Source organism: Lacerta agilis, chromosome 17 (assembly GCF_009819535.1).
Source record: "Lacerta agilis isolate rLacAgi1 chromosome 17, rLacAgi1.pri, whole genome shotgun sequence".
NCBI lineage: Eukaryota > Metazoa > Chordata > Lepidosauria > Squamata > Lacertidae > Lacerta > Lacerta agilis.
Genome location: NC_046328.1, coordinates 37,653,900 through 37,724,773, shown reverse-complemented (window position 1 = coordinate 37,724,773; position 70,874 = coordinate 37,653,900). Strand labels below are relative to the sequence as shown.

The 70,874-nt window shown below is 48.6% G+C and overlaps 1 protein-coding gene across 2 annotated transcripts; it reads left to right on the top strand.

Annotated features, from left to right (window-relative positions):
* The first annotated feature begins 22,477 nt into the window (after window positions 1-22,477).
* RORC (RAR related orphan receptor C) lies at window positions 22,478-68,565 on the top strand. Of its 2 annotated transcripts, none has more exons than XM_033136019.1 (10): window positions 22,478-22,507; window positions 54,495-54,580; window positions 55,962-56,103; window positions 56,730-57,245; window positions 60,321-60,442; window positions 63,970-64,102; window positions 65,812-65,919; window positions 66,584-66,694; window positions 67,448-67,557; window positions 67,844-68,565. In XM_033136019.1, exons 1-10 carry the CDS (start codon window positions 22,489-22,491, stop codon window positions 68,006-68,008), a joined length of 1,512 nt encoding a protein of 503 aa, XP_032991910.1. In that variant the 5' UTR covers window positions 22,478-22,488; the 3' UTR covers window positions 68,009-68,565. The 2 variants fall into 2 exon arrangements, with proteins under 2 accessions (XP_032991910.1, XP_032991912.1); XM_033136021.1 differs by lacking the exon at window positions 22,478-22,507 and adding an exon at window positions 26,440-26,461.
* Window positions 68,566-70,874: the final 2,309 nt, after the last annotated feature.

Genomic DNA, 70,874 nt, shown 5'->3' with positions numbered 1-70,874 from the left:
GGTTGTCCTTTTTTTATTTTTGATGGTAAAGATGTACTTTTAAATTTTATTTTCTACTGTATTCTGTATGTATAAGGCGGAGGGGACAGTTGGATAGCAAAAGCAGGGGTCCGGTATGGTTTCAGATTGGATGGGGAGCCCCATGTTATTACTGCATTGCAAAGGGTTGGGAGTTCCAGCCCTGGTTGATCCCGGACTTTAAACCATAGAGCCTTAGAGTTGGAAGGGGGGACCCCAGGGGTCATCTAGTCGAACCCCCTGAAAGGCAGGAACATTTTTGAGAGACATGCTACAAGGACTTATTTTTTTTGGGGGGGGGGAGTGGCAACTTGAAGCATCAATCTGGAGAACCGAAATTTTTTTTAAAAAAAAGAGGGAGAGAAACTGGCATGCTTGCATTTATTTGCCCTTTGGTACTGGGGGAGTTGGCTCCGTTTCGGAGCTCCCCGGTTCTCCCAGTGGCTGAATGCGCCTGCTTCTGGGGTGGAGCGATGGGCAATTCAGGCACTCGGGAGAGAAAGCTGAGAAGGAGCTGGAACAACAGGAGGAGGAGGAGGAGGAGGGCAGGGTTCGGGAGGGGTGCGTCTCTTGGGGCGAAGCTCTTGGAGTAGATCAGGGAGAACAGGCTATGTGTGTGTGTGTTCACGTCTGTGTGCGTTTCAGAGAGAGAGAGAGAGATCGGATCAGCCAGCTCAGCGCTCAGGAATTCTAGGAAGGTGCCACGGAAATCTTGGCTTTCGAACCTTTCTTGCTTCCGGAGGCCTGGGCGAAAAACTTCAGTGACATTCCTCCCCGCTCCCCTTATTCCGGAAGGCGGCAGCTGGAAGGCAGAAAAGCCGACAGCTGCCTTTGCACCGAGTCCACCTAGCTCAGTATTTCCGGCGCTGACTGGCAGCAGCTCTCCAAAGGGGAGATATTTCCCCTGCATCCCCTGAGATGGAGTTGCCGGGGTTTCTTAGGTGACTGGCAGAGTTAGAAGGGGCCTTTAGGGTCATCTAGTTTAGGCATGTCCAAATTCCTCTTTGGGGGCCTAATTCGGCCCGCCGGTTGATTTAACCTGGTCCCCGTGGCAGTTAAGTGTATGTCCTGGTGTAAAATCCTAAGAAAAGCTCAGCAGCTTTGGGGTAAAATCCTTAAAAAAACTCAGAAACTCTAGGGTAAACCTCAATCCTTTGATCGGCCCTCGAGCATGTTCAATTCATCAAATCCGGTCGTCTTTGAAAAAAGTTTGGGCACCCCGATCTAGTTCAGCTGCAGCTGTCATTTACGGGAATCAAACCTGCAACCTTGGCATTATCTGAGCTACCCGAGGCCTTGCTGCATTCAAAGCCGGTGCTCTGCTCGCTGAGCTGTGTGGCCTTTGCTGCCACAAGATAAAGTAAGCTTCCAGTCCTCATGACTGCATGGGACAGATTTCAGGAGGAGCCTAGGAAGTGGCCCAGGCAGACCCTTGGTCCATCCGGCTCAGGAGCTGTCTGCCTGGAGATGTCGGAGGCTGAGCCAAGCTGCGTGGCTTGCCACCCAGGGTTAGCCCTTCCCTTCCAAATAAACCAAGGGGTCAGTCCTCATGGTTCTAGATAGAAAAGCCGATTTAAACAGGAACTCAGAAAACTGCCTTGTATACCCAGTCCACCCATCAGCCTCTCCAGCTTTCGGTTGCCTACTCTAACAGGCAGTTACTCTCCAGGGTTTAAGGCAGGGGAGCCTACCTGCAGAGGCCGGGATTCGAACCTGGGACCATTTGCATGCAAAGCAGGCGCTCTGTAGCCACCATGCTTCCGAATGGCAGGTGCCAGGAACCATGCAAAGGGAGAGCCCTGCTTGCAGGTTTTTTTTTGGAGGTGCCTGGTTAGCCACTGTAAGAAGGCGGCCCCCAGGACTCCCCACCTGGCCCTCGAGGCTCCACCTTCCAGGCCACGCCACCCCCACAGGTGCTTTTGCCTGGCTGGAATTTGCCCCTGAACTTAGGCAATGCATTCTTCCCACATCTGCCTCTATTGCCCCAGCTGGAGATTTCACCCAAAGGAGATTTCACCCAAAGGTTTTCTCCTGCTTTCAAGGGAATTTCTCTCCCCGGCCACCTTGATCTCCCCTGAGGCAAATGTCCTCTGCGTGTCTGAACCCTGGAACGCTGAGTCCCTGCTAACATCCCAGATTCCAGGGACCATCCTGTTTCCCTTTGTGCGGATAACAAAACACACCTGGGTGTTCCTTCCACATCTGGGAGATGTAGGTTGGAAGAAAAGGAAGGAGTTTATTGCTCTCACCTTTCCATCCTTTCGGATCTGATCCTCCAGATTTCAGAAGCGGATTCAGGAAACCCAGAATCCCCCCCCCCCGAGTGTCCGCTCTCGTGGGACATTTCAGAGAGAGGGTTTGCGAAGAAGACATTTTGCAGGGGGTGGACTAGATGACTCTAGGGGTCCCCTTTCAGCTCTATAACTGTGATGTGTTTGGGGACGGCCTTTTCTGTTTTGTGTGTGTGCTTAGAAATGTTTCTGAAGCAGCCGTCTGTGTTGCATTTTAGAAACCTCTCCTTGACAATATATTCTGAAGTGTCCTTCCTTTGAATGTGATTTTCCGCCATAATGGGGAAAATACCAAGCAGCTCAGTGGTTGTTTAATTTTGCATTTTTAAAAAAACTTTCTTTGTAGATTGCTTTTGGATTTTTAAGCGGGAGGCGACATCCAGATTTAATAAACCTCACCGTGATGGATTTATACTCCGAGCTGGGTGGTTCTGACCCAATCTTGTTTTACTAGCATTGAGTGTATCTGAAGAAGTGTGCATGCACACAAAAGCTCATACCAAGAACAAACTTAGTTGGTCTCTAAGGTGCTACTGGAAGGATTTTCTTAATTTTTAATTTTTATTTTGTTTTAGCATTGAGCTGCCTTGGGCATCACCCCCCTCTTTGATCTGAACTGCTTGTGTCTTGTCAGATGGACGGGGTATAAATAAATCATTAATATTATTATTATTTCATTAAAATTCTGCTCCGCTTGATTGTAAAAGAAAGAAGAGAAACAACTACTTGAAGCTTGCAAAAGAAGTTGAAACAATAAAATTATCCATAAGAAAGACTAACAATAATGAAAAACTTTCAAAAGTTAAAATACCAAGAGACTAAAAACTGATTAAAACACATTTCAACTTTCTAAACATCTGGGTAGGCATGTCTAAATAAGAATGTTTTCAGCGGGCTCCGAAAAGAGCACAGGGGAGGTGCCTGCCGGATATTCAAGAGGCAGGGAGTTCCAAAGTTCAGGGGGCTGCCACACTAAAGACTTGAGTCCTTACGAATGTGGAGAGGGTTAAGGTTTTAGATGTCCAACTAGTTAGAACTGAGCTTTCCTTGATGCGGAACTTAAAGAAGAAAATAACTGCAAAATTCAAAGGTGTTTTTTTTTTTAACGAATGGCTCCTCTTCAAGGGATTTAGGCATCGCCCTTAACTGGCCTTTTCCTGAGGCCTGTGGAGAAAGCACAGCTATTTATAAAGGAGGATTATTAGCTGAGAGCCGATTTGCTCCGTCTTAGCAGAGCCCCTTTCCCTACTTTCGACTCTCTGGCTTTGCGGGAAAGAAATTAGCTCAGAGAAAGGAGTTTACTCGGATTTGGGGGCGGGGGGGCGGAGAGAGAAAGGAGATAAACGCACTCCCCAGAAATGTTCCCTCAGGTGAGAGATTTGGCTTTTCTGTTGACGCATGTCAGGCAGGGTTTTTGTGTGGGTTTTTAAGTAAGGATGAAGCGGCCAACTTGCAGGGTTTTGCTCCCGGGATCTGCTTCTGTGTTTAGGTTTTTTTCAGGGGCTGAGTGAATGTATTGTGCAGAAGCCCCTCCCCTCAGAGGCAGAGCCCCGCCCCTCGAGCTGAAGCCACACCCTCTCCGAAGAGGGCGGGGCTTAACTAGCAGCTCCTTAAAGTTGCCAACGTTCTGCAGCCAAAAACGAAGGAGGAAGAGGGGCGGAGCTATGCAAAAAAAGTTGGGGTGCGATGACAGGGTGGTAGAGCTACAGGGGTCTTCTGGTGTCCTTGTGGAGCCTCCAGGTGCAAAGGCAGTCTATCCATAAGCTTAGGGTCGTCGGGCCCCTGCGAGAACGAGATGCTGGACTAGATGGGCCTAGAGTTGCCATATTTCAAACAGTGAAAGCAGGCGAACTAATGCCAGTGTCCTGGAAGAAGCAAAGATGCCGAAGCAATGATTCTTCAACATCGTTGGACTGGACATGTGCGGATGCCTGATTCTCGTCTTCCAAAGCAAATGGCAAACACTGGCCTGCGAGCTCTCCAATTGGAGAACAGCCTTTACCAAAGGTGCCATGAGTTTTGAAGACGTTCGAACTCAGGACTCAAGGGGGAAATGGCAAACCCTCACCCTGATCAACTCCTACGTGGAAACCTACGTCCCCACTGTGGAAGGACGTGTGGATCCAGAATTGGCCTCCACAGTCACTTACGGACCCACCGTAAAAACTGTGTTTATGGAACGAGCTTTTGTGTGCATGCACACTTCTTCAGATACACTGAAACAGAAGTCAGTGTATCTGAAGAAGTCAGTGTATCTGAAGAAGTGTGCATGCACATGAAAGCTCATACCAAGAACAAACTTAGTTGGTCTCTAAGGTGCTACTGGAACGAATTTTCTATTTTATTTCGACTATGGCAGACCAACACGGCTACCCACCCGTAACTGTGTTTATGGAAGACAATCTTACTCGGCTACGAGGGGTCGCCAAAGAAGAAGAAGCTGGACTAGATGGGCCTAGGCTTGCCATATTTCAAACAGTGAAAATCAGGACGCAAAAGTTGTTGAGCTTTGGCAAAGTTGTTCAGATTCCCCCCAAAAGAGACGCTTTTGAGCTATTTTTTAGGTAATCCAACAAAATCTACACTTCCAACATGAGTTGCCGTACGTCCGGATTTCCATTTAAGCGGGGATTTCCCCTGGACATTGTTTTCAATCCCAGGCAGCCCTGGATTCGGCCCCCTTTGGCCTCGCTCTTCTGACGGCAACATGGCGTTGTGAGTCCACATTCAGAACCAGCTTGAGCTGCTGGCAGCCCCTCGAACACCTTGCCCCGCGTTGCGCACAGAAGCGCGCCCCGAAATTTCCCGGAAGCGCCACCGGGGCCACGTGCCCGGGCGCTTGCTTGGGCGACGGCCGCTCCGACAACAGCTGGCCGAGCACCCGAGGGCGGTTCATCTAATTGCTGCCCTGCTGCGTGCCCGAGGGCCGGGATGAAGTAAGCAGAACTGGCAGGGTACGTGACTTGGGCGGGGGCGCATGCCTCGCATCGGGGCGTTACATAATCTCCTTGCACAGGGGAGGGCGTGCCACCTGGCGTTGGCACACCTGGGCGCGTCCTTGCCAAAGCCCAAACCGTCTCCGCGGATGGAATGTGTTTTTGTGTGTGTGTGTGTGCGATGCCCTTGTTGTGAGCTGCGGGTGAGGCGATGGATTGCCGCAATGCTCTCTACGTGGGGCTTCCCCCGCGCCCGATCTGAGAAGCTGCAGTCGGCGCAGACTGCTGCAGCGCAGTTGCTGGTGGGAGCGAGGCCGGGTTTGCGTATCTCACCTGCGCTCCGACGTCCGCACTGGTTCCCAGTTTGTTACTGGGCCCAGGTACTATTGGACTATAAAGCCCTCGACAACTTGGGACCTACGAGGTCGCCTCACCCCGTAAACGCCCAATCGACTGGTAGACCACAAACTTGACATGAGTCAACAGTGTGATGCAGCAGCTAAAAAAGCCAATGCAATTCTGGGCTGCATCAATAGGAGTATAGCATCTAGATCAAGGGAAGTAATAGTACCACTGTATTCCACTTTGGTCAGACCTCACCTGGAATACTGTGTCCAGTTCTGGGCACCACAGTTCAAGAAGGATACTGACAAGCTGGAACGTGTCCAGAAGAGGGCAACCAAAATGGTCCAAGGCCTGGAAACAATGCCTTATGAGGAACGGCTTAGGGAGCTGGCCTGGAGAAGAGAAGGTTAAGGGGTGATATGATAGCCATGTTCAAATATATCAAAGGATGTCATCTAGAGGAGGGAGAAAGGTTGTTTTCTGCTGCTCCAGAGAAGCGGACACGGGGCAATGGATTCAACCTACAAGAAAGAAGATTCCACCTAAACATTAGGAAGAACTTCCTGACAGTGAGAGCTGTTGGACAGTGGAATTTGCTGCCAAGGAGTGTGGTGGAGTCTCCTTCTTTGGAGGTCTTTAAGCGGAGGCTTGACAGCCGTCTGTCAGGAATGCTTTGATGGTGTTTCCTGCTTGGCAGGGGGTTGGACTGGATGGCCCTTGGGGTCTCTTCCAACTCTAGGATTCTAGGATTCTATTCTATGATTCTATGACTGGAATCGGCATGCCTGCATGTGCTACGTAATGCCCGTTTCGTATTTGAAAGAAATGGATCTCTTAACGTGGCTGACCTTTGGAACTCCCTGCCGATGGATACCAAGCAGTTCCTTTCGTTGTGTTCCTTTCAGCACCTGCTAAAAACATCCTTGTTTAGGCAAGCCTACCCAGAGGCTTAGAAATGCTGGTGGGAATTTTAATCTGCTGCAGTATATTGATTTTGTTGTTGTTGTATGTTTTAAAGCAAGCAACCCCCAAACTCGGCCCTCCAGATGTTTTGGGACTACAGTTCCCATCATCCCTGACCACTGGTCCTGTTAGCTAGGGGTGATGGGAGTTGTAGTCCCAAAACATCTGGAAGGCCGAGTTTGGGGGGTGCCTGCTTTAAAGGATTGTAATATGTGCCTTGAAAGTCTAGAAAACTGGCAAGAGTTTAAATCTGTGTTCGGTCTGTTGTTGCTTTAACGTTTCCGACATCTTAAATTGTTTTTCTTGGTGATAATTTTATCTCTCTTGTAAAGAGCTTTGAGGGGTTTTCCTTTCTCCAAACTAGCAGTGTATAAATTATATAATAAAAATAAGGTATGAGCACTGGGCTGGAACCTGACAGTCCAGGGTTCGAATCCCCACTCAGCCACATGCAGCGCAGTGGGTGTTAACTTGGGCCGGTCACTGCCTCTTGGCCTAACCTACCTCACAGGGTTGTTGTGAGGATAAAATGGGGAGTTGGAGGAACCAACTGCCCCCCCCCTTGAGCACCTTTCTTCTAGGAATAGTGATATTTAAATGCAATAGAGAAATAATACATACAATATTCAGTTGCACCAGATCCAGCGAATCTGGATGTTGGAAGATTCAGGTTTGGTGTTGCTGGACTACAACTCCCATCATCCTTGAGCACTGGCCATTCTGGCAGGGCCTGATGGGAGCTGGAGTCCAACCACCCGCTTCTGTGCTGACTGCCAGTTGGTCAGCATGCTTGAGGAACATTCCTTGAGGTCACATCGGCTCGGCCAATGGCAGGGGAGGAGCAGAAGCTTCCAGCACATGGAGTACAAGGCAGGTTCCCTTGGTCCTTAGCTGGGATCGTTTCCAGGCCAATGGTTTAATGTTTCTCTGCCTATCAAAGGAGCATCTATAGGTCTCCGACCCACTGATTTTTACAGTGGCACTTTGGCTCTCAAACTTAATCCGTTCCGGAAGCCCGTTCCGAAACCAAAGCGTTGCAAAACCAAGGCGCGCTTTCCCAAAGAAAGTAATGCAAAATGGATTAATCTGTTCCAGACTTTTGAAAACAAACCCCAAAAGAGCGATTTAACATGAATTTTGCTATCTAACGAGACCATTGATCCATAAAGGGAAAGCGGTCACACAGTCAATCAATCAATCAATCAGTAGCTGAACTGGGTTCCCCACAGTCACAAAAACAAAACAAAAAGAGCCGCAAAAACTAAAACGCACAATAAATAGCAAAAACAGACAGACCTCAGCGTAACACTCAAAACAGAGCACATTCGGCTTCCGAAAAAGGTTCGCAAACCGGAACACTTACGTATTTTTCGCTCCATTGGACGCACCGGACCATAGGGCGCACCTCATTTTTAGAGGAGGACACAAGGAAAAAAATATTTTTCTGGTTTTCCTCCTCTAAAAGCCCTGGGTGTTTTTTTTTGTTTTTTTTTAAGGATCAGCTAAAAGTTTTGCAGCTGTTTTTGCAAAGGCAAAAGGCCTTTTTTTAGGATCAGCTAAAGGTTTTGCAGCTTTTTTGCAAAGGGAAAAGCCCTGGGTTTTTTTTTGTTTTTTGAGGATCAGCTAAAGGTTTTGCAGCTTTTTTGCAAAGGGAAAAGCCCTGGTTTTTTGTTTTTTTTTAGGATCAGCTAAAGGTTTTGCAGCTTTTTTTGCAAAGGGGGAAAAGCAAAGCTCCTTTTGCAAAGGGGGAAAAGCAAAGAGGAAAAGCCCCATTTTTATGGGGTTTAACTCACATTTCTGAAAAAATCTTAAGGAAAGGGAGCCATTTCTACTGTTTGCAGACAGATAATCTAATCAGCCAGTCACATGTCCTGGGGAAACAAACAACCTCCCTCTGCAGCACATTCAACAAAGGAGGGCGGGGCTGAAAGGGAGCAGGGACTCTTATCTCTCTCCCGATCTCTTGCTGATCAGCTGCTGAGCGGGGTCCTTTCAACACTCCCCTTTCTCTTTGTAAAATAAAAAGCACAATCTGCTTTTGGCCCCTGGGCAATTCAGCTCCAGGGACCACCATTCGCTCCATAAGACGCACAGGTATTTCCCCTTACTTTTCAGGAGGAAAAAAGTGCGTCTTATGGAGCAAAAAATACGGTACTTCCGGGTTTGCAGAGTCTGGGTTTCAAGTTGTTTGAGTACCAAGGCGTTTGAGAACCAAGGGACCAGTGTACTTATTTTTACGTGTAGGGAGAACAGCAAATGAAGGCTCCTGAGGGAAGGAGCGTTGAAGGAAGTGGAAACGTTTAGAAGAAGAGGGGAAATAAAACGGGAATTAGGGGGAGAGGAAGGGGGAAACCCCGTGGAATGATTTCTGTGTCCCAACGAAATCCTGATGCGGTAACTCCAGAACACACCTTCTCTCCAAACCTGGGGGCAGGGAGATGGGTGGGGTGGTTGCATCTGTTTGGGAATCTCTCTTTATTGCTTGGGGCCGGAGGAGGAGGGGGGCAAAATACTAGGAATATTCCCGATTCCTGGCTTCAATAAATTCCACAAAATGCCCTGCTTTGTTTCTGGATGCGTGGCCCACCTGGCCCAGCGTTCTCTTATCCCAGTGGCCAAATACCCCTGTTGTTGTTGTTGTTCAGTCGTTCAGTCGTGTCCGACTCTTGGTGACCCCATGGACCAGAGCACGCCAGGCACGCCTATCCTTCACTGCCTCTCGCAGTTTGGCCAAACTCATGTTACTAGCTTCGAGAACACTGTCCAACCATCTCATCCTCTGTCGTCCCCTTCTCCTTGTGCCCTACATCTTTCCCAGCATCAGGGTCTTTTCCAGGGAGTCTTCTCTTCTCATGAGGTGGCCAAAGTACTGGAGCCTCAACTTCAGGATCTGTCCTTCTAGTGAGCACTCAGGGCTGATTTCTTTAAGGATGGATAGGTTTGATCTTCTTGCAGTCCATGGGACTCTCAAGAGTCTCCTCCAGCACCATAATTCAAAAGCATCAATTCTTCGGCGATCAGCCTTCTTGATGGTCCAGCTCTCACTTCCGTACATTACTACTGGGAAAACCATAGCTTTAACTATACGGACCTTTGTCGGCAAGGTGATGTCTTTGCTTTTTAAGATGCTGTCTAGGTTTGTCATTGCTTTTCTCCCAAGAAGCAGGCGGACACGACTGAACGACTGAACAACAACAACAGAAGCTAATCTACTGGGCGAAGGTGTGATTCGCACCCGTTCCTCTGCCCCTTTTGCCTCTGGCCCCACCCACCTCTGACACATAGGACCCAGGAGGTTGTGCTGAAGGCATAGGCAGCCCCTGACCCCACTGTACAGAGCCACCCGGTGAGGGTAGGGGGGGCTGGCCAGAGAGCGGAGGGGAGGGGAGATTTCTAAATCAGGCTTTGTTGCCGTTTGAGGAACTCTCAGACTTGGTTCTCACAGAGTTGCAAAATGGGAGTTTTTTTTGGGAGGGGGGGGAGTGTTGAGGCACTGCAGCGTGTCAATCAAGAGCCAGGAGAGATATTAACATGCAAATATTGTGTGAGACTGGCCCCAACCCCAAGGACAGTTGATACAGCGGACTGCTCTGGATACGTAACTTTCGGGTTGCGAAACTTTTGGGTTTCGCCACGTGCGCAGGCACAGAAGCGGCACCTCCAGTTACGGACTTTTCAGGTTAAGTACGGACCCCCGGAACGAATTTAATTTGTATCCAGAGGGTTCACTGTAATTGTAGGAGGAAAAGCAGCTGGGGGGGAATCTATTTTTTTATATAAGAATTTATTAAATTTTAACAATAAAACACACACAAAATACAACAAACAAACTACAAAACTACAAAAAATACAAAAATCTTAACAAACACACACTTATTTAACTTTCCTTGTCTTATTCCTAACATTGTTTTGGGACCTCCTCACATCCTCTCTTCCGCGTTCATTTCTAATCTTCTTTAGTAACTTTATAACATTGTAAAATCTTCCTTCTCATCTGATCTTAATCTTTATAAACAATAATCCTCATTTAACTCTAATCTTAATAAAAATAAACATAACATATTTCTAACTACTTCTTATATCCTGTCTTAATCTCACTTCTGGCATTACTGTAGCCTTATATATCCTCTGATTTTAATTTCAAATGTCTATCTTTTCACGTCGTTTCAAATAGTCTAGACTGGAGAAGCAGCAGGGAGAGGTCTGCTTAACCCTCTCCCCACCCGTCGCTTTCCCACTCTGTGAGCTTTTCCCCTTCCCTACTCCTCCAAACAGACGGCCTTGTTTGAACCTTGTAGGTATTGTCACCTCCGGGGCAGCTTTTGTGTGTGGAGGGGAGTGATTTAAACCCGAGAAGCTCAGAGTTTCACCCTCTCCCTTTCCTGTTGCAACCCTCCCCTGAGCTCCTCTCCATGCTCTCGCTTGAGCCCCGAAGACACGGCCTGTTCCGGGTTTGGGAACCTCTTGAGCAGGACCCCCCACCCACAAGCTCCCTTCCCTAGGTGAGCGTTCCTGCTTCCTGCCACCAGCTCCTCCTCCCGGCTACGTACCCATTTTCTTGGCAGGCAGAGAGCCACTGAGGAAACAGACATGGTATCTGCTGCTCCATCTTCCTCTCCCACACCGCCATTGTTTGGGCCAGAGCGAGAGGAGGGCGAAGAAGCAAGCAGGTTGCCCTGCTGGAGAGGAGGGGCAGGTCCAGGGAGATGGGGGGTGGGGGCCCATGGCTGATGCCTAGCTGGGTTGACTTGCATGGCGCAAGCCCTGCGTTCAGGGAAGAAAGGACCTTGGGCAGGACCGGTGCTAGGGTTTCTTGCGCCCTAGGCGATAACACCTTCTAGTGCCCACCCCGCCCCCCGCCCCCACCAAAGCCTGCTTTAGCGGGAGGTGGGGGGTGGTGGAGAGGCAAGCGGCAGTTTCTCCCCCCCCCCCCCGCCCAAGCCTGGCCAGCGCCCCCTCCATTTTGGCGCCCTAGGCAATTGCCTAGTTCGCCTTAATGGACGCGCCGGCCCTGACCTTGGGGAGTTGTAAACAGGCGGGACAAGACACAACTGGTAGGGGGACCCTCTCCAGTCAGACTTTCCCATCTGAAATCCCCCAGCCCCCTTCGCCACTTGGAGAGTCCCTGCTGAAGGGAGAAACGAATGAGGCTGGGACAAGTTTGCAGCAGAAAACCACTTGGCAGGGGAAGGGTTAAGCATAATGAAGGCAGCCCTGTAAAGGGAAGTTGTTGGGTTTTTTTGTCTAATAGTTTATTATGTTTTTGTATATGCTGGAAGCTGCTCATAGTGGCGGGGGCAACTCAGTCAGAGGGGTGGGCCACAAATAATAACAACATTGCTATTATTCCCCCCCCCTTGCTACTTTGCTCTTACAAATTGCCCTCCTGCCACCAAAAACATTTATTATTAGAAGAGGATTTTCTTTGCCCGTAAGCTGAAGTTCAGCCATCTCGTCAATTTCCAGGGGTGTCATACTTTCCTTCTAATGTGTTCTGCTTTTTGCCCCCAGGTTGTGCTGTCCCCTCCCGGTGGGGGCAGCATTCTGCACATGGCCATGATCACTCCGCACTCCGCACACAACCCCAAAGCCTGGGGGGGGGGAACGTCTGCTCTCTCTCTGCATCATATTTCCCTCCTTTTCCAAAGCAAACCGCCCCCATAAGGGCCGCCTCCGCCCTTCCCCTCCGCCGACTCGCCGTCTCTCCCAACTTTAGCGTGGATTTACGGGTGCCTATCCCTCCCCCCCCGCTTCCAAATGTATAAATGGAAATCGGCTGGTGGGACTCTCCACCCCAGAACCAGCCGCATCCCCGTGCCAGGTGAACGATTCCCGTTCACCCCACCCTCCCAAAGCGGGGCAGGTGGGCCTGAGTCACTGGCGAACGGAGCTGCTTGGCCTCCCGGAGCAGCAAACGTGGGGTGCACATGCGTCATGCGTCGTGATGTCTTGGCGCACAACGCATGCGCGCTGTGGAGCGCCGCCGTGGCAAACCCCGCCAAGCAGATTTGCGAGCAAGCTGCGGAGCAACGCTGCCTCGCTTTGCAGCTTGCTGGCGGGGTTTGCCACGCCGCCGCTTCGTAGTGCCCATGCGCAGTGTCGCTACGCACGTCGCATGCATCACTGCGCATGACGCATGCACACGACAGGGCGCCACTGCGCATGCACGCTATGGGGCAGGCAAAGGTGAGGCTGACGCAACTCCCTGGCCCACCCCTCGCCTCCGCTCCAGCCGGAAAAAGGAAAGTGTGCACTGAGCAGGTTTGTGAGCAAGTAGTTGGCGTGTGCTTTTTACTGGGTGGCAGGGCTTGGCTTGGGCGTCGCGGGGGGGGCGCTGAGTGTCACCCCCCTCCAGGGTGGCACCCAGGGCGCACTTCCCCCAATGCCCCCATCTTGCTCCGCCCCTGGCCTGAGTCAGTGGCGTCTGTTGCCGCGCTTGAGAACTGGGTGTCCGAAGTCCTGCACTGCGAGAGCCTTTTGGGGAGGAGAGAGAGAGAGAGATTTGGAGAGGCGGTGTGGAGAGGGTTGTTTTGGTTTTTCCCCCCTGTGTGTGATTTTATTCTTGCCGCCTCTTTTTGCAGCCGTTTCTCGACGGCCTCCCCCTTCTCCCTCCCCTGCTTTTCTGGCCTGTGCAGGACTGGAAGCTGGGTGGAGAAAGCCGAGAGGGGAGAGGAGGCACTCACTCCCCCAGCTGGTGTTGGCTCGGCTCGGCTTGCCGGAGAAGCTTCCACCCGCTGGGGACTGGCCGCTTGCCAAGGCTTGGTAGCTGAGTTATGTAACGGCGGGGTTCGTGTGAGGACAGCTCTCTCATCTGGCTGCAGGCTCCCCTAGCGACCGGCTCACTTCCTTATTTAAACCTCATCCGTGGAAAGGGGCAGGCGGGGAGGGAGAGAGGGATTTGGCGGAGGGGAAGGAGCAGCGACTCGCTCTTCGCCCTCGGATCTGTGCGGTTCCTCTTTCCCCCTCCCTCGCCTCATCTCTTTCTGCTTTGATTTTCCTTCTTCCCTTTCTTTATATTAAATTATTTCAACATACAACAACAACACTGTGCAGATAAATCCTCAAACCCAGAAGTTGGGCGTGCAAAATAACCATGTTCGCCCTCGGATCCGTAGAGTTCCTTTTTCCTCCTCTTCTTCTTCCCGTCTCCTTCTGGTTTGATTTTCCTCCCCGCCCTCCCTTTTTATAAAAATTATTCCAGCGTTTCTCAACAGCATACGTATAAATAGTGGAATACCCCACCCTAGCCTGGACGTTTAGGCAATACCTACAAAATAACACAGCCAGTTCTTATCGCAGGCTGTTATTTGTAGAGAAGGCAATAAAATCTTTAGCCGTTTTATAACATGAGAGGTTGTCCTTTATTTTCATTTTTTTTAAAAAACATGTGCTTTATAAAGCTGTGCCATTCAGAGCTCTGCAAAAGAGTCTTCGTGCTTCGGCCTTGTGCCAATCCCCTTTTTTTATTATTTAAATGTTTCCACAAGTGCTGTATTTGCTAAACTTCGTGGTACCAGTTTGTCAGAGAAGGACCTTCTAAGTTCTGGCAGCATTTTAGTTATTATGAAAGCTGGCTGCTAGGAGGAGAGAAACTCCCCTCCGCCCGAAAACTGATGGATTTTGCAGTTTCTTCAGAGAAATCAAAGTTCAGGCGCGGCAAACAGAAACGAAAGGCGGACAAACCTTTGCTGTTTTTCTTATGAAAAATAAAAAGTTCAGAAGGGGAGAGAAAGTGGGTAGGAAGAGAGCCCGTTTTAAAGAAACAAAATGCTAGAACACCAGGAGATGTGCTTAGTTTATTTCTCTTACGAAAGGTGGCGATAAAACCTCAAAGCGGTTGGTGGAAAGAGCAACATGGCTAAATTACAGTTGTGCCTTGGAATCTGAACGCCTTGGGAGTCAAACGTTTCGGCTCCCGAACACCGCCAATCGGTTGCAGCCAATCGGAAGCCGCGCCTTGGTTTCTGAATGTTTTGGAAGTCGAACGGACCTCCGGAACGAATTCCGTGCGGCTTCTGAGGTACGACTGCATTGGCAAAAGAAACGCCAGTTCAAAGCAGCCAGGGGTGGTGTCCTGTTCAGAGAACCCTGGGAGAGACCCGGGTTCAAATCCCGCTGGGTGGGACTTCCGGCTGGCGACGCCATAGCGGGTGGTCGGGGCTGCTTCGGCTGCGAGGCGCCCGATCCATCCCGGGGGTTAGGAGCCCCGCAACCGCAAAGCGGGGCTCCGGTTGGGGTGCGGGAAGAGCGTCCCGCACCCTGGGCTCCCCGGCTGCGCCCACGGAGGCTCCGAACCCTTCCCTTGCCCCCCCTGTAAAGGGGGAGTGGGGGTGAAGGGACAACGGAGCCGGGCTTACGGGGATATGCCCCAACCGGGATGCAAATGCGGCGACAAAGCCCGCGGTGAGCGTCTTAGTTCTACCTTTGAAGAATGGAGCCAAAGGAACCCGGTGGTCGTGAGTAACTAATTTGACCAGAAATCAAGCTTTTGGAACGATCCGGGGGGAAGGAGAAAGGCAGCCTGCCTTCTTCCCTTCGAGTTAAAGAAGCTAACCAATTTGAGCAACTGCTGCTACAGGACTGCTACAATGTGCTTAAAATTGATACATGAGACTGGCAAACTTTTTTCTTGGGAAGTAAATTAGTGGAAAATATCTCCATTTAAAGTTGCGGTATCTGCGCTCCAGTTTAGAAAAATGGCGATGGACAGAGAGGCAGGAGTAGAAATTTGATACCCACTTCCTCCCCCTCTACCAGTATGCTGGGCTTCGTCCTTGAACTGGTACTGAACTCTGGACTAACGGACGAACAGAGGCTCACTGCTTTGAAGGTGGAACTGCTGTACAGGAAAGTCAAAGTCTTGTGTGGGGGTCTGAAAGAGAACCAATTGCCCACAGAGGAGGCTTTTAAAACTTTTAATACTTTGGAAGAAAGTCTTGCCAAAGAGCTGAGAGGATGTCTGGGAAGATGGAGAGAAATGAGTGAGCTACTTCGGAGAAGAAACTCGCCTTTTGGGGGTGGCAGTCCCAAGGCGACGGTAAGATTTGTTATATCCAGTCCCCGAGGTGTGAGCTCGGGGGCCAGGGACAGAGAATTATGGTTTTTACAAGAAGAAAAGGAATGCTACAAAGAACCGGAGAAGCTGAGAGACGACGAGATGGACATCCTGGAGCTCGTGGCAAGGAGAGCTTTGGACTGTGCCTGGATCTGTGGACGCTTGGAGAGGGAAGCCACAGGGAAATTCAGTGTTGAGGCCACCAGGAGAAGAATAATGGACAGAGGGGGTGTGGGGTGAAACACTAAGTAAAATTTGAAGTAGCCTGTCATGGAATTTTGAAATCGGAGGGTGAATACTGTCAACAATCTTTCTGTTTTATTTTTTGTTTGAATATGAAAGGAGATATTTTGAGTTACTATGTTATTAGCAGCAGTTTAAAGGATAGAAGAGATAGATATGATATAAATGATTGGTGAAAATTTCAATGGAAGAAGAACTATGATGAGATATTAATACGATGATGCATTGTTAGTTAAATGTTGAATATATAATAGTGTGTAACTATATAATTGAATTTGAATTTCAGGAGAAATGGTTATAAAATAGATTAAGGATACGAACTCGAAGGAGAAAGGGCAGGGGAAGTCAATGGTCAAGATATGGAAATAGAAATTGTCTTTTTATAGAAAAGATGCAACAAGAAAACTTGACACTGTTTGTATTTGTTTTATCAATGTATTTGTTTGGTATTTGTTTAATTGTAGGTGTGGGTGTGGGCATATGTTGTTATAAGAAAAAGGTCAATAAATTCTTATAAAAAAAAAAAACAAATCCCGCTGGGTGTGTGACCTTGAACTGGCTACTCACACTCAGCATAACCTACCTCGCAGAGTTATCATCGTGAGGATAAAAGGGGGAGGAGGATAGGTCTGTACACCGACTTGAGCTCCTTGGAGGAAACATCTAGCACCTGCGGAAAGTATTTTGGGGGCCGCACCCTGCTTCGTTTCCAATGCTTTCCCGGCCTGTAACCTGCTGAAATCCTCTAACTTTTTATATCGCGAATCTTCCAGTTTAAATATTTGGTGCTAGAGCGCAAGAGTGACCCCTGTTGCTGTTGGGAAAGCGCCTCAGGACAACTAAGAAATTAGAAAGACGTGTGGACAGTCCGTTATCTGTGTACAGTCGCACCTTGGAAGTCGAACGGAATCCGTTCCGGAAGTCCGTTCGACTTCCAAAACATTCGGAAACCAAAGTGCGGCTTCTGATGGGCTGCAGGAAACTCCTGCAGCCCATCTTAAGCCGCGCCAGATGTTTGGCTTCCGAAAATAGTTTGCAAACTAGAACAGCCACTTCCGGGTTTGTGACGTCCAGGAGCCAAGGCATTCGGGAACTAAGCTGTTCGAAAACCAAGGTACGGCTGTACCACTAATGCGCTGAGATTGTGGTGATGAGATCTTGCAGAGTACAACTGGCAGAAGACCAACACCAGTTTGCAGTGACCCTAAGGTTTGAAAAGCGAGGTTCCCGTTCTCACGGTTATGGCCAGAGGACTGGCTAGCTATCCGTTCTAGACTTGTGGCCCGTATTGGTTATTGACCGTAATTCAGGGATTGATTGATTTTTTGACTAGACGAGAGGAAGGGGTGTCTTTAAACTGTTTGGGTTTTAGTGCAACTGTGCTGTTGTTGTTTTTTTCAAATCTTTTTAAACTGCTGCCCCACACGCAGAAATATGGGCTAAATAAACACAAACGAAAAGGTCTGAAGGGTGCAGGGATCTCATTCCCACCCCTGTCAGTCCTGCTTCTCTCTCCACACCTACCCAGCCGCAGCCGCAAAACATCCCTGAGACTTCGGCGGGTGCTGTCCTTGCAAAGTGGTCATGAGGACTAGAACCACAAAGGTCTCTCTGTTTCTTTTCTGAAAATGAAACCTGGCTAAGTTTCTCAGGAAGGCTAGTTCTGTACCAGATTGTGGGTGTGTGATACCTTCCTGTTGTCTTTGTCCATGGAGTTTTCTTGGCAGGGATACTGGAGTGGCTTGCCAGTTCCTTCTCCAGGTGGATCACGTTTGGTCCAAACTCTCCACTATGACCTGTCCATCTTGACCTGTCCATAGCTTCCCTGAGTAATTCAAGCCCCTTCGCCACGACAAGGCAGTGATCCATGAAGGGTCCATAAAGAAGGCTGATCGCCGAAGAATTGATGCTTTTGAATTATGGTGCTGGAGGAGACTCTTGAGAGTCCCATGGACTGCAAGAAGATCAAACCTATCCATTCTCAAAGAAATCAGCCCTGAGTGCTCACTAGAAGGACAGATCCTGAAGTTGAGGCTCCAGTACTTTGGCCACCTCATGAGAAGAGAAGACTCCCTAGAAAAGAGAGCTTTCCTGATGTTGGGAAAGATGGAGGGCACAAGGAGAAGGGGGCGACAGAGGATGAGATGGTTAGACAGTGTTCTCAAAGCTACCAACATGAGTTTGGCCCAACTGCGAGAGGCAGTGAAGGATAGGCGTGCCTGGCGTGCTCTGGTCCATGGGGTCACAAAGAGTCGGACACGACTGAACGACTGAACAACAACAACGATACCTTCCTCTCCCTGTCCCCCCGGTTTGTTTGCAGAATAGCTCTGCACCCTTAAGGACTAGCGACTTGCTCAAAAAAATAAAATAAAGAGGGAGAGCTGAGTTTCTCGGAGGCTGGGGGTAGGGGGAGTGGTGTTCTTGTTTTGCAATGTGCAGAGTGCATCCTGGCCCAATTATAAATAGACCCAGAGATAAAGGAGGTGAAGATGAAGAACAGAAACGGTAAAGCGGCTTAGACGCGGCTTAGCTACTGCAGAGGATCTTCCAATTAGCTCATAAACGGTACGGAGATTTCACTGCCACACGTACGCAGCACAGCTTTGCAGGAAAGGGCGGCTGAAATGATCGAGGGGTTGCAGCCACCCCCCCATGGGGAGTAGTAACAACCTTCGGGGCACCTTAGTAGTGGGGCAACTTTGTCCCCAGTTGCTGCAAGGGCTCCCAACTCCCATCGCCCTTGTTTGTTGGCCGTGGTGATCTGCAGGCCTGATGGGAGTTGGAGTCGCAACAGGTGTTCCCCACCGATGGAGCTGAAAAAAAGGTTGAGTAACGTGGCGGAGAGGCGTATAAAATGGCGCAAAGCGCAAGGAAAGTGATTAGGGAGAAGAGTCTCTCCTCCTCCCACGAAGCAAGAATTGCAAGGACAGACTTTTTCATAGCCGGGGGGGGGGGGGGCATACAGATAATCTGCGGAACTCCCTGCTGCAGGAGGCAGCAATGGCCAGCAGCCTGGATGGCTTTGAAAGAGGATGATTCACCGTATTTTTCGCTCCATAAGACGCATTTTTTCCCCTCCTAAAAAGTAAGGGGAAATATCTGTGCGTCTTATGGAGCGAGTGGTGGTCCCTGGAGCTGAATTGCCCAGGGGCCAAAAGAGGATCGTGCCTTTTATTTTACAAAGAGAAAAGGGGGTGTTGAAAGGACCCCGCTCAGCAGCTGATCAGCAAGAGATCGGGAGAGAGATAAGAGTCCCCGCCTCCCTTTCAGCCCCGCCCTCCGTTGTTGAATGTGCTGCAGAGGGAGGTTGTTTGTTTCCCCAGCGACATGTGACTGGCAGATTAGATTATCTGTCTGGAAACTGTAGAAAAGGCTCCCTTTCCTTTAGAAGCTGCAGAAATGTGAGTTGAACCCCATAAAAATGGGGCTTTTCCTCTTTGCTTTTCCCCCTTTGCAAAAGGAGCTTTGCTTTCCCCCCTTTGCAAAAAAAAGCTGCAAAACTTTTAGCTGATCCTCAAAAAACCAGGGTTTTTCCCTTTGCAAAAAAAGCTGCAAAACTTTTAGCTGATCCTCAAAAAAACAGGGCTTTTAGAGGAGGAAAACCAGAAAAATGTTCTAATTTCCTTCTCTAAAAACGAGGTGCGCCCTATGGTCCGGTGCGCCCTATGGAGCGAAAAATACGGTAATTGTTAGATTTCTGTACCGCCCTTCGTCAGACGTGGAGAGTGGCTACTAGCCACAATGGCTATGTCCTCCCTCCACGGTCGGAGGCAGTGCGACTTGAAATACTCCCAGGTGTTGGGAGTCACTATAAGGAGCGTTGCTGCTCCACTCAGGTTCTGCTTGCAAGCTTCCCTTGAGCTCTTCTGAAGTTCTCCAGAACCTCCAGTTCCAGAGGCAGTCTATCTAGATTCCGAGAGGCAGGAGGCTGGACTTTTCGCCTGGTCTAGCTACGGCTCTTCTTCCGTTCTTAAGTGGCTGCCTCCGCTACACGCATGGTTCAATCGCAAGCACAGCGAGCAGGATCTTTGCCCATTGACCATGTCTGTAATATGGTTCCAGTGATTTGTGCAGGATTAGGCAGCCTGGCGTTAATTCAGAGGTTCCCAAGTTGTGGTTCATCAGTCTTCTTTCAGGTGGTCTGCAGTGTGCGCACGTCAAATACCTTGTTTTTTCAATTCCATTTCAATTACCGTACTTTTCCGTGTATAAGACTAGGGTGTTTTTTTTACTTTAAAATGAGGTTGGAAATCTGGGGGCGTCTTATACATGGATAGTGCATATTCCCATTTTCTAAATTTGGGGTCCCCCAAAGTAGGGGGCGTCTTATACATGGGGGTGTCTTATGCACAGAAAAGTACGGCACTTTTTATATTTAGAAGGGGTTCACAGGGGAATCTTTTGCCCAAAATGGGTCTCGAACCCACAACCCTGAGATTGAGAGTCTCGTCTTCTGTGCCCATTTCGTTCATTATAGTTTATTGCATTGCTGTACGGAGTCTGCGGATGACCTCGGGCCGGTCTCGCTCTCTCAGCCTGGCCTACCTCACAGCGTTGTTGTTAGGATGCGGTGGGAAAGGGGGAGAACTCTGTACACCACCCTGAGCTCCTTGGAGGAAAAGTTGGGGTGTAAATGTTGTGGAAGTAGCAAAAATAATCAATAATCCATACTCTTCCAGCTCTACAATTCTGCGATTCTGTGAATAGTAAATATTAAAACTGGAATTAAAATTGTAATGCAATATCATACAGTCATACCTCGGGTTATGGCCACTTCAGGCTGTGCGATTTCGGGTTGCGCACTGCGCCGAACCCAGAAGTAACGGAAAGGGTTACTTCCGGGTTCCGGCGCTCGTGCATGCACGGGAATGCTAAATCGTGCTTTGTGCATGCACAGAAGCGCCAAATTGCGTCACACACGTGTGCAGACGCAGCGGTGCAGGTTGCGAACACGCCTCCTGCATGGATCGCGTTCGCAACCCAAGCGTCCACTGTATATAAAAGGAGCAAGAAGGAATGCAATTGAAAAATCACGCCACGTCTAACACAGAGCATTAACATTCCTGCACCTGGCAGAATTTTTTTTAAACTGAGCCAGCAAGACACTAAGCAATTTTCGATTGGTCTGTGCCAGGGGTGGGCGAGCATTTCGGAACCGTTGCTCCAGTGCGAAGGACAGGGCGTGCTGCAGCGAAACTCCAGGGTTTTATTGAAAAGCAATTGAACGGTTTGATTCTCTCGGTCGAAGAAGTTATTTTAACTCTCCTCGCCAGCAGGTTGTTTGGGCGCTCCCTCTTGTGGCCAAAATGCAAACCTGCAACACTTTTTGAGAATGTTTACTGTCAAATAGAAATCCAGGTGTTTGCTGGGAATTCATCCTGATTTGCACGCAGGGTGTCAGACAGCTTCCCATTAGGGATGGGAGAATTTTTTTTGATTCGGTTTGCATTTAACATCGAATTTATGAAATTTGCAACTTTCCGAAACAGTATGAGAACCTCGAAGGAGACATCCGCTGAAATTCGTGCTAATCTGAATTTTGTGATGGAGTTCTTTGGCCAGAGTTTGCAGAAATTTACGCATTAGGAATATGTGTGTGTGTGTGTGTGTGTGTGTGTGTGTGTGAAATGAATATATCTGTGAGAATAACATTTAAATGCCTTGTATTTAGGAGAAAGTGCATAAAACAAATGCATCTGTGGAAATAATGGGGGGATGCATTGTATTAAAAGAAATTGCTTACAAAAATGTGTTGGTTTGTCAAGACAGAGTGTAAAAATTTGTGCATTGGGGGAGATTCACACTAAAATGCTGAAGAATTTTCATCAGGATTTTTTTTAAAAAAGAAGAAGTCACAAACTGATTTGGGAATGTGGAGAAGCGAATTTAAGAAACCGTGACAACTGAAATAGACGAATCCTACCATCTCAACTTTCTGTTAATCGGTCTCCCACCGCACACTTTTGGGGGCTATGGCCCAAAAGGGATTTGTTGTGCTAAGACACTTCAACCCACTCTGAATTTTACCGTCCTAACTTTCCCATCTGCCCTTAGATCAGTGGAGCCTGTACCCATCTTGCAAACTAGTGGCAATATGGAGCCTAAAAAACCGGTATTTTCTGCTCCCTGAAAAAGCAATTTTGGTATGTCAGATACCAAACTCTTGACTTCTCTCTTCCACAGACCTCTGCCCTTTTCTGTCCTTACCTCTTGGTTTCTCGGCCACTTTGCCTCTGGGCTGCTACCCACTAGCTCTGCTTCCTCCTTAATATCTGGGCACCGGACCTCCCCTGACCACGCCACACTCTGCTCGCCCCTCTCTCCCTCCCTTCCACCACCCCGTCTCGTTTCCCTTTGGCAAAGTTCTTTCCAGCCAAACTTTCCCAGTCGCTCTGAGCAGGTGGAGTGTTTGCTTTAATTCCGTAGCCATCCTTTTCATGGCTTGCCGAATACTCTGTGACATCACAGCACCTTGGCCAATAGAAGGCCGGGGCTGTGGGAGAAGATATTTCACCAAGCAGCAGGCAGGCAGCTTACACTGCTTTGGTTTGTGTTTGGTCTCATTTATTTATTTCTTGAAAACGAATGGACCTATCTTAACTCGCCCTCTTTTTGATTCGCAGGGTCAGCAGCAATGAAGAAGACGCATACGTGTGAGTAGGATTTCATTATTTGTTGAGTTTGTTAGGAGGATGGTAAATGGACCCCTGACCATTAGGTCCAGTCGCGGGCGACTCAGGGGTTGCGGCCCTCATCTCGCTTTACTGGCCGAGGGAGCCGGCGTACAGCTTCCGGGTCACGTGGCCAGCATGATTAAGCCGCTTCTGGTGAACCAGAGCAGCACACGGAAACGCCGTTTACCTTCCCGCCAGAGTGGTACTTATTTATCTACTTGCACTTTGACGTGCTTTTGAACTGCTAGGTGGGCAGGAGCAGGGACAGAGCAACGGGAGCTCACCCTGTCATTGCAGGGATTCGAACCACCAACCTTCTGATCGGCAAGCCCTAGGCTCTGTTGTTTAGACCACAGCGCCACCAGCATGTTAGCTCTTTTAAAAAAAGGAAAGTCCATGAAATTTCCAGATTTTTCCTGCCCCTCGCCTCCCAGCTCACCCCGATCTCTGAGTGAGTGCAGACTACTCAACAACAGGTTAACCACAGCGGAGAATGCAAGCACTTAGAAAGTTGCCCCTTGTGTCTTCCTGCTGTTTGGCTCCTTTGCGAGTTAATGTTCGGCAGCTGCAAACGCAACGCTCAGATGCTTTAAAAAGAGCAGCATCCTGGGATCTCGCAAGCAGGTCCTGAAATCCATTAGTGACGCAGAGAGATGTCTCGCACCCAAGGCCATTGGCCCATCTAGATCAGGACTCCCTACACTGACGGGCAGAGGCTCTGCAGGATTTCAGACCAGGGTGTCTCCTACCTGGAAGTGCCAGGGGCCGGCCTTCAGTAACTGGCATTTGCAGGTAAAGTGTCACTGCAGATGGAGGCTCCATTCAGCTGCCGTGGCTTGGCGACCATCTGCGGCCCATTCCTCTGTGTATTTGTCAGATACGTTAGGGTGCAGCTTTCCCCAACCTATGATCCTCTGACTGTTGCTGAGCTGAAGCTCCCAATATCCTTGAGAGTTGGCCAGGATGGCTGGGGCTGATGGGAGTTGGAGTCCCTGAACATCATAGGACTACGATGCCCATCATCCCTGCCTGTTGGCCACACTGACTGAAGCTGATGGGAGGTGTAGTTCAATGGCGTTCTTTGACTCCAGCTCCCATCAGCCCCCGCAAACATGGCCAACAGTCAGGGATGGTCAGACCACCAATGTTCTTGGACAACAGCTCCCATCAGCCCTGGAATGGCCAGGAGTACCAACTTGGCCACATGACTGGGTGCCTGGGGCCGTGGGTACCGTGTACCTGCACCGATATTTGTGGGTGCCGGACCCTACATGGGGAATTTTGTGGATGCTCGGGCCAGGGAGTTGGCACCTATGAACATGGCCAAAGGTCGGTCAAGGATGATTGGAGTCCATTGCCTCGTCTAGCTTGGAACTGTCTACTCGGACCGCTAGTCCTGCTGGTTGCCAGGAGCCAGAGTCCAGCCACCTTCAACAAGGGCATGCCAGTGGGGCCTTGTTGTACCTTGTGCTCACTTGCTTGTCTCTTGACGCCCCAGGACCTACTTTTTTCTTCCACCTCCAGTGCCTCTGTGGGTAGGGGCGGGTAGGGGAGAGAAATGGGGACATTGGCGTATTTCCCCCTCTTATTTGATGCCTGCAACAAGATCTGTGTGGTGGGCCCCTTCCTGTCGCTGTGGGACCCAGATCAGCGCCACGGTTCTCTGCACGACGGGATGCGGTTGGGCTCGCCCAAGCACTGAGCGGGGCTCCATCTCGGGAAACGCAGGGCGTCCTGGCCTGACGTCGTGCTTTGCGGTGGGAGGGGGCGATTGACCTTGATAAACAAGGGAGGGCCAGGCAGGCCAACCACGTCAGATGTTTGCGTAGCCAATGTCAATGCAAGGGTGCAGGCCTTGAGTTTTAAGGCCCACCTTGTCTAGCCTCTTGTTCTCGCCATGGCCAAATGTAGCCATGGCTGCCATGTTGGATGGATGGACAAATTTGTGGAGGAGAGGGCTATCCATGGCTATTAGCCACGATTTCTATGTCCTGCCCTCACTGTTGGAGGCAGTCGTGCTTCTGGTAGCCACAGGAGGGGAGAGGGCCTCTTGTACTCAAATCCCAGTGCGAGTTTCGCATAATGGGCATCTGGTTGGCCACGGTGAGCACAGGACGCTGGACTAGATGGGCCACCGGCTTGAACCAGCAGGGCTCCTCATATGTTCAGATGCCCCAAAGAACCAAGGAATCGAGATAGACTGCCTTTGGACCTGGAGGTTCCATAAGAACCCCAGGAGAGCCTGCAGGCCAAAGGGGAGCCATCTCGTCCAGCATCCCTGAATCTCGCAAAATCCATTGCATGTTCATGAGTTCGAGTGTCATGAGTGAGGGAGGAAAAACTGGCCCCACCAGTAACCTTTTCCTTTCTGATCTGAGTGCTGGACAGGTGCTCTGTTCGGGTGCTATTTGTGGGGAGAAATCCCCCTAAATGGGCAGCCACACACTACCATTCTTCTTCTTCCTCCTCCTCCTCCTCCTATTCTTCTTCTTCATCATCTTCTTCGTCTTCTTCTTCACATTTACTTCCGTATTCGGAGTCCTTTCTTGACACTCCAGAAACGGCTGTACTCTGCGCATCCGAAACGCTTGGTTTTAGCCGCGTGAACTGGGCGCACGCAGTCAGTGGTGTCCGAAGGGGTCCCAAGGTCTGAAGACCTCTTGCCCGAAACCTCAGGAGCGAGGAGAGTGCTGCCGTTGCGCTGGAGTCCTGCTTGCAAGCTTCTCTTTGGGGGGGGCACCGTGTTAAGTCACTATGGGAACGAGGTGCTGGAGCAATGCGTCTTCGGCCTGATCCAGCCATTGGAACCAGGCATTTTGGGCCATATTGCGCCGATTCGGCTCCGATTTCAAGAAGGATACTGACAAGCTGGAACGTGTCCAGAGGAGGGCAACCAAAATGGTCAAAGGCCTGGAAACGATGCCTTAGGAGGAACGGCTTAGGGAGCTGGGTATGTTTAGCCTGGAGAAGAGAAGGTTAAGAGGGGATATCATAGCCATGTTCAAATATATAAAAGGATGTCATCTAGAGGAGGGAGAAAGGTTGTTTTCTGCTGCTCCAGAGAAGCGGACACGGAGCAATGGATTCAAACTACAAGAAAGAAGATTCCACCTAAACATTAGGAAGAACTTCCTGACAGTAAGAGCTGTTGGACTGTGGAATTTGCTGCCAAGGAGTGTGGTGGAGTCTCCTTCTTTGGAGGTCTTTAAGCGGAGGCTTGACAGCCACCTGTCAGGAATGCTTTGATGGTGTTTCCTGCTTGGCAGGGGGTTGGACTGGATGGCCCTTGGGGTCTCTTCCAACTCTAGGATTCTATGATTCTATGATTTTTGCCAGTTGCTTACTTATTTCCAGGCCCAAATCTGGGCGCTGATTTTTAACCCTTAAACACCCTGAGCCGGAGTGTGGTACCTCTGGCCATCCCAGGGACGACGTTGCCATCGCGACCAACCCTTGACGTGACTTTCCCCTTTAAACAGAAAGCCACGTTCCAGCCTCAAGAGTTTTCTGTGCTCCCCATCTACCGCCCCAGACCCTCTCATCCATCCACGTTTCCCCCCCCCCCTCAAGCGGAAACTTTTCTTGTGGCTTTTTCATCTTCTCTCTGCCTTTCTCTTTGGCCTTTTGCGGGTTTGGAACTTTCCAACTCACTGCTGTCTCTCTCTCTCTCTTATTCCCCCCCCAAAAAAAAATTACAACCGGAGTTTCTGATTGGCCGTTGGGAGCACCAGTCTGTGGGGTGCTGCGTCACCTGTCAGCCTGCTGCCGGTGCTGCCTTTTTAAAAAAAAGGAAATCTGACTCCACACACACATACACACATACTTCCCAAAAGCGCTTCTCACTCGTTGCAGCTGATGCCCAGAGACGAGCAGGTGTTGCAGAATCAAACCGCTGGCAGTCCCCCTCCCCACAAGCCGTCTTCACCATGCGAGGTATGTGGGGAGAGGTTGGGGGAAGGCGAAGCGGCCGCTTGGGGCCACCTGTTGGCTTACAGCCGGCGCCAGAGCAGTGGGGTGTTTGATGGGGCCCCCGAGAAACCCATAACTGAGCGGAGCCAGGTCTGCAACGTGCCACCTGTGGATTTAAAGCCAGCTCCAGAGCCCAGAACAACCAGGAGATATATATATATATATTTGTTGTTGTTCAGTCGTTCAGTTGTGCCCGACTCTTCGTGACCCCATGGACCATATGCACTGAATTTTTCAAACATTTCCACGATAACCTTCAAATCAAATGCATTGATTCCTAAGTTGACTTTCTCACCTTCACCTCCGCAGGGTTTTCCCCTCACACCTTGTCTACTGCCTTATATCTTTGTCTATCACAAAAAAATAGAAAATTCTTTCCATAGCACCTTAGAGACCAACTGAGTTTGTTCTTGGTATGAGCTTTCGTGTGCATGCACACTTCTTCAGATGGTATCTGAAGAAGTGTGCATGCACACGAAAGCTCATACCAAGAACAAACTCAGTTGGTCTCTAAGGTGCTACTGGAAAGAATTTTCTATTTTGTTTCGACTATGGCAGACCAGCACGGCTACCCACCTGTAACTATCACAAAAAAGTTTCTCTATTGCAGTTATTTTATCATTTTTCTTCCCCTGCTTTTATCTCAAATACTGCCCGCAACTTGACTGTGTGTGTGTGTGTATATATATATAATAGTCCACGAATGTCCTCTATGAAAAGTTTGTCATTTTGATCTCTAAATTTCGTTGTTTCTGCATAGTCCATTGCTTTCAAAAAGCCAACTCTTCCTTTGTTGGAACTTTCTCTTCTTCCCATTTCTGTGCATATAATATTATACCTGCCGTTGTCACAGACATAAATAGTTTGGTCACCTTCTTTGGGACACCTCTCCCTATTATACAGATAAGGAAAAGGTCTGGTCTTTTGGAAATAGCCCATTTAAACATGGTCTGCATTATATTATATATCATTTTCCCCAAAAACTTTTTGGTGGTTTACATATCCACCACACGGAACAATCGTGTTTTTGACGGGACCCCAAGGGTCAAAGTTGTGGCTTTCTTAATTTAAGGGCTGTGTTGCTCAAGGAACCCCCCTTCAAAATATAATGATGCTAATATCGCTGGTGAGCTGATATTGGTGTGCACTGCTGAATTTCTTGCCTTGCCTACATTCCTGGAAGGCTGCAGACTAGGGATGAGGGAAGAAATTTGAATTGTACGTATTGCTTATATATAGACCGTATGTGTGTTTTACATTTGTATGATCCTGTTTGGCTACAACATGTGTTTGGTTGCCTTGTTAATCAGCTCGAATTCGAACTGGTTCACACTGAAAGGTGATCCAGCCCTAATTTGTACTTTCCTAGCCGAAACTTCGCCATCATTTGAAATTCTCACACCTGCGAATTTTGCAGTCCAGTTCTCTGGCTGAGCATCACATTTTTTTAAAAAGAGGAATATGCACATTGGTAAAAATGAGATCTGCACCCCCAAAAAGTGTCACGTTAGGGAATATGGGTAAACGGCTTTGCCAAAATGTGGGTTGGGAAAAAATATTTGCCCGTGTGTCTGTTAGGAGAAATTTGCACCAGAAGGCTAGTGAATTTTCACGAGGACATTTCATTTCATTTTTATTTATTTTATTTATTTGTAAATAATTTTTATTGATTTTGACTGAATATAAACCAAAATTATAACAGACAAAATTATACCATACAAACCATTCAAATTTCATTTCATTTTAAATCTCAGATTGATGGATTTCATGGTCCTTGGTTAGGCAACTTGGTCATAATTTTAGCTCTGGACTTTATGGGTGCGGATTATAGATCCTTCCAATGAATGAAGAAAATGCCACCTCAGATCCCCATCTATCGCAGGGATGCGGCCGTAGGGTTCTCTTGGCTTCGCAAGAAAGTGAGATTCCAACTGTAATGGGCTTAAGTTACGGGGGCGGGGGGAGAGATTTTGGCTGAAAGTTCTCAGCAGTTCAGAGCAATTCAGAAATTGCCAAAAAGGGTTGTGGTGAACTCTCTCTCTCGTACCAGAGCTCTTGCAGATGGACAGCCATCAGTCAGAGAGGAACTAACTCTTGATATCTGGCATTGAGCTGTTGGTTTGACTGGATGAGTTTACAAGGACCCCTTCTCTGGCACTGCCGTTATTTTAAAAGCAAAAGCAAATACAAATGTGATCAGCACTTTTTTCTTAGTCTTCGGGATACTTTTCGATGTATCTTGGTCATACATTCACTGAAAGTCAGTGCAAGTTTGCTCTTATTCTCTCCATTTTACGGATGAAAGGTAGTTTAATCCGCGACCTCTTAAACGTATCTGTGCTGCGTCAAGATTTGCAACGGGGGTTTGCCTGTTTCTTGCTGGTACTCGGCATTCGACCCAGTCGAAAATGACAGGGGAAATTCAAAACCGTTTCCTTCTGGTAATGAATCACGGGTTGTTTCTCTACACACCCCGGTTAAAATATTCTCACCCTCATAAAATGCAGGTATATTTAATTCAAATCAGGCTCATGCACATTCTGTTTCTTTCTGGGCAGGGGGGGGGGTTTGCTGAGCAAATGCATTTTTCTTTCTCCACGGCCTGGCCATCAAGGTGTCTCTTGAGTCAGCCTCTCCCCAGATTTCATCCTTTTGCAAATACAACCTGAGTTTTTCAGAGTTAAATGGAGCACCCCAGTTGGTCAGCTGTGAAACTCTTGTTGGGTAGAATCGTGGTTTTAATGCTGTTAATGGACTACCATTGATCTGCACTTGACAAAGTTGAAAGGAGGGACGAAGTCCTCTGCCCCACAAGGACCTGTAAAAAATGGATGCCAGGGAGACGGCAGAAAGAGGCGAAGGTGAACAGAACAAGCTTCTGTGTCTGATTGTTGTTGTTCAGTCGTGTCCGACTCTTCGTGACCCCATGGACCAGAGCACGCCAGGCACGCCTATCCTTCACTGCCTCTCGCAGTTTGGCCAAACTCATGTTAGTAGCTTCGAGAACACTGTCCAACCATCTCATCCTCTGTCGCCCCCTTCTCCTTATGCCCTCCATCTTTCCCAACATCAGGGTCTTTTCCAGGGAGTCTTCTCTTCTCATGAGGTGGCCAAAGTCTTGGAGCCTCAGCTTCAGGATCTGTCCTTCCAGTGAGCACTCAGGGCTGATTTCTTTAAGGATGGAGAGGTTTGATCTTCTTGCAGTCCATGGGACTCTCAAGAGTCTCCTCCAGCACCATAATTCAAAAGCATCAATTCTACGGCGATCAGCCTTCTTTATGGTCCAGCTCTCACTTCCGTACATTACCACTGGGAAAACCATAGCTTTAACTATACGGACCTTTGTCGGCAAGGTGATGTCTCTGCTTTTTAAGATGCTGTCTAGGTTTGTCATTGCTTTTCTCCCAAGAAGCAGGCGTCTTCTAATTTTGTGACTGCTGTCACCATCTGCAGTGATCATGGAACCCAAGAAAGTGAAATCTCTCACTGCCTCCATTTCTTCCCCTTCTATTTGTGTCTGATTAACATGGACTTAAGGTTGGGGTGAATAGGAGGGTGCCTGCCGTTACAATTTGCACTTTCGAAAACGGTAGGAAAACTGAAATTTGGCCATCCTTTGCCATTTGCATTTCTCTGAATTTTGCAGCGCAGCCATCCCCCCAACTAATGTCTCCAAAGGTGCATATAACTGGGGTTACGGGTGTGTGTAAAAATGCATGTTTGCGACAGTAGCATACAAAAACGCATTGAATTGGGGGGGAATTGCTTTGCAAGCATTTGCACATTGGACAAAATTGCAAAAGTGTATACGAGGCGAAATCTGCAGATGACTTTAATTGAGGAGTTATTTCATAAATTCTCAAATTGATACGGAAATGCAGGGAAATGTATTTGGGACTGGGGGGGGGGGGGGAACGAGAAGCTGAGAGGAACCGAAATGGACAGATTTGCCCGTCCCCAGTTTTGAGTGTGTCTTGGTAAGAACAGCCCCACCTCACAAAATTGTTGTTAGATCCATGCAAAGGATCCAAAAGAAGGTCAGGATCAAGCCCATCCACTTAATTTATAGCCACCCTTTTCTGCATTTCAGTAGAAGCTGTATTTCTGATATCCAGCACTGTCTTATGTAACTGAAGCTATTCATATTTTCATAACTCTGCAACACTCCCACATGCTTTAATCTTCTTGTATCTGGACCACAAATATTTCTGTGTCTTTCTTTTTTATAAAAAATGTGTCATCTTTAAAGCTAATTGTTTGAATTAACTACTGATTCGACGTGTTTCTCTGCACTCTGAAAGTCATTCTTAAACTATTTTTATTATTGTTGGCCTCTTCAAAAGGGCTCTTACGAAACAGATCTATGTTTAGGCAATTTTTAAAAAATAAATAAATCTAAAATTAAAATATCTGGTGCTAGTCCTCAAGGTGTTTTAGCAGGGGGTGTGTGGCCTCAGATTCAATATAAAGCGGTCTGTGTGATTTTTGTGGTGTTTAGCATATGCCCAGGCAAGCGTCTGCAGGCAGGAACTGAAACTTGAATCTTGAAACTGGTTGGTGCTAGTCCTCATGGTGATGTGACAAATTCAGAAGAAAGCTGCGTTGTTTCATTTTGTCATACTTAGTAATAGGACTTGGTAAGGAGCTCTGATAGACTTGAATGAATGGGTTATTTGTTGCGGTCGCTGACCGATAGAAGTGAATACACAATTAAAGAATGCAACTGGTTAAAACAAGGCAGAAATATAATGGTGGATGATGAATCTTCATGAGGACTTGGGGAAAGAAAAGAAAAGAAAAGAATCCCTAACTGATTCATAAATGTTGGGAACCGAACTCAAGACAAAAAAACACACACATCAACACCTATTTCAGTCTTAAAAACTAGCAATGTTGTTTTAAAACATGAAATCGCACAAATCAGCGTCGTGAATCTTCCAAATTCAACAGCGCCCAGGAACTGCGTGTCAGCAGAATGCTGATGGTTTCATCCAGCGAAGTCCCACCCGAGAGTTGCACCCATTGAAATGAAGAAGCCTGACTTAGTCGTGTATATGAACTTCGGTGGGTCTACTCAGAGTAGTACTAGCATCGCGTACCACCAGTACATTCCACCCCACTAGGAACTGACCAGAAAAATTGCCCAGATCTGCACTGAATGTATTTTGCAGCCGTCTCAGTAATGCGGGAAGAAGTGTCCCTTAACCAAAAAATATATACCTCATCATCTGTAGAAAGGAGCTCTTTAAATCAGGAACCCCCAAACTCGGCCCTCCAGATGTTTTGGGACTACAACTCCCATCATGCCTAGCTAACAGGGCCAGTGGTCAGGGATGATGGGAATTGTAGTCCCAAAACATCTGGAGGGCCGAGTTTGGGGGTGCCTGTCTTAAATAGAGGGAGAATCAACACCCCCCCCTCTCTGCACTCCCTATACAATTTATGGTGCAAAAGGACTTTATCAGTAGGCTGTTTCCCCAGCTCCGCTCAGACAAAAGCATTTGTTAACTTGGGTCTTCTCAAATTGTCCATTTATACAGGAAGCTGCGTTCTAGTGGGTCGGTCTGTCTACCTCAGTATTGTCTACACTGACTGGCAGCGACTCTCCCAAGATTTCAGGCAGCTTCCGGGTCATGTGGCCAGCATGACTAAGCCGCTTCTGGCGAACCAGAGCAGCGCACGGAAACGCCGTTTACCTTCCCGCCGGAGCGGTCCCTATTTATCTACTTGCACTTTGATGTGCTTTCAAACTGCTAGGTGGGCAGGAGCTGGGACCGGGCAACAGGAGCTCACCCCGTCATTGCGGGGATTCGAACCGCCGACCTTCTGATCAGCAAGCCCTAGACTCTGTGGTTTAACCCACAGCGCCACCTGCTAGGGATTGAACTGGGGACCTTCTGTATGCAAAGCAGATGTTCACCGAACTACAACCCTTAAATTATCAATTTCAGAAGGCAGCGCATTGCGATGAGCAAGCACACACGCATTCCTGTATCCTGGAGGTGGTTAACATATGCTTTATGTTAACATATCAATCAACATAATTGATTTCATAAGGCACTCTTCCGTCCTGCCACCACTTTCCATTCTTGGTAACATGGTTGTAGTAGTAGTAGAGTCCTTTAAGTTCCTGGGCTCTATAATTTCTTATAACTTAAATTGGTCAAGCAACATCAATAGTATTATTGAAAAGGTCCACCAGAGGCTGTATTTCCTGCGTCAGCTTAGGAAATTTAAATTGTCCCAGGAAGTGTTGATCCAATTCTACAGAGGCATCATTGAAACTGTTCTCTGTAATTCTATAACAGCTTGGTTCGGTACAGCCTCCAAGAGAGACAAGAAAAGGCTCCAACGAGCTGTAAGAATTGCAGAAAGGGTGATTGGTGTTAGCTTGCCTTCAATAGAGACAATTTATGCTACCCGAGTTAGGAAGAGAGCAGAGAGAATTGTAGCAGATCCTTTACATCCCGGTCATCATCTGCTTGATTTACTTCCATCTGGACGTCGCTACAGGACTTCATATACAAAATCGGCCAGGCACAAGAATAGTTTTTCCCCTTGTGCCATTAAATTGTTAAATTCGTAGTTGTGTAGCTGAAGGGGAGGTAAATTATGGGTGGGGTTTCTTTGCTTCTTTGTATTGTGAGAGGAACAGTGTCTGTATGTTTACATTGCAATGTAGCCGAAACAAATTCCAAGTATGTTGGAAAATGTACTTGGCCAATAATAAATTATTCCTATAAATTATTCCTATGCTAATAGGAAGCTCTACTGATCCCATAATTCAGGGGTTCCTCTGCTTCAGTGATGCTGCAGATTGTAAGTTTTCTAACCTTCACAGGCCGAGAGTATCGGGGCCCATCTTGAAACCACGATTTCCCAACACGTCTGGAGAGAAACTCGGAGGGGAGAATCTTCTCCATCTCTCCTTCATCCATTGACGGAAGCCTGAGAACTTCCTTTGCTAGGAGGTTAAAGAGCAAAGCCAAGCCAAGCCAAGAACGCCGCAAAAGGAGAACTATAACCCAAATAGTTTGGGAGAAAGGCAGGATATAATTGCATTAATTAAATAAATAAAAAATAAATTGGGTCGACGGGAGAATATTATTGGGTGTTGATTGTGGTTACTTTTAATTTTGCTGCAACAATTTGGGTTGCATTAAAAAAAATATCACCAGACATTTGGAAAACAGAATGGGGATGTATGTTTCCCACCTGAAAAACTATCTTTCTCCACAAATTCCTCCAGGTTCTTTGAGATCTCTTAGAGAAGCATTGCTAACTTCCCCTTCTATAACATGTGGAAGGATGGGTCCCTTAGAATCTCAAGCATGGATGTGGGCAGCCCATTATGGCCTCTGCTTGAGAAGCAGCTTCTAATTTTTTTGTTGCTGGGGGGGGGGACTGTGGTCGGGCGAAAGTGTCAATTTCAGTCCCTCTCCTTCCCCCCCCCCCATTTTTCCGCTCCAGAGTTCAGTTCTACACACTCCCACGTCAGTCTGTGATCGTTATTTTTCGAAAAGGAAAGGTCCCATTGAAAATGCGTCGGTGTTTTTGTGAAAGTTTCTTCTAATATCCACAAATTCGGGTGGCATTTTGCCTAATGCACCCATTCCCCCCCCCCAAAAAAATACACTGCATCTTTGTGTGCCATTTTCGCATTCATATGGCTTTCTATGCACATTTTATTCTGGCAGTTTCCTTTTTGTGTACATTGCTTGGCTGGAGCTCTGCTTTACAAAACTCTGAGAAGGGCGGATTTTGAAGGATGGACTTGTTTTGAATTTCTGTATCGTTTTGCAATGTTCAGCGTAGGCCGGTGTACTTTTAGGTGTGAAATGGATTGAATTTCTCCCCTCATTCCTGTATACAACGTGACCCAACTTTTCCGTCATTCTGATCTTTGCCTTTTTATTTTATTTCCACCTTTGCTTTTGCAGACACCTCTTTGAGAGTGTTTTGCTTTCTTGATTTTGCAGTTGCTGGGTTGCATTAAAGAGGAGCCCTGCCGAGAGTTAATGAGTGAGGTTCGTTCATTTCAGTAGTTCTACGCTGAGCAATTGGACACAACACTGATAAATTTGTGTATGACGATGATACAAAAGATTGCATCATTGTACGTCATAGGAATTCACCTGGGCCAAGGATGAGGAATCTGGGGGTCTCTATACATTGCTAGGGGAGGGACGGGGGTGGCGCTGTGGGTTAAACCCCAGAGCCAAGGGCTTGCCGATCAGAAGGTTGGTGGTTCGAATCCCCGCGACGGGGTGAGCTCCCATTGCTCGGTCCCTGCTCCTGCCAACCTAGTAGTTCGAAAGCACATCAAAGTGCAAGTAGATAAATAGGTACCGCTCCGGAGGGAAGGTAAACGGTGTTTCCGTGCGCTGCTCTGGTTTGCCAGAAGCGGCTTAGTCATGCTGGCCATATGACCCAGAAGCTGTAGGCCGGCTCCCTCGGCCAGTAAAGCGAGATGAGCGCCGCAACCCCAGAGTTGTCTGCGACTGGACCTAATGGTCAGGGGTCCCTTTACCTTTACTTTTATACATTGCTGGACTTTCATAATCCCTGACGAATCAATGGGACTTAAGAGTCCAGCAACCTCTGCCCCCCACCACAACCACCACTTGTCTAAACCCACATTTAAATCTCTGCCAACAGAACCCAGCTGGGACTTCCAAGACCTTCGCTCCGACTCAGTGGCACGCTCTCTCTCTCTTGTCCTCTCCGCATGTTTGACGCTTTTTTTTTTACCCTGTCAGTTTAAGCAACAAAGAGGGTCCCTTCCGCACTCGACTTGCCCCAGAGGTTTCTCAGGGTGACTTGTCGAGAAAACACTTTGCGCTCGAGTTAACATCTTCTTCCCCGCACCCCACAACTTAAATTTTAGGCAGGCGCCCAGAAACCAGAAAAGTCGTTTCTTTTGGCGATCTCCGTTCTCACCAATCACTGCTCGCTGCTGCTCAAATCTTGTCCGTGCGCAAAACGCCTCTCTCCGGCGTTTTGAAAAGGGTGTGAAGACTTCAAAATTAGTTGCCACCATCCGTTTTTCTGCGTGTGGTGAAATGGGCACCATTTTTTTAAAGGCCCCCTTCCCTTCTCACCACCCCCCCCCCAGCCCCACACCTTCCTTCCCGCTCTCTGTTCTGAGAAATAAATGCCTTCCGTCTGTGTCAGATAAAAATCTGCTAGGCTAATCTGTCACAGCCTATCTGATGGCAGGTGGGGGATCCCGAGGTTTGCAAAAGGTCATGGGCAAATTTAATTCCAGGGTGTGTGTGGTTTTAATTTTATATTGCTGATTGCTGGCTGTTCTCTCTCCCCCTCCCCAATTCCTCATAGTTGTTCCCTTCATTCCCTTTGCCTTCCTGAGAAATTTATAATAAATTGAACAGGACACGGACATTTTCTATGCGGCCAGGCAACACGACAAAGCCATACCTGTCCAATTTCCCAAGCAAGCATTTTGCAAAAAATAAAAATAAAAAAATCTACTTCCTTGGCTCGTTGCAGGGAACTGCGGGGTGAGGGCCAGGGTTCTGATCACAATATCTCAGGAAAGGTATTTTAGAGTTGGGAAAGGTTCAGAAAAGGGCCATGCAAATGATTGGGGGGGGTAGAGCAGCTCCCCTATGAAAAACAGTTGCAGAACTCGGGACTTTTTAGGTAAAGGTAAAGGGACCCCTGACAGTTAGGTCCAGTCGTGTCCGACTCTGGGGTTGCGGCGCTCATCTCACTTTACTTCCAGTAGCACCTTAGAGACCAACTAGGTTTGTTCTTGGTATGAGCTTTCGTGTGCATGCTCACGTGTATCTGAAGAATTGTGCATGCGCACGAAAGCTCATACGAAGAACAAACTTAGTTGGTCTCTGAGGTGCTACTGGAAGGAATTTTTATTTTGTTTATATTGTGTTAGTTTTCCCGGTTAGAATGCCAGCGCTTTTGCCCCATTTTAAAACATCCCTTTCACACGGCGGCGGCACCTGTTGCGCTGTGGGACTGTGGATTTTTGGCCGGTATATCCGTACGTCGCACTAAATTTCATTTGCGGCAGTGGGCGCGGGGCAACGACACCATTGAACAGTTGTGGCTCCTCCCCCCCCCATCTTTTCTGCGCATGCTGCCTTCGGTTCTCCTGCAATTCCCCCATAAAGATGGCAGGAGAGAACGTTTTGCTGTGATATAGTTTGTCACTTTATGCCTGCCATTTTTCCGGTTTGGGGGCTGCAAACTCTCTTTTTTCCCCCTGGAATCAAGTAACATGGAAATAAGTGCTAAACCTATGTTATATTCCATTGTGTTCCTGGAAGTGGATTTTGTGTCATGCGAAAGCTCAGACATCATGCGGAATTAAACAGGGAAACACATTTTTTTTTAAATGGAATCGGAAAACACTGAATCATATAATTGTAGAGTTGGAAGGGACCCCAAGGGTCATCCAGCCCAACCCTCGGCAGTGCAGGCATCTCAACTAGAAGCATCCATGACAGGTGGCCAGCCAACCTCTGCTTAAAAACCTCCAAGGGAGGAGAGTCCACAACCTCCCGAGAGAAACCGTTCCACTATCGAACAGCCCTTGCCGTCAGGAAGTTTCCCCTGGTGTTTAAGCATGTGCTGTAGTCCACTGGTTTCCTAGCATTAGCCTCTGTGCAGTTCGGAAGCTCAGATATAACGCAGAAATCGCTGGTTAGGGGAATGTCGGGGAGATGGAATAAACTGCCGTGGGGGATGCATCCGGAACCGGTCCGGCAGCCACCCGTGGGCTCCTTTCAGAGAAGGTTTTCCCCATTTGAAGGCGGCTCAGGAGAAGGGCTGGGGGGAGACAGCCTTGAGTGGGTTGGTGGAACTCGGATGTGGGTTGGCGTGATGCGCTAGCAGACCGAAATGTTAAAGCAGCAGGAGGAAATTGGGGGGGGGAGGCTTGTTTTCAAGGCCCGCTGAAGGAACCGGCGAGCTCCTCTTTGAAGCGTCGGCTCTGTGGGTTAAGCTTCGCGTGCAAACCCTCCGCCGTTCCTCGGCGGCAGCTTTGCCCCACCCCCACCCCCCACCGCACTGCTGCCGCTTGGCCTCCGTTGGGGACCCCCTCAAGTTGCCACCGGCACCCCCTTCTAAAGCACACACCTGCCTGCGGAGAGTTTTGCAGCATCTCTAGAGTCCGGCGGGTTTATCGCGGCCACAAGCACCTCTGTAGATTTTACAGGCATTCCTGTTTAGGGAAGTTTTTAAGGACTGGTGTTTTAATGTATTTTTAACCTTCTGTTGGAAGCCGCCCAGAGTGGCTGGGGAAACCCTGCCAGATGGGCAGGATAGAAATAAATTATTATTATTATTATTATTAGTAGTAGTAGTAGTAGTAGTAGTAGCTTTGTCCCTAAATGTCTTTGGCCCCCATCATACAGCCTAGACACGGAGGTCCAGCTCCGAGGGCCTTCTGGCGGTTCCCTCATTGAGACAAGTGAGGTTACAGGGAACCAGGCAGAGGGCCTTCTTGGTGGTGGTGCCCTCCCTGTGGAACGCCATCCCGTCAGATGTCAAGGAAATAAACAACTGTCTGACTTTTGGAAGACTTCTAAATGCAGTCCTGTTCAGGGAGGCTTTTAATGTTTGGTATTCTTTGTGTTTTACTATTCTGTTGGGAGCTGCCCAGAGTGGCTGGGGTAGCCCAGTCAGATTTGTGTGAGTGGCTTATCATTATTATTATTATTATTATTATTATTATTAAGACCGAGAGCCACACTCCCTTCTTGGCAGACATCTTGAGGGCCGCAGGCTTGTGATGGACGGGCCAGAGGTTTAAGTGAGTGCGGTGACACCTGCATTTTCTCCTTTGTGTGGTACTCTAGTTTCCACACACACACACACACACACAGGCCACATTCCTACATGTAAAGCACTATGGTGCCACTCTTAAGCAGCCTTGACTTTCCCTGGAGGTTCCTGGGAGCTGTAGTTTGTGAAGGGTGCTGAGAGTGGCCAGGAGAGCCACTATTTCTCTCGGAGAGCTGCAATTCCCAGAGATCCCCTGAGAAGAAGAGGGCTTGGCTGTTAAACCACTCTGGCCCCTGCAGGAGGCAGTTCCATAGTTTAACTAAATAAATACTTTCTCTTCTCTGAATCTTCCAACGTTCGGCTACATTGGCTGCCCACAAGTTCTGGCGTTATGAGAGAAAGAGAGGGAAGCTTTTCTCCATCCACCTTCTCCGTGCCACACATAATTTTATAAACTTCTGTCTTGCGGTCTCTTTCTTACTCTTTCTTCAAACTAAGAAAATCTGAAGCCTGTGTCCCCTTTCACTGGCTGGAAATGTCGCTGAATAAGCTTTATATGCAGATGTCCTCTGCCTTTAATAATTTCAGGGTGGCCGGTCGCAATTTAAAAACCACTACATGTCGTTTTGCGTGTTTTATTTGATTCGATTCCATTTATGAATCGCCTCCAGTGAAATACCTCAAAACGATTTCTCCGCTAAAAAAAAACACAGAATAAAAGACGATGCGCCAAAATACGAGGAAATAGATACTTTTAAAAAGACAACCGTCAAAACACAGCAGGTGAAGAACAAGAAAAATAATGAAAGCAGATACCGCAGATATACACACACGCAAAAAACCATGACCTTTCTAGCGTTTGGTAATGATGCAAACTTCCTAACTTTACTCTGCTGAATTAATACCTGTAGTTGTGTGGGAGAGGACTGAGCTTTTGATTGAGTCCGAAACAAATCAATTCAAAAGTGCTGATCTAATTGAGTTCAGGAGTTTGATGTCATCATCTTACCTGGTTGGCCCCAGTGAGAACAGGATGCTGCACTTCGAAGGGTGTTGGGCCTGATCCACCTACACAGCTCTTCTTATGGAACCTCCAGGTCCAGAGGCAGTCTATCTGGATTCGTGGGTTCTTAAGGGCATGTGGCCACTGTGAGACCAGAATGCTGGGCTAGATGGGCCCCTTTGGCCTGATCCAGCTACAGAGCTATAGAACCATGGAAGTATAGAATTGGAAGGGACCCCGAGGATCATCTAGTCCAACCCCCTGCAATGCAGGGATATGCAGATGTGCCAAACAGGGATTGAACCTGCAACCTTGGCGTTATCAGCACTGCCTCCTAACAAACTGAGCTCTTCTGGTTTTCTTATTTCTTTTGGGATGGAGTTTGAAAGATCTGTTATTGCATTTCCATCCCAGCCTTTTTCTCCAAAAAGCTCTCCCTGTGCTCATTTAATCCCCACAACACCCATGTAAAGTAGGCTGAGAGTAAACAAGTGGCCCAGTGTCACACCCAATGGGTGGGGGTTTCAGCCCTGGTCCCTCCCAGGTCCTAATCTTACACTCTAACCACTGCGCCGCCACCACCTAATCTGTCTAAAAACGAGCACTTCTGTGAATTTTTGCCGTGCAAAACTCTCCAGCTAAGGAATGTGCCCAAGAAAATGCATACGACAGGGTAGAGTATGCCGAGAAACACATGCGTTCGTGAAAATGATGTGCAAAACCGTTCTGCGAGGAGGAGTTGTTCGGCAGAAATAGGGGGAATTGCACGTGGAGGTGTAAGGGGAAATTTGTCACAAAATGGTTTTTCATGAGGACTGCCTTAAAGAAAAGGAAAGAAATTCGCAAACCAGTGTGGAGAACGGAACTCAAAATTGGAGATCAACCATTTATTGTTATGGTCAATGGCCGGCTCACCCTGTCGCGGGGATTCGAACCCCCGACCTTCCGATCGGCAAGCCCTAGGCTCTCTGTGGTTTAACCCACAGCGCCACCCGCGCCCCTTAATCTAACATACAACGCCTCACTAAGCAACTTTCTACAAACAAACATTAATTTTACATCCTCCAACCAGCGTGGGCATCTTTAAAAGAGGATTAGATCAATTCGAAGGCTATCCATGTCCGGTCGCCATGTTGGCTGTGCTCGGCTTCCACAGGTGGGCAAAGGCTGATCTAGATTGGGTTGTCGCAACCGTGACCACTTTGTTTGGGTGCCGAGATCATTGCAGTCGTGTTCCTGTGTTGTGAGTCACGATCAAAGGGATAAACGACTGACGGCAGAGGAACTTTTGCTCGGGGGCAAATCGTCACCCGTAAGGGGCGAGGCAGTGAAGCTGAATCATAGAGCTGTGGGAAGACAGTCTCGGGTCAGAGACAGGTTGCAGGGTGAGAAGCAAGCAAATATGAAGACACACATATTTTCCAAAATAATCCTCCCTGCCTTTCTGAAGCCTGTGTTCAAATCGGGTTCATGTTCAGTTTCCGGGCAACCACTGTGAGAACAGGATGCTGGACTGATTCAGCTGGGGTCTTCTTCAGTCCTTATGGAACCTCCAGGTCCAGAAGCAGTCTATCTCGATTCTTAAGGGCATTTGGCCACTGAGAACAGGGTGCTGGGCTAGATGAGGACCGCTTTGGGCTCATCCAGCACATTTCTTCCAGTGTTCTTCATTTCCTCTATTATGAGGGGAATGCCGGGTGCGTGTATGTTGGTGAAAATCACATTTTTTAAAAATGACAAGATGGAGTATGGGGGGGTAGCAATAAGTTTAATGCAGCAATTAATAAGATAAGAATAAAGATAAGATAAGAATTTAAAAAACCAGGGCCGGAGGGGTGGGAAGTCAGAAAGGAAAATATAAATGAATGATATTATTGCATGTGAGGTAAATTTGTTAACAGCCTTTGAAAAATCTAATAAAAAGTAATATTTTTAAAATGTTTTATGTGACAATTGTGCTCGCCTCCCAAAAAAGTGCATTTTAGGGGAAATGGTATGTAAAATATTGCCACATTTTTGTGAGGGGTTTAAGATAAAATTGCAAACTCGGGTGGAAATGTGGTCGTCAATATTCAAAACAGGAGAAATTGCGAGGAATGGAAACGTCACGTCACCCGACTCAATTAGCCTTTTAGTGTGTCTGTTCCTCCTCCACCCCACCCCACCCCCCAAAAAACCCCTAAAAGTGACAACCTTTTTTATCCAACATTCGTCTCCTTGCTCACCCATTCAGCTCCTGAGGACTAGAACCTTACCGGTCACTTATATTCCTCCCAGAAATGTCCACATCAGCATTCTAGTTCCGCCTTGCCTTATTCCTTTCGTTGTTATGGCTCCCCCTATCAACACCCCAAAGCTCCTCTTCCCTTTAGCAATTACGGTTGCCAACTTATGGGCCGGCTCTTGCTTTCCCCATGCCTCTCAGTCAGCAGCTGCTAGCAGGGAGGGGGCGATGGTGATCTCTACGTGCTGGAAAGCACCACACCTGCTGAATCTTTGCAGGTCGGAATGCTCTTAGAAGCAGAGGAGCGGGCCAGGCCTTTCTGCCTGGTCACTTGGCAACCTTGCCGGTCACCAAAAATGGGTTCTGGGTTGTCTTGGGAGTGCGCACGTAGCTCCGACTAAAGATGCCAGCCTTCCTGCCTGATAGCATCATCTGGGTTGCAGCTGGATGTTAGAGCTTCCTCTGATCTTTATCGGGCTGACATGGGGCCTTGAATTTAACAGACAATCATTTACACTGTTAAGTCAGCTTCGTTTAAGTAAGCAAGCTCCCCAACCCCCCAGTTTTTTGGGGGGGCGGACATAGCAAGGCAGCAATGGGTGTGTGCAATGCCTTAATTTTGCTACACAGCCGTCCTGAAGGATAAAAATCCCCGAGACATTCATTTATTTTCGTTGGTTCAGTGTCAGCGGGTGCAAAAGGACGCACGCTGAAGAAATAACTCCCAGCTTCACATCTCATCATCACTCATCACAATCACTTTTAATTTGTATACAGTACAGTGGTCCCTCAACTTACGAAATACTCGACATCCGAATTTTTCGACTTGCGAACGAAAAAAGTGGCCGCACGCCAACGAATTTTTCGACATCCGAATGGAAATCCGTTGGCGTTTTAGATGCGGTTTATTCGACTTACGAATTTTAGATGCGTTTTCCTCGACTTACGAATTTTTCTTTTAAAAACTGCTTCAATGCATTCCTACGGGGAAATCGCTTTTTCGACTTAACGAACTTTTCGACGTACGAATGTGCTTTTGGAACGGATTAAATTCATAAGTCGAGGGACCACTGTGCTGCCTTTCTATCTTACAAAACTCAAGGCGGTTTAAAAGCTGGAGAAACAAAGAATGTACAGCTTATAACTAATGCAATACAAAAATGTGATAATAAAACATAGCTTTAAAATAAGCAGCCTACATCAAATAAAGTAACATTCAGCAATCGTTAGAAAAGTATAGAATAATACTATCGGCATATAAAAATTAAACAGAAACCCACACTTTAAAATGACAATAAATAATTTCAAAACTACAATCAATAAAACAACGGCAATACAAATTGAGAAGTAGGGACTGGAGGGTGGGGCAAGGCAGGTGGAAGGAGGCCTTGCCTGATGGACTCTCTCCCCTCATATCTACAGAGCAGATCAGATATTTTGGGCTGACAAGCAAGAGGTGGCATGAACAGGGGCGTTCTTAGCCCCTTGGCTGCCGGGGGCGGGGCGCCAAGAGACACCCCTGGGGGGCGGGGCGTGCGTGCGTCATGACGCATGCGGCGCCCCACCCTGGGGGGTGCCAGGCGGTGGATTCAGGAGTCTTTGCGGGCTGCAAAGACTCCTGAAGAAGCCTCCGCCCGGCGGCAGCACCCCTTCTTGCCGCGGCTGCTCGTGCCTGCGGGAGCAGCCGCTGCAAGAAGGGGTGCTGGGCGGCGGATTCAGGAGTCTTTGCGGGCTGCAAAGACTCCCAAATCTGCCGCCCGGGCTCCCTTGGCGCAGCGCAAGTCGGGGCAGGGAGAGGGACGGGCCACCTCGCTGGCCTGCCCCTTGCTTCCATGCCGAGCTGCGCCGCTGGAAGGGGGGGCTATTTTCGGCGCTGCTGGGGCGGAGCCGAAGGGGGGGCAGCGAGGGGGGGTGACACCCCTCCTCGCTGGCCACCCCTGCGGCTCCCCACCGGCAGTGCCGAAAATAACCTAAATTTAAAAAAAAAAATTTAAACAGCCCAGTGGGCGGGGCTGGCCCCCCGATGTGTCACCCCAACAGGGTGAGAGCTCTTTACCTTGCTGAGGTTCCCAGGAACCAGGATTCAGAAGCTGCCTCCACCTGTGTAAGCAGAGCATAAAGGTAAAGGTAAAGGGACCCCTGACCATTAGGTCCAGTCGTGTCCGACTCTGGGGTTGCGGCGCTCATCTTGCTCTATAGGCCGAGGGAGCCGGCGTTTGTCCACAGACAGTTTTTTTGGGTCATGTGGCCAGCATGACAAAGCCGCTTCCGGCAAACCAGAGCAGCGCACGGAAACGCCATTTACCTTCCCGCCGGAGTGGTACCTATTTATCTACTTGCACTTTTGATGTGCTTTTGAACTGCTAGGTTGCCAGGAGCAGGGACCGAGCAACGGGAGCTCACCCCGTCGCGGGGATTCGAACCGCCGACCTTCCGATCGGCAAGCCCTAGGCTCTGTGGTTTAGACCACAGTGCCACCTACGTCCCAAGGGAAGTCATAGTCCCACTCTATTCTGCTCTGGTCAGACCACACCTGGAATACTGTGTCTAGTTCTGGGGCACCACAGTTTGAGAAGGATGTTGACAAGCTGGAACATGGGCATAAGAGGACAACCAAGAAGATCAAGGGTCTTGAAACCAAGCCTTAAGCGGAGCGCTTGAAGGAGCTGGAAAAGTAGAGACTGAGAGGAGATATGATCGCCATCTTCTAATATCTCAAGGGCTGTCCCATGGATAGACCCAGAACCAATGGCTTCAAGTTGCAAGAAAGGAGATTGTGACTAAACATCAGGAAAAACTTTCTGACAGTAAGAGCTGTTCAGCGGCGCAACAGACGCCCATGAGAGGAGGCGGGAGGTTTTTAAGCAGAGTTTGGTGGCCATATGTCATGGATGCTCCAGCTGAGATTCCTGCCTTGCAGGGGGTTGGACTAGATGACCCTCGGGGTCCCTTCCAGCTCATAAGACTCTATGATTCTAAGCATGGCCTGAGCACAGCAGCAGCTCTGCCCACCTGAAGTTCCCAGCAACTGGTACCCAGAAGCATCCTTTCTCTGGCAGTCGGAGCAGAGGCAGGTGAGCTTTACTCCTCAGGCAACGTTCTGCTGTGATAGCAATCCTGCTCTTTACGAGAGCAGCCGTAGGGTCAGGCAGTTGCTGTACACATTCTTGGCTCAGTGGTGCACAGTCATCATTGGGGCAGTAAGGAGGAGGCTATTTCAGTGGGTCTACTCTGAGTCAAACTCGGCTGGATGTTCCAGTTACAGGTGGGTAGCCGTGTTGGTCTGCCATAGTCGAAACAAAATAGGAAATTCTTTACAGTAGCACCTTAGAGACCAACTGAGTTTGTTCTTGGTATGAGCTTTCGTGTGCATGCACGCTTCTTCAGATACACTGAGACGGAAGTCACCAGATCCTTAAATATAGTGAGGGAGTGGGGAGGGGTATTACTCAGAAGGGAGGTGGGAATGGGTGATCAGCCGATAGGTGTGGAAAACCTGTTGACGACTCTTAACGGCTGCAATTAGTCTTACAGGGAAAGGCAAGGGGTGAGATGGCTAAAGATAGCTTTGTTATGTATAATGAGATAAGAATCCAATGTCTTTGTTCAGACCAGGTCTCTCCATGGTTTTAAGTTTGGTGATTAGTTGCAATTCAGCCACTTCTCTTTCCAGTCTATTTCTGAAATTTCTTTGTATTAAGACAGCTACTTTGAGATCTTGTATAGAATGTCCTGGGAGACTGAAGTGTTCTCCTACTGGTTTCTCTGTCTTGTGATTCCTGATATCAGATTTATGTCCATTTATCCTTTGGCGGCGTAGGGTTTGGCCTGTTTGTCCAATATAGAGAGCTGAAGGGCACTGTTGGCATTTGATTGCATACACAATGTTGGAAGATGAGCAATTAAATAGTCCTGAGATTGTATGTTTGATGTTGTTGGGGCCAGTGATGGTGTTGTCCGGGTTTATGTGGCAGCAAAGTTGGCATCTGGGTGCCTGTGAGGTAGGTTAGCCCGACAGGCAGGGATTGGCCCAGGATCATCCGCTTCCTGGGGGAGGGATTTGAACCGCGGTCTCCCCCACGTCCGCACTCAAACCGCTACGCCACCCTGTCTCCCCTTGAGGTTCTCCGTCCCCAAGCCTCGTGGGGCTCTTTGCGTCCCAGGACTCCTCAGGTCCTGCCGCCCTCGGTCACGGCAAAGGGAGCTTGGGGTTGTTTCCCTTGCACGTTCACTCTTGCCAGAGCGCTCGGGCGGACTGAGTAAGACACCCAGAGCGGGTGGGAGTTGGGTTTCCATGTCTCGGGGGGGGGGCGCCTGGTGTGTTGTGTGTCTTTCCTGCTTTGATTCATGTGGCGAGAGTGTCAACGACTCAACCCTCCTCCGCGCTGCTGCTGTGGCTGCCCCTACGCTGCGAGGGGGGGAAGGAAGAGGAGGGGGGCATGAATCGGCAGCAATAAACACACAGTCATCTCGAATGCCTCTTTGCCTTTCATCCTGCGCTGTGGTTGGGTTTTGCTTTGTTCTCTCTCTCTCTCCTCTCTTTATAACAGGTGCAATTTTTTATAACAGGTGCAATTTTGTTTTACCAACGTGCACTTCAAATGTAGAGTTGGCCAGGTTCAAAACCTTTTCCTGGCATGTTGTGATCGTGGACTTCCCAGATACCAAGGGGTGCGGCAGGGACAGGAAGGTAGGATGTGGTTGGGCTCAGCGGTGAGGGAAAGGTGTGCTCTTCTCTTCCTTGGAGGCCAGGAAGTGGTGTCAGGAGTGGGATCCCCTCTCTGGGGAAGGGAGGGCTCTGAGTGGGAAGGGGTGAACCGAGTGGGAACCAGTGACTCAGCCATGACCACAACCCCAACATCGGTAAGAGTTTAACACAGGGACGGAGGAGCGTCTGTGACGTTTTCCAGGCGCTAGGACTCCCGACTCCCATCAGCCGCCACAAATGCGAGCAATGGTCAAGGGTAATGGGGTCGTAGTTCAGAAACAACTGCGGGACCATGTTACAGGTGGGTAGCCGTGTTGGTCTGCCGTAGTCAAAACAAAACAAAATAAAAAAGAAGACGTGTGCATGCACACGAAAGCTCATACCAAGAACAAACTTAGTTGGCCTCTAAGGTGCTACTGGAAAGAATTTTTATTTTTATTTTGCGGGACCATGTGTCCATTGTTTCTGCCAAAAGGAGCCATTTGGCTGCTTGGAAGTATTTATAGGTGTCTAGGATCAGAGCATCAGAGAACGGAAAGTGTCGTTGACATCCTCACATTGAGGCCAGCCGCTGGATGGTTCTAACCTGCAAGGAACATCTTGCAAACACAAATGGGCCGTCGCAGATTCAAGTGATTACAGTGATTACATTTTCAAAAGTCCAGGCTAGAGCTGTGGAACATCAGAATGCCACTTATTATTCAACTCAATAGGAATAGGAATAATTTATTGGCCTACACACGAACATTAAAAAAAAACCTTGCCCCCAAAGGGAAAATCAGGAAAGGGATGGTTTCCCAGGGACCCCAAGCTCAGGGCTGTTCCAGGTGCCTTGGGAAATGAGGGCAGCAGGGGGCTCAGATTGGTCCAGAGTGGCGCTCCGTAGCGTGTTGTGTGCCTGATGGTTTATTCAGCTCTCTCTCTCTGTTTTGTACAGAAGAACTCGGTGGGTTTTCTTTTCTTATTTTTAATCTCCTACCCACAGTCTGTCACAGCTGATGCCTGTGCCTTTGTGACCCCAAATACCACAGCTGGGAGTAGAAATGAGCCCCCTTGCCGATCACGTTCTCCTCCCCACGGCATCCTCTGATGTTATCAGGACCCCTGGCAGTGCGCAAACCAGCTATACCACTCCTGGGTCTACTGACATCTTCAGCCGCCCTTAGAAAACACACACACACACACACAAAAACGATGTTTAGGGTTTCCTGGAAACCAAACCCACCCGCCCCAGCCTGGGTCTCTGAAAATCCAGCAGGCGCTTTCTGCCCCACTCACCCGCTGCCGCCCCTCTCGCCTAGTTCACGTACCGCTCGGCGCATCTTCCCCACGACCCCAATCGGGGAGGGGGGTCCCGGGGAGGGGGAAAGAGTTGTCGGCCTCAAAGGGCGGAGGGTTAAACTGCCGCATCAAACCGGTTGTCACCTCGACCGGTTTTGGAAACGCTGCTCTTGTGTGCAGGGAGAGTTGCAAGTGATAGTTTGCTTTGAGCTTCCCTCCCAAGCCCTTAGGGTGGCTGCTGGTGCGTTCCCTGGCGCAGAGCATTGTGGCACATGCGCTAGCCAGCTTCCCTACGCAGTCGTCCTCTTCTCCCATGTGCAACTGGGAATGCTCATTTGGCTGCCTCCCAAACCCAGGTCCCTTTCCGGGATTTGGAAAAACCAGGGTTACTTTTCCCCATTTAATAACAAAAGGTGAGACTTCTGGGTCAGGCCAAAGGAGCCCACCTGGGCCGGCATCCTGTTCTCACAGCGGCCAACCAAGATGCGTGCGGGAAACTCGCAAGCAGGATCCGAGTTCAAGAGCAACCCTCCCCTCCTGCAACTGGTATTCAGAGGCATTGTAGCCATCGATGCCCCCCTCCTTAGAGACCAACTAAGTTTGTTCTTGGTATTTCTCCTTTTTAAAGTTGTCCTAGTTGGGGGTCATGCTGCCTCCTGTGGGATCAAGGCCCACAGTTCCTGCGCTGCACGAAGGAGGACTTTCTTCTCTCTGTTTTGAATCTTCCAACATTTGGCTTCACTGAATGTCCACAAGTTCCAGTGTCATGAGAGGGAGGGATTTCTCTCTCTCTCTCTGACTGTTTTCTCTAGGCCAGGCATAACCTTACAGACTTCTATCATGTCACCTTTTCCTTGCCTTTTCTCTGCCACTAAAAAGTCCCAAACACGACAACCTTTCCTCCTAGGAGAGTCGCTCCTGGAGTGACGCCGATATAGAAATCTTCCGCTACAACCTCCTTTCGATTTCCCCGTTTCCTACAGAGAGCTATGCGCCCAGCACAATTCGATGCATCAGGCCATGAACATCTCCCTTTCTAACTCACCCCTCGGGTCATGGATTCATTCGCAAATGGAGAGGGATAAGAAATGTGGCCCAAAAAAGAGAGAGAATGATCTCAGTGCAGTCATAGGTTGCAACGTTTGTTCCTATACTTTGCTTTCCCTGTTGCACGAGAGTGCGTGAGCGCATTGGGGGGATGCCACACCAAGAAGCCTGCTGTGACTCCATGTGATGCCCAGATTGTGTGCTTGTTGGTTCGGATGACACTCGACAAATACACAATTCACCCATGCCCAATTGAGCCATTGCTTTTTGTTCGGGGTAGGGCCTTTCAAAGGCGCCCTAGTGTGGGGTGTTTGAGAAACGAAGGCAAGATGGTGTCGGGCCCTGTCCGGTTGCTATAGTAACACAGCCTGGGGTTGCCATTTTCTGTCAGGCAGGCCCTGCAATTTGCCTTGCGTTCCTGATAGTCGGCAGTTTCACGAGAGAGCAGTTAGTTTTCCTGTAGTTTCTGAGCCTGGAGTCCAACCCAGTGACATTTTTCACCCTTTCTCATTTCTGTAACACCATTTGGCACCCAAAAATCTGTCGTTTTCTCTTCCATTCCCACTGGCATTACATTCAAGATGGTGGCAACTAGGGATGGGCGAATGTGCCCACTTTGGTTTCTCATTCTTTCAGTTTTAGTTCAATCCTCCGTGTTTCCTCATCAATTCGTGAGATGTATTTTTAAAGTCCTCGTGAAAATTCATCAACGTTTCGGTCCAAAATTTCTCCTGTTGCACACATTTTCATATGCAGCTTTTAAATGCACACATTTCTTTGCAAAACACTTTCCCCGGCGCATTTTAAGTATGTTGTTTTCACTGAAAAGCATGCATTTCGATGCGCACTTTACACTAGTATAGTATTTTTGTGCACACGACTGGACTGGAGAATTAGATTGCAAAATTCAGAGCAGTGCAAATTTCGAAGGATATTTCTCTAAAAGCGCAAATTAGGTTCACATTCACCCCATATTTTTCAAAGCCCTGTTATGCCATTTTAAACAGTCGTGGCTGTCCCCAGAATTCTTAAATTTGTTAAGGGTCCTTAGAGTATTTAGGGCAGACCCACAGAGCTGCACTTCTCAGAGTAGTGTAACATTCAGTCCTTCTTCTCAGGGAATTTTAGCTCTGTGGGAGAAATTGAGGCACCACCGAACAGCTCTCAGCACCCTTAACAAACCACAGCTCCCAGAATCCTTTTGGGGGGGGAGTCATGATCATTTAAAATGGTATTATAATGCTTCAAATGTATGGTGCGAACGCAGCTTAAGCGAAGATCGCCTTTCACTGCAAACTGAACCGAATCTCTTCCCCATCCTGAAGGACAACGGAGAATTGGGGAGGGGGCTCTGTTTGTCTCGAAAAAGCGGATTTTTAGCACAGCTCCTCACGGGGTCCGCCCTCCTTCCTTTTTCTGCTGACGCAAGCATCGTTTCCGACGAGGCAATGGAAGCTGTGACGCGGGGCCTAGATGGGAATTAATGGGTTTACGACACTCTCCGTTTCCGAACTGCATCAGCACATATAAAAAATACAGATACATATATGATATTTTTTTTGCTTATTTGGTGTGTGCGTGTGTGCGTGCTGTTTTTGCTCTCCTCTTCATTTTGCAAACGACCCAATCGTGTGCACCCAGAGCTCTGTTGACCTCACGTCAGGAGGGTGGATTTACTGGCATCATTCTGTGTATAAAAGTGAGAGTTCTTCTTTACTGGCAGAATCTTCAAGGTGGACTGGCTGACTAATTTAGGGGCTGACTCATGCGGCTTCTTGTGGTTCGGGGAAGAAACCACTGGCCTCCGTGGTTTAATTCCCCTCCCCCTTTCCATTATTAATATGACATTACACTTAGGTAGCTCCAGGTGATGCAATGCAAAAAACAAACCAAAAAATGCCGTTTTCCCTGCCTGTAAAGACCCACAAAGCAGAGATTGTGCCCTAAAGTTCTCCTTGCAACAGCCCTGCATGGTGGGCTAGCTAAGGCAGGAATGGACAGGTGTCAACTTTTCCAGATTGACTTCATTTTTAAACAAAAAAAACTAGACTTCCAGGGGCTGGCAACTTGAGTCAGGCGTAAACAACTTAGGTTTGTAGCCAGCAGTATAACTCCCTACTCAGTGTAGACCCATTGAAATTATTATTATTATTAATAATAATAATATACAAACTTTATTTGAATATTTGAATGTTACAAAACGAGCAAAGAAAAGAAAATCCAACATTGGAATTAATGGGCATGTGCCACGTGGATTTATTAATTTCAGTGGATCTAATTTGAGTAGGACTGAGATGAGGTGCTGCTCGTAAGACCTAACCCTGCAGCAAAACGCACCCACCCCAGATCTAACTTCTACCCACACACTTGAGCTAAGAGGCAACGCTTGCGCTCACATTACTCTGGACACGGGTGCAAGCTCCCTCTGCACATGGGCAAGGGGTCGTGTGAAAGAGTAGACCAGTGGGTCTTCGGGGTCTGATCCACCAGCCAAGCTCTTCTTAACGTCATGTTAATGCCGTGACAAAGGGTGGGAAAATAGATTTTCTTGTGCTTCTGTTTCACATCTCGGGGGGGGGGGTCTTTTGTCTCCCCTTCCCACAGCCACCTGCAGAGGTAAGATGCAACCCCCCTCCCCTTTCATGTGGTTTGCTGCGCCGACATCCCTGCCTCCGCACGGTGGGCTCTCCCCCAAGCCACCCGGGGTGGTTAAACATTTCTAGTGCGAGAAGCAAGGGGGTCTCGAAGCAGCTGCCTCCTTCCTTCCACTGCCATCACTCAGTGGTTATTCGGCAGGGTCAGCAGGGAAATGGTCTCTGCATGCGCCTTGGGGCACTGTTGTCGACGAAGATTTGCAACTCGTGGCGCGTGTTCCCGGGGCTGCGTGGTGGCTTTGGAAAAGAAGGTTCTGCGGTTTAGAGACTTGGGTAAGGACCCAGGAGTCCTGCGGCGACTGTTAGCATGATAGCAGACTGCAGGTGGAAGACCAAAACAGAAGAAAGCCAAAAGGGGTCGAGGGGAAGAAATTCACAATTAAAAATGATGGGTGTGTTTTTGGTCGCCAGCAATGAAAGCAGCAAGAGAGAGGAACCAACATCTTGGTTCCCAGGGAGTGAGTTTTGGAGATCTTGGGGTGTATTCCATTTGTACTCTCACACACAACACAGATCCTTTTAGCTCTGCTCCAAACCTGTGTAGGGGATTTATTGGGAAAGATCCAAGCAGCGGCATTGTGTATCTTACGTAAGGCAGGCAGGCAGGCAGCCCCAGACTAAGGGCCCTGCTAAAATTCTGTCTTCACGCCATCCTTTTCTGTTTGCAAAAGCGCTGAGCTACAGTGGTACCTCTGGTTGCGAACGGGATCCGTTCCGGGGGCCCGTTCGCAACCTGAAAGGTCCGCAACCAGAAGCACCGAATCTGCACACACACACGGTGCAATTTGGTGGTTCTGCGCATGGGCAAAGCGCCAAACCCAGAAGTAACCCATTCCAGTACTTCCGGGTTCGGTGCATTTGTAACCCGTGCCGAACGCAACCTGCAGCGAATGCAGCCCGAGGTATGACTGTATTTCATTGGTCCTAACCCCAACTCCGGGGACCTAGGCCCACCTTTCTGCAAAACTGATACGTAGTGACTTCTGGTTCAGGCAGGATTTGGCCTCAGGTCCCTGTGAAAGGTGGATAGGTTTCTTTTGGTTCCTAGAAAGTACCCAACCCTATGAGCAGGGAGTCCTTTCCCTTACCACCTCAAACCCCTACCGAAAACAAGTGAGCTGGTAAGGATTTTGAAAGCAGAAAGGGACGGACACTTCTCATATGCTCAGAGGCTCTCTTGTTGGGTGGTGTTCTGAAAGCCTGCGAGGAAGAATGTAGTGCAAGGGTGCCCCCTAGTGGACCAAGATCTGTATTGCAGCTGGTGCTTTTTGCCAAAAGGGGACAATATGCACCTATCTTTCCTAAACAGTCTGGAGAATGACAGAAGAATAATTCTCTCCTGACAAGCCCCATAATGTCACTCGCTGGGATGTTGGGCTCCAAAGGCGTCCATTTCCTCTTTAACTTTTTTTTTTGCCTTATTTCCTGGCTGTAGCAAAAGCTGGGTAGCATCTTTCGAGGACGACTTTGTGCTCTCGGCAGTGAAGCTTGGAGTTCAAATCAGAACCTGCGAGATCTGGGCCTTGCTTACATCGCTGGCATTCAGATCCTCACATGTGGGCCCAAAAAGCAGAGGTTCCCCTTCCATATAAGACCAGACCATGTTGTGCATGTCACACTCAATATTTGACTTTCCTTCAGATTGTTTTATTAATGTTTTATTTATTTAATATACCGTAAACCGCTTTGAGATTTTTCTTAAAAATACAAAACGGTATAGAAATTGAATGTATAAATCCAGATTTAAGTGAGGACACAACCAGCTGAACTCCATAGCTCAAAAGCAGGAAGTAACCTAACCTAACAAGCATAGGAATCGTGATCTTTCAGAAAGCTTTCAAAGAGGATTAAGTAAATTCATGGAGGTGAAGGCTGTGAATGGCTGCTAGATTCGGAGGCAGTATTGCTTCAATCAATCAATCAATCAATACCAGTTTCTTAATACTGGTTTTTCGTAGGCCACAGGAGGCGAGAGGGCTCTAACCCTACTTGTGGGTTTCCCATTGAGGCATCTGGTTGGCCGCTGTGAGAACAGGATGCTGGCCTAGATGAGTCCCTTTGGCCTCATTCAGCAGATTCTTCTTCCTGTGTTCCTATGGATCTGACAACTTAAGAGTTTAAAAACCTGAACACAGGGGAACCAAACAAATCCAAGTTTGGCTAATGAACAGTAATAATAATAATAATAATAATAATAATAATAAATACCCCACCCATCTGGCTGGATTTCCCCAGCCACTCTGGGCGGCTACCAACAGAACACAAAAAAATAAAACATCAAACATTAAAAACTTCCCTAAACAGGGCTGCCTTCAGGTGTCTTCTAAAAGTCAGATAGTTGTTTGTTTCCTTGACATCTGGTGGGAGGGTGTTCCACAGGGTGGGCACCACCACCGAGAAGGCCCTCTGCCTGCTTCCCTGTAACCTCGCTTTTCGCAGATAAGGAACCGTCAGAAGGCCCTCGGCGCTGGACCTCAGTGTCTGGGCTGAACGATGGGGTTGGAGACGCTGCTTTGGGGATACTGGACCGAGGCCATTTAGGGCTTTAAAGGTCAGCACCAACACTTTGAATTGTGCTCGGAAACGTACTGGGAGCCAATGTAGGTCTTTCAGGACCGGTGTTATATGGTCTCAGCAGTCACCAGTCTAGCTGCCGCATTCTTGAATAGCTGTAGTTTTTGGGTCACCTTCAAAGGTAGCCCCACGTAGAGTGCATTGCAGTAGTCCAAGTTGGGCTGGGTGAGATAAGTGCCATTTTAACTAACGTGTGACGAAATGGACCAAGTTTTTAATGACAAAAATGAATGCAAGGCTGAGTTCCTAACTCCCTATACAGCTCAGAAGCAGGTAAATTGTGAGACCGCTTTAGCCCTTATAGACCTAGTAGATCACTGCAATCCGTGAGAGAGCCTTTCCCGCAAGCTTCAAAGAACTCAGGATCCCCCTCCACAGGAACCCAGAGGAGGGCTTTTAGGGTGGGCATCCCTGTTCTGTGGAACAGCATCCCTGGCAAGAGGCATCAGGCGGCCACTTTCTGGAAACAACTGAAGGCATTTTTTTCTTGGCTTTCCCAGCTGCACAAATGGGTCTTCGCAACTTGTTAGAGTTTTAGTCTTTTAAACCTATAGGTTGCTTTTGTGTTTTTAAAACTGTTTACCTCATGTGTGTGAATCGCCTTGAGGTGCTGGTTTGGAAAACGATTAACAAATCAGTTGCAGTAATAAAAACAACCCTAATTTCCGTGCGCTCCTAATGAACGCAAGCCTAAAATGGAATTTTTGCCTTCTTTCTTTCTCCCTCCTCCCTTACTACAGCCCAGATCGAGGTGATCCCCTGCAAGATCTGCGGAGACAAGTCCTCCGGGATCCACTACGGCGTCATCACTTGCGAAGGGTGCAAAGTGAGTAAGAAAAGGCGGCCACGATCCTGCTATGGGTTCCTGCTGTCCACGGCGCTCATCGGTGCCGTCCAAACCCATATCAGCTAAGGGTGTCAATCCTGCAAAGGCCGAACTGCAACAATTCAGTGGGAGTTGTGGCCCCCAAACCATCTGATTTTGTAAATAAACTAAGGAGTAGATCCATTCCAGATCCATATAAAACGTTTTTGGTCTTCTTAAGGGAAAATGGGAGCTTTGGGCAAATTACGAAAACTGAAATGTGGATTTAATTGTGGGTGTTGTTTTGGTTATACAGGTGAAACTCGAAAAATTAGAGTATCGTGGAAAGGTTCGTTTCTTTCAGTAATTCAACTTAAAATGTGAAACTAATATATGAGATAGACTCACGACATGCAAAGCGAGAGATGTCAAGCCTTTATTTGTTATAATTGTGATGATTATGGCATACAGATGATGAGAACCCCAAATTAACAATTTCAGCTTTGGGGTTTTCATCAGCTGTGCGCCATAATCATCACAATTATAACAAGCAAAGGCTTGACATATCTCGCTTTGCATGTCATGAGTCTATCTCGTATATTAAACTCCAGTAGCTAATGAAAACAATTGCTCACATAAATGGACTTTTCCACGATATTCTAATTTTTTGAGTTTCACCTGTAGGTTATGAAAGAAAACCATGACTGCTATCAGTGCCGGATTTACATATAAGCTAAACAAACTATAGCTTAGGGCCCCACTCTCTTGGGGGCCCCAAAAATGTTTTAAAGGGGGGGGGACCTGGATGTACATTTCCAAAATATAAGATAAAAAGCAAATAAAATAAAACCTACATACAGCAACAGTGTTTTGTGTTGTGTAGGTTCCTATGGTGTAAGTAATGGACCCTGCCTGCTAGCCTGCTCCCTAAAATATTGCTCCTTTCTATACATAGGGTGCCTACATTCTGAATGGACTTTTCAACAATTACTTTGATAAAATACATATTTTGTTATGTGCAAATGGCTTTAGATACCTATTAGGTCCAAGAATTGCCCTATAGCATATATTCAACACAAAAACCAGCAACCATTTGTTGTTGAGAAAGGACAGGTGGACATATCAAGGGCCCCCCATTACCTTCCGTAGCTGAGCTGTATGTAGTTTTTATTTTATTCGTTTTTTATCTTATATTTTGGAAATGTACGTCCAGGTGTTTTTTTTTCCTTTAATTTTTTTGGGGGGCCCCCAAGAGATTGGGGCCCTAAGCAATAGTTTGTTTAGCTTATACGTAAATCTAGCGATGTGCGGATGATGCTGGAATTCTGAGGAGGTCCAACTCATTTTCTCACTCTCTTTCTCTCTTTCTCTCGCTTTCTCTTTCTCGGCCTTTTGCTCTCAGGGTTTCTTCCGGCGGAGCCAGCAAGGGAACGTGACCTATTCCTGCACCCGACAACAGAACTGCCAAATCGACCGCACCAGCCGGAACCGGTGCCAGCACTGCCGCTTGCAGAAATGTCTCAGCCTCGGCATGTCCCGGGACGGTAAGAGACGGGTTGGTGGCAGGGTGGATAAAAATCAATGATTTTTTTAAAAAGAAATTTAAAAAATGGATTATTTTTTTATTTAAATTGGATTTTTAAAATAAAATGCTTTTGGAGGAAAGATAGTTTTCTATTCAACTTACATTATAGTCCAAAGGCTATTCATCAGGAAATAAGGATTTAAGTTTTTCATGTGTGCTAAAGCTAAGTCTAAGGTGTGTGGTTTTTTTAAAAAAAATCATTTAACCACATCAGTTAACAAACATGGATACGTATGCTGTAATGTTATGGCTTTAGTTAAATAAATTGTTTAAATTGTTATTAAGGAAATGATTATTTTTCTCCCTGCAATAAAGTAGAGCAGAAAGGTTGTCCAAATACAAACAGTGAACTTATTAAACCTCACAGTAATTTCATAATTATCTGTCAATGTATTTCCAATAGTATAACCAAATCAGTAATTTTTTATGTCACTGAAAAAAAAACTACTCAGATAGTTGTTTGTTTCCATGACATCTGATGGGAGGGGGTTCCACAGGGCGGGCGCCACCACCGAGAAGGCCCTCTGCCTGGTTCAGGTAGGAACATCTGATTGACGAGTAACAAATCTCATTTTTCCTCCCCAGCGGTCAAATTTGGCCGGATGTCCAAGAAGCAGCGGGACAGCCTCCACGCTGAAGTCCAGAAGCAGCTGCAGCAGCAGCAGCAGCAGGACGGAGAGGCTTCGCCTTACTCCCTGGGTGTCGCCAACGGGCAGCTCAAGCTGGCACCCCCGCCGGACCTCCTGGAGGCCTCGGCCTGCTCCACCACCGCCCTCCTGAACGGGCAGGCGCGCCTCGGCCAGTGCCCGGACGAGACGGCCGCCTTGGCCTACTCCAACGGACTTGCCAAGGCCCAGAGCATCCTGGGAGAGGACCTGCGGGCCCCCTTCACCAAGGAGTACAGCCCCAAGCGCATCAAGATGGAGAGCCGGGACAGCGTCTATTACGCCCTGGGGACACAGGCATCGCCGGAGCTCTCGCACCCGGACGCCCACGGGGCAAAGCGGCCGGCGTACGGCGAGGGAGAGAGCCTGGACTTCTACACCGCGCCCAGCTTCACCAGCCTCTTGGAGTCCCCAAACTCGTCCCTGACGGAGATCGGTGAGTGGGGCGCACGGCCGAAGGAAGAGGGCGGACTTGTCTAGCTGGGCACTTTTGAGCCGCAGCACCCAGGGGTGCAGTGGCATGGAGTTGAGGTGGCCAGGCGGGTCAAAGGCTTGTTGCTGGTTCTGCAACAAGGCCCCTTTCTCCAATGGCCTGGAGCAAGCAAGGGGTGCTTCTTAGCCACCAAGAAGAAGTCTTCTCACCCTTTGGGGCTGATCGGTGCCAGTCAAAGAGAAAGGAGGCGAGTCGGTGAGGATGGGTTCCTGGGGTCCCTCTGGAGCAGGAAGAAGGAGGAGTTCTTCCAGATGCTCCAAAGCTCATACATCTTTATTTCCATAAAATTTGACAAATTCAATTCCGTTTCCATGCAAAATTCCCTTAGCATTTTGACTTACTTCCACTCTTTCTCCCACGACCTTTCTGTTCAAATCCTTGCACAGCGGACGCTCGGGTTGCGAACGTGATCCGTGCGGGAGGCACGTTTGCAACCCGCAGCGTTTGCAACCTGCAGCGTCGCGTCTGCGCACACGCGGGTCGCGATTCGGCGCTTCTGCACATGCGCAAAGCGTGATTTAGTGCTTCTGCGCATACGCGAGCTCCGAAACCCGGAAGTAACCCATTCCGGTACTTCCGGGTTCGGTGCGGTGCACAACCCAAAATCATGCAACCTGAAGCAGCAGTAACCCGAGGTATGACTTATCTACATACCCTCCAACATTTCTCCAATGAAAATGGGTGCATCCTACTCCACAATAATAACAATAATTTTATTATTTCTACCCTGCCCACCTGGCTGGGTGGCGCTAGCCACTCTGGGCGGCTTCCAACATTGATAACAACATTTTTTTAAAAAAACCATTAAACATTTAAAAACATCCCTATACAGGGCTGCCTTCAGATGTCTTCTAAAGGTTATAGAATCATAGAATCCTAGAGTTGGAAGAGACCCCAAGGGCCATCCAGTCCAACCCCCTGCCAAGCAGGAAACACCATCAAAGCATTCCTGACAGATGGCTGTCAAGCCTCTGCTTAAAGACCTCCAAAGAAGGAGACTCCACCACACTCCTTGGCAGCAAATTCCACTGTCCATCCGCTCTCACTGTCAGGAAGTTCTTCCTAATGTTTAGGTGGAATCTTCTTTCTTGTAGTTTGAATCCATTGCTACAATAAAGAAGATTTCACCTAAACATTTGTATATGTGTATAGTTTCTTATCTCCTTGGCTTGGGGGTTGCATAACTCCATACCTTCCAACATTTCTGCAATGAAAATAGGGATGTCCTAAGGAAAACTGGGATATTCCAGGATCAAATCAGAAACTGGGGCAGCTTCTGTAAATCTGGGACTGCCCCTGGAAAATAGGGGCACTTGGAGGGTCTGTATCTACTACCTTGAATAGAACACTTATTTCTATAACCAGCATCGTACATTACATTCCTTTATCATTCTCATTCTCTTGCTTATATTTCGAACTACTGCGCCTGCGATTTCATTTGACGATAATATTTTCTCATTACAGGCAGATAGCCGTGTTGGTCTGCCATAGTTGAAACAAAATGTTAAAATTCCTTCCAGTAGCACCTTAGAGACCAACTAAGTTTGTTCTTGGTATGAGCTTTCGTGTGCATGCACACTGATGTGTATCTGAAGAAGTGTGCATGCACACGAAAGCTCACACCAAGAACAAACTTAGTTGGTCTCTAAGGTGCTACTGGAAGGAATTTTAACATTTTCTCAGGTAGCCCAGAAAGGGTCTCCACACATCCACAACAACTTCGTCTTTTGGGTCTCTTACCTTTGCCTTCAATTTCACCATCCCCATATAGTCCAACCGCAGGTGGCGCTGTGGGTTAAACCACGGAGCCTAGGGCTTGCCGATCAGAAGGTTGGCAGTTCGAATCCCCGCAACGGGGTGAGCTCCCATTGCTCAGTCCCAGCTCCTGCCCACCTAGCAGTTTGAAAGCACGTCAAAGTGCAAGTAGATAAATAGGTACCGCTCCGGCGGGAAGGTAAACGGCGTTTCCGTGCGTTGCTCTGGTTCGCCAGAAGCGGCTTAGTCATGCTTAGTCAGGAAGCTGTACGCCGGATCCCTCGGCCAGTAACGCGAGATGAGCGCCGCAACCCCAGAGTCGGACACGACTGGACCTAATGGTCAGGGGTCCCTTTACCTTTTTTATATAGTCCAATTTTTCTTGGAACTTCTTCTTCTTTCCATTTCTTCTTCTTTCCATACAATATTCTGGCTGCAGTGGAGCACCCGTAAACAATTCAATCAACTCTTTTGGGACCTCTGCCCCTGTTATTCCCAAAATACTTAACCTGTCAGGGGAGATCCCACGATCCCATATGGTCTGATGCTCAGCATTTAGGAACTCCTCCATGAACTTGCCCAGTCTTCTTTGGACAGCCGTCCAATCTGGTGCCCATCACTGCGAGAGAGAGCGTCCACAGCGCACTGCGCAAATAAGTCGCCCTCTTTTATCTGCCCCGAATCTCCCAACCGTTCAGATTTGATATCCCGCTTTATCACTACCCGAAGGAGTCTCAAAGCAGCTCACATTCTCCTTTCCCTTCCTCCCACCCCCCAAAAATAAATTTCTGTGAGGTGAGTGGGGCTGAGAGACTTCAGAGAAGTGTGACTAGCACAAGGTCACCCAGCAGCTGCATGTGGAGGAGCGGGGATGCGAACCCTATTCACCAGATTACAAGTCTACCGCTCTTAACCACTACACCACACGAGAGGAGAATGAGAGTGGATTTGCTTTCGTGGAACCAGTTGCAGCGTTGATCGGGGTCCTTGGTGATGTCCACTGAGGGCCACTACACCACAATGGCTATGAAATCAAAAATATCCGCCCATCTCCAGAATACCACCCTGTGTTCCGTGTTTGCCCTGGTGGGCAGATGGAAGAATAGGGAATGCACAGGCTGTGATTTGGGTCAGAAGCACACACACCCCACCACTTCCCCTCTTTTCTGATGGGGCAGGGGGAGGAGCCAGAGGAGGAGGGGGAGTGGCTAGCCGAGCCCGCGCAAATCCTGACCTGTTCGCCTCTTCCCCGCCGTTCCCCAGAGCACCTCACGCAGAACGTCGTCAAGTCCTACCGAGAGACGTGTCAACTGCGCCTGGAGGACCTCCAGCTGCTGAGGTGGGAGACCTTCACCCGGGAGGAAGTGGGGAGCTACCAGAAAAAGGTGAGGGGGCCAAAAGGCTCTGGCTCTTTACCGTGTGGGGTATTGTCTGTAAGGTGCCTTATTATTAGTAGTATTTATTGAATTCGTATACTGCCCTATGGGGATGCGGGTGGCGCTGTGGTCAAAACCACAGAGTCTAGGGCTTGCCGATCAGAAGGTCGGCGGTTCGAATCCCCGCGACGGGGTGAGCTCCCGTTGTTCGGTCCCTGCTCCTGCCAACCTAGCAGTTCGGAAGCACATCAAAGTGCAAGTAGATAAATAGGTACCGCTCCAGCGGGAAGGTAAACAGCGTTTCCGTGCGCTGCTCTGGTTTGCCAGAAGCGGCTTAGTCCTGCTGGCCACATGACCTGGAACACACATCCACATAACACATGTGTGGATAGGCTTGGCGTAAACAAAAATGTTTTGAGCGGGCAGCAAAAAGAGGGCGGCGAAGGTGGAGTCAATAGGCGGGGAGTTCCAAAGTTCAGGTGAAAGACCGGTAGCTTACAAAGGCTTCTGTGACTGCGCCAGTTCTGCAGATTGAACCAGTTGAGTGGGCAAATGGGGGGGGGGGCAGGCGATCTCACAGGTGAACTAGTCCCAAGCAGTTAAGGGCTATTAAAGGTAAAGGTACCCCAGTCACGGACGACTCTGGGGTTGCGGCGCTCATCTCGTTTGTCCGCAGACAGCATCCGTGTCATGTGGCCAGCATGACTAAGCCGCTTCTGGCGAAACCAGAACAGCGCATGGAAACGCCGTTTACCTTCCTGCTGGAGCGGTCCCTATTTATCTACTTGCACTCTGACGTGCTTTCGAACTGCTAGGTTGGCAGGAGCAGGGACCGAGCAACGGGAGCTCACCCCGTCGCGGGGATTCGAACCCCCAACCTTCCGATCGGCAAGTCCTAGGCTCTGTGGTTTAACCCACAGCGCCACCCGTGTCTATTATTTATATACTAATGGTAACTCCCCAGACTTGGTGCGATTCCTCTCCCTCGCTGCCAACTCCACCGTGCTTAAGCATGCGCTTAATTTGGTGGAATGTCTAAGCCGGTGTGGAATGGGGCGGTTTGGGGCGGGCGAGAAAGCTCCCTTTGATTCCAGCCGCTCCCATCAAATAACGAGCGATCCTTTGCTCTTTGTGTGCCTTGAATGACTGATCCGGTGACTCAGCCTGGCAGATGGGCCAAGAAGGCGGGCAAGTCACCTCTCAGCGCCAGCCGCAGAGAGCCTTCGGATGAATCCCTCTGGTGTGTTTTTTTTTGGGGGGGGGGGGGAGGTTGTTCTCCCAGTCTTGACTGTAAATCGCCTTTGCGGCGACTCCCTTTCATGTTGTTTAATTTAATTTTTATTTTATTTTTAATTTTCCACAACTTTATTCTGAAGTTGAAATAACGGACCAGCAAAAGATATAAAATAAAAACGGGGGAAATATATTTCTTATTTAGTTATTGAGCTTCTACGCCACTTTTTTCCCTCCAAGCGGTTCAAGTTGGCGCACGTGGTTCTCCCCCCCCCCTCGTTCAACCCCCCCCCCCCACAACAACCCTGTGAGGTAGGTTAGCCTTAGAGAGGCAGTGATTAGCTCCCAAGGTCACACCCAGTCCGCTTCATGCACAGGGCCAGATTTAGATTTGATGAGGCCCTGAGCTACTGAAGGCAATGTCCAGCTGTCCTTTGTCAACAACAAATTGTCGCTGTTTTTTGTGTTGAATATATGCTAGATGGTAATTCATGGACCTAATAGGTATGTAGGTTTTATTTTATTTGTTTTTTATCTTGTATTTTGGAAATGTACATCCAGGTTTTTTTTCCCTTTAAAATTTTTGGCATTTGAAATTAAAATGAGAGGACATATAAGGCTACAGTAATGCCAGAAGTTAGATTAAGATAGGATGTAAGAAGTAGATAGAATTGTGTTATGTTTATTTTTATTAGGATTAAGATTAGAGGTAGATTAGATGTTTATTGTTTATAAAGATTAAGATTAGATGAGAAGGAGGATTTTATAATGTTATAAAGTTACTAAAGAAGATTAGAAATGAACCCAGAAGAGAGGATGTGAGGAGGTCCCAAAACAATGTTAGGAATAAGATAAGGATAGTTAAATAAGTGTTTGTTTGTTAAGATTTTTTTATTTTTTGTAGTTTTGTAGTTTTTTTGCAGTGTATTGTCGTATTTTGTATTTTGTGTGTGTTTTATTGTTAAAAATTTAATAAATTCTTATAAAAAATAATAATAAAATTTTGGGGGCCCCCAAGAGAGTGGGTCCCTAAGCTATAGCTTGTTTAGCTTATACGTAAATCCGACACTGTTCATGCGACAGAGCGGGGATTTGAACCCTGGTCTCCCAGGTCCTAGCCCAACACTCTCGAATGAGAATTAAACAGAAACACAAAAGTGCAAATTTGGGTCATTTCCTTTAGAGTTCCTGGGAAATGAGGTTGAGGGGCAGGGCTGTCTTATGCATATCCGGCGCCGTGGTGCAAAGTTCCCTCCGGCACACACACATACACACCCGTTTCCCAGAGTTTTTTAGGGAGGTCAGTGCTGCCGGCGGGGCTGGAGGAGGCGGGCAGTGGCTGGAGGGCGGCTTCTCCGGCGCAGAAGAGGCGGAGGCTGGACGCGGCACCTCCCGTCTCAGCTGGCTGCTTCGTGCCACGGTGGCCACAGCAGATGGAGGATCTGAGCATGGCACTGCTTTGGCATGGCGGGTGAGGGCAGCGAGCTGATGTCGGGGGGCACCGCGTCCAGCCTCCGCCTCTTCCCTGGCGCCCTCCAGAACGTGGCGCCCTGGCGCCCCGCACCACTAGCCTCTATGGGTAAGATGCCCCTGTTGAGGGGGTAGTTGGCTAATGGTGATGACACTGAGCTAGGGAGAAAGAGGAGCTCAAGTCAGTGCAAGCTGAGCTACTGATACGTCGTGGGCTGGTTGGATGCAGAGGAACGGTGCAAGGGACCAGCTGGGGAACCCCCAAGGGAAGAAGGCTCAGAGCCCGGGGATTGGTGGTGAGACGGCGATGGGTGGTCAGAGGGAGAAGGTGGGGAAGAGGAGGCGTCGGAAGATGAAGAGGCAACAGGGCTTAGTGAGCAGGGGGAGTCTGTGGCAGAGAGAAGTCCAGAACCAGAGGCAGAAGCGGAAGGAGGCCAAGAAGCAGGGATGAGTCCGGCTGGTGAAGAGTCACAGGTGTCTCTCCCTCTGGCTGCAACAAGCTCCCCTCTCTCCTGGTCTCCCAGGACCAGGAGAGGCATGAAGTGAGAGGAGCAAAGGCAAACACGCTGGCATAGTCTCAGATTGCTTTGGGGAATTTCTGCAGGGGACTTAGGCAGCTGTGGCGAGGCGGGCACCTTTCAGTCTCGGCAACTGCTTTGTGGGGGCAAGACCTGCCGGAAACGAGTTGCTGTGCTCCTTAGGCTTGACACTCCGGTGCCGATCCTGTTTTGCTAAGGAAGAGTTAACTCCAGCTTGCTCACTGTGATTTACTGCTGGCTCGTTCCTGTCACTATACTGGGTCCCCCAATCTCTCTCTCTCTCTCTCCTTCCAGTCCATGGAAGAGATGTGGGAGCGCTGCGCTTGCCGCGTCACCGAGGCCATCCAGTACGTGGTGGAGTTCGCCAAGAGGATGGACAGCTTCATGGACCTGTGCCAAAACGACCAGATCGTGCTCCTCAAAGCGGGTGAGGAACGGAGCTTCTTTGGGCAGATCGCAGTTAGGCTTCTGTAGTCGCCGGACATTTTACGGAGCGAAATCATCTGATAGAGAGAGAGGAGAGTGCATGTGGCTTTGGGCCCAGGCTATCTGCAAGGTCGTATCTCCTGATACATACCTGCCCAGGAGCTAAAATCGTCGTCTCTCAGTCCCGTCAACATCACAGACTGACACAGGAGAGAGAGCCTTTTTCTGTGGCTGCTCCCAAGAGAATCTAGACTGGTTCCCTCTTGGTTATATTTCTGCCTTCTGGCTAAAACCAGACAGCGAGAGGCAGGGAAGTTTCATTTTCATTTGGGGAGAGAGCAGAGGATTTAGGCCCAAGTCTGAGAAGAGTTTTGAGTTGGCAACGGTCATAGAATCCTAGAATTGTAGAGTTGGAAGGGACCACGAGGGTCATCTAGTCCAACCCAGTGCAACGCAGGAATCTTTTGCCCAACCTGGGGTTCAAACCTGCAACCTTGAGAATAAGAGTCTCCTGCTGTACTGACTGAGCTATCCCAGCTCATGTCTGAGGGCCAAGGAGGTGGCGTTTGTGCTTCTTCCAAGTCACCGCTTTCCCGACTCTCTTTATCTGCCTTTCTACTGCAGGCACCCAGGGTGAGAGAGATATTCCATTCATTCTGTACACAATCCTACCTAATTTCCAAGAAAATAGCACTTTACAGCTGCTCTCGGAAATTCGCAGCTCTCTGAGTTTTGCGGTGTAGTTAAACAGCGCGCACATGCATGCCCCCGCAAATTGGTTGTCTCCAACACAGTTTTACTCAAGAGTAGACCCACTGAAATGATTGGAACCACGTTCAACGAGCCTATTCTGAAGAGGAAAAGCGGTGGATGCAAACCCAGTGTATTAGGGGATAGTTTGAATTAAAATGGGTATATTTGCAACGCAGGTGGCGCTGTGGGTTAAACCACAGAGCCTAGGGCTTGCTGATCAGAAGGTCGGCGGTTCGAATCCCCGCAATGACGGGGTGAGCTCCCGTTGCCCGGTCCCAGCTCCTGCCAACCTAGCAGTTTGAAAGCACATCAAAGTGCAAGTAGATAAATAGGTACCGCTCTGGCGGGAAGTAAACGGTGTTTCTGTGCGCTGTTCTGGTTCGCCAGAAGCGGCTTAGTCATGCTGGCCACATGAACCGGAAGCTGTACGCCGTCTCCCTCGGCCAGTAAAGCGAGATGAGTGCCGCAACCCCAGAGTCTGCCACAACTGGACCTGATGGTCAGGGGTCCCTTTACCTTTACATTTACAAAAACATTGCAGTGTATTGTAGTATTAAATTGCTTGAAAACATACTATGTTGGGCAAGGGGAAAGGCACACATGAATATGCTGGCCTGTTTCGGTGAAGGTATTTTTTAAAATCTCAAAACTGGTGAACAAGGTTGGAGAAATGAAAAAACAAGTGTCCACTAGGGCCACCCTTAGGTGCTACTTGTTTTTTTGGGGGGGGGGTCTTCCCACTCTAGTCCTGGGAATGAGGTGTTGGAGCCACTGCTGTCTCCCCACCCATCCCAGAAAGGGGCACCCAGCTTGGCTGCCCCCCTCCCCGCATTCCTGCCCCCTTCTAAAGGCAATGCAGGTTTTGAGATAAAAGTCACTGCCTTCCTATTTTTGCCTCCTCCTTGTCTTTTAAGTCTTTTTGGCCGTCCTTATTTTCGTTTTGCTTCCGCCCCCCAGGTGCCATGGAAGTGGTTTTGGTGAGGATGTGCCGTGCCTTCAATTCCGAGAACCGGACGGTCTTCTTTGAGGGGAAATATGCCGGCCCAGAGCTCTTCAAATCCCTCGGTACGGCGACGCCCGTCATCTCAGGACGATGGCCTAAAAAAAGAACGAACGCGCGATGGGTCCCAAGGCCGATATTTGGGCCATCGAAAAGAAGTTGAGGAAAGGGGGATAAGTCTTTGGAGGCGGGGGTTGCCAGGGTGCAGCAGGCCGTGCTTTGACCTCTCAGCTTGGCCGACCTCGCAGGTTTGTTGTGGAGATTTAATGAGGGGGTGGATAGACCCATGTATTTGCCACCTTGAGCTCCAGGGAGGAAAAGGTGAGATACAAGCACACTAAAAAAAAAAAATTTTTTAAAGGAAATTTCCATTAAAGATAAGTGAAGCTCTCTGAGCACCAAACAGGCTGATAATTAACTGAGAATGTATCTCTGCTACTCTCTCATGTGGTGTTTAACTTAAGATTACATGGGAGGGGTATTCAGTTGCAAATCTCCATTTTGTGGGAGTTGTGTTTCTAAGAAGATGTACCTGTGCTTGGACAAGCACGTGATTTTTTTTGCAACTATTTGAACATATCACTATTGTTGTAAGTCTGTTTTGAAGAAAGTTCTGCTTTATTAAAGCCTTGGAACCTAAACAAACAAATAAATAAATAGATATATGATCGCACGGAATACCTTTTTGCTGTTGTCGCTGATCCGAGTCTCCCCGTCCTCCCACTCCAGGATGCAACGAGTTGATCAACTCCATCTTCGACTTCGCTCACAGTCTCTGTGCTCTGCACTTCTCCGAGAACGAAATCGCCCTCTTCACGGCGCTGGTGCTTATTAACTCAAGTAAGAAGCTGCTGATTAATCCTGCGCCACGTTTAAGGAAGTCGCCGGAGGCGGCAGAGGGTGGGGTCCTTGTGGCAGGCAGGGGCCGTCTGACTTCAGCTCCCATCATGCCCCGGTGGAGAAGTCTGTGCTATAACCTTTTGCTGCACCTGCACTTGCTTCCCCTACTTTGCCCCCCAAAGGATCCTGGGGGTTGTAGTTTACTTACAACACTTCCTAGACTGCCCTGTGTAGCTGCCTTAAATATACCAGAGAGGTCAGACCAAGTGGTTCGATCTCAACCCAGTGATTATACTTATCCGCAATGGAGAGGGTCTCAAGTTCACTCCTATAATTAAATTAATACGATGCAAGATTCGTCTCGAAAATACAAAGGCACTCGCATCACATGTGTGTTGGGTGCCCATTTCCCAGCAGACCCTTCCAAGGTTATCCATTGTGATGGCTCCAGGACAAATCCCAGCCAGGCCAAAGTACATAAAGAGGGGCACTGAGAAAACCTAGTGGTGGGGGTGGTCTGGGAGAGTCCTGAGGGCTGGATAAAGAGCCCTGGGGGGGGGCCTCATCCAGCCCCCAGGACTGAGGTTCCTCACCACAAATGTTGATGTTTGCTTTGAAGAGCCAGATGATCTGCATGTTCGAAAGAGGCCCGGTGTCGCTCGGGTTCACTGCTCGCCCCAGGCGAATTGTGAGCCGGCCAGCTTTCCCAACAACCGCAGTGGACTCTTTAGAAGTTTTTGTCCTTCCTTGCAGATCGTCCCTGGTTGCAAGAGAAGAGCAAGGTGGAGCATCTGCAGAGCAATCTGGAGTTGGCCTTCAGGCACATGTTACGGAAAAACCACCGGGAAGGCATCCTGGCCAAGGTGCGTATCTGCTGGGGACTTTGCTGGGTGCGAGAGAGAGAGAGAGAGAGAGAGAGAGAGAGCCTCCCCCTATCTTAAGCACCTCCCCTCCCTCCGTTAAACACCTCGCCTAGATCACCGGCTACCTGTACTGCTTCCCTCCCTGCTTGCCGGCTGTTCTATTATCATGCTGGAATTGTTGCTGCCACCTAGTGGCAGCTACACAGACTGCAGCGTGACAACAGCCTTACATTGTTATGTCTATAGGAAGATATATGTGATCTCTCTCTCTTCTCGCTTCCGACAGTTGCCCCCCAAAGGAAAGCTTCGAAGCCTCTGCTGCCAGCATGTGGAGAAGCTGCGCTCCTTCCGCCAGATGTACCCTATCATTGTCCACGCCGTCTTCCCGCCCCTGTACAAAGAGCTCTTCAGCTCAGACTGCGACCCTCTACAGGGAACAGCAGGGGAATAATCCCCCCGCTGCCAGCAGGGTGAGGACCCTCTCTCTCTCTGCCTTTCTCCAGCTTCTCCTCTGCAACCGACGCCAGAGCGGGAAGGGGCAGGTGATGGCAATCAAGACCAAAAACAATCCCGCTGCCACGTGTGCCTGCCCAAAGCGGAGCAGAGCAGCTGGAGCAGAATGCCTGGGTTTTTGTGTTCGAAAGATCCCCACTTCTGACACCAGCTTTGGTACGCAACCTTGACCGCATCTCTTCGTCCCTGGATAAGCACAGAGCGGGCCCACACTACCCCCTCACAGGAAACCTGAGGGACTGGGCAACGTGTGTGCGAAGTGCTTTGGAAGTCTGCCGCTGTGGAAGCTTAAAAGTATTAAGTAAGGGGAGGGTCTTGTGGACAAACAGCACTCCTAGCGTGAGGAAGCTCTTGCCGTGACGCAGTCTCACTGGAGGGGCAGAGTCCAAAATGGCCGACTTAGGTAGCCAAGAAATACCTCATTTTTGCTGCCTAATGGCACAAGACTCAACCAAGCTGTTCTGTTTGTTTTGGTTTTTTTCTTTCTTGAAACCAAGTTTTTAAGAAATAATATAATATATATATATATATATCTATATATATATTGTGGACAAATGTGGTTCTATAAGATAGATCTCTATTTTTCAGTGTCTGTCCGCTTCTGTATTTGATAACAAAAGAGTCTCTTGTCTTTTTCTCTCACTGTGTGTGTGTGTGTGTGTGTATCTCACACACACAGACTGACCTCTCGGTTTAGATTCTAACTCACCAGCAACTTCCAAAAACCAACAACCCCCAAAACTCATATCCTGCTGCTTTCGCTTTCTTTTAAAACGGGAAGGGGGGGGTGAATATTGGCACATAACGCACCAAACCCAAATGCTTTTGGGTAACTTTTGCCCAAGCGGTTTCCCGACGAACCGGCGAAGTTGCCTGGGGTTGCCTCACGTCAAATGTCTCACGAAGCCCCTTCCGCCTCCTGCCACGCTCCTCCTGTGCTCAAAGCAAGATTGGGCACAAAACTGTCGACGGAAGAATGTCGACAAGTTGTACGGTTTCCGTGAGGGAAGTGAGGAGGTCAGGCTGGCTGGGGAGAAACCTCCCGTGTGGCTTTAGCACAGAAGGGCGCTGTCGTGTTTGTGGGACAGCAACATAAATGGAAACTGAGGCTGGAGAGGGAAGGAGGGGGATAGCTGTCAGGCTTGACTTGAATGAACCAGGTCACATTTTTCTGTAGCTTCCCGCCCCCCGCCCCCCACCCCACTTAGCAACTTCCAGTCTTGCTTAACTAGCCCTCACAGCTTTCCTTCATCCCAAACCACACCTGCACTTAAAAACTTGTATCAGTCTTGTACCAGTTTAACATTTGCCTCAACAAATTCTAGGAATTGTAGTTTGCACAGGGAAGGGTGTGTGTGTGTTGAAAATCCCTTGTCTCTTCTTCCGGAACGGGGTTGAGAAGGGGGAACTGTTACCACTGGGTAATGCAAACATACCTTTTTCTTGTATCTTCTGTTAGGGGCTGTCTCTAAGTACGCTTAGTCAATTTGTTGTATGGGTTTGGATCGGCGGATTAAGTCTGCCTATGAATTACGTGAGAGGTCAGAAAGCAAAAAATAAAAGCAAAATAAAACCACCACGTTTCCTTTTTTGATGCGTTCCCTTCATCTCATCTGCAGCCCTCCAAACATTGTTGGACTCTTGGAGTGTGTGTGTGTGTGTGTGTGTGTGTGTGTGTGTGTGTTTTGTGTGTGTGTGTGTGTCCTAAAACCTCTCTGGATTTTATTTTTTAAAAGTTCTGCTGGTGACAAACATCACAGGGGTGCCCTGTTGGATTTGACAGCAACAAGTGGCAAAATGGATGCAGCTATAGATGTGGGACGCGGGTGGCGCTGTGGTCTAAACCACTGAGCCTAGGGCTTGCTGATCGGAAGGTTGCCGGTTTGAATCCCCATGACAGGGTGAGCTCCTGTTGCTCGGTCCCAGCTCCTGCCAACCTAGCAGTTCGAAAGCACGTCAAAGTCCAAGTAGATAAATAGGTACCGCTCTGGCAGGAAAGTAAACGGCGTTTCCGTGCGCTGCTCTGGTTCGCCAGAAGCGGCTTTGTCATGCTGGACACATGACCCGGAAGCTGTACGCCGGCTCCCTCGGCCAGTAAAGCGTGATGAGCGCCGCAACCCCAGAGTCGTCTGCGACTGGACCCAACCGTCAGGGGTCCCTTTACTTTATAGATGTGGCACATTTCTATAGCCTCACACTTCCATCCTCCCCTGTCCGGACAATCAAGAGGCATTATCACAGTTTATCTCCCAGAGGTGGGGAATAGGCTTGCCTGCCCTCCAGGTCTGACCTGAAGTCTCCAGGTTTCCCTGGATTCCTCCAGAAGCCAAGGTCGTGGGTTCAAACCTCACGTTGGGCAAAAATATTCCTGCACTGCAAGGGGTTGGTCTAGATGAACCTCACGGTCCCTTCCAATTCTGCAATCCTATGAGTCTGTTATTCTAAGCTTCAGGCTGGCAGGAACCGAATGTAAATTATTGCATAAGACTGTCGGGGGGGGGAGGTCAGCCCTCCTCTGCTCCCAATTAACCTCCATCTCTGCAAATCATTGCATAACTTTCTGTGGGGTATCCACCATAACCACCGCCTCCACTTTCCCAATTAACCTCCGTCTCATGAGCTCAGTGCTAAGAGGGGCACATCACCTAGGTCTCAGCGAGTGGGGTGTACCTGGCCTGGCAACCCTAATGGGGGAACATCTGTTGGGTTTCCACAGGGGTAACAACTTGAATAAAATTAAACGTGGGGGGGGGAGGGACCAGGTAAGTCCTGTATTGCATCACTGACACGACACACACAAACAC

Excerpts from the sequence above, each read along its gene's own strand:
- RORC (XM_033136019.1), top strand. Across the intron at positions 60,443-63,969 it reads TGGGGAGCTACCAGAAAAAG|TCCATGGAAGAGATGTGGGA; the intron begins GTGAGGGGGCCA and ends CTCTCCTTCCAG. Across the intron at positions 64,103-65,811 it reads GATCGTGCTCCTCAAAGCGG|GTGCCATGGAAGTGGTTTTG; the intron begins GTGAGGAACGGA and ends TCCGCCCCCCAG.